Source organism: Odontesthes bonariensis, chromosome 3, assembly GCF_027942865.1.
Source record: "Odontesthes bonariensis isolate fOdoBon6 chromosome 3, fOdoBon6.hap1, whole genome shotgun sequence".
NCBI lineage: Eukaryota > Metazoa > Chordata > Actinopteri > Atheriniformes > Atherinopsidae > Odontesthes > Odontesthes bonariensis.
Genome location: NC_134508.1, coordinates 34,118,046 through 34,179,629, shown reverse-complemented (window position 1 = coordinate 34,179,629; position 61,584 = coordinate 34,118,046). Strand labels below are relative to the sequence as shown.

The 61,584-nt window shown below is 41.7% G+C and overlaps 1 protein-coding gene across 1 annotated transcript; it reads left to right on the top strand.

Moving 5' to 3' along the window:
* Nucleotides 1-33,899: 33,899 nt before the first annotated feature.
* On the top strand, nt 33,900-59,532 carry LOC142376964 (dynein axonemal heavy chain 8-like). Its single transcript, XM_075460679.1, has 17 exons — nt 33,900-33,939; nt 51,400-51,452; nt 51,581-51,715; nt 51,993-52,077; nt 55,118-55,281; nt 55,506-55,682; nt 56,170-56,283; nt 56,518-56,625; nt 56,757-56,858; nt 56,972-57,118; nt 57,205-57,408; nt 57,744-57,814; nt 57,919-58,018; nt 58,170-58,289; nt 58,379-58,514; nt 58,626-58,813; nt 59,407-59,532. Exons 1-17 carry the CDS (start codon nt 33,900-33,902, stop codon nt 59,530-59,532), a joined length of 2,070 nt encoding a protein of 689 aa, XP_075316794.1.
* Nucleotides 59,533-61,584: the final 2,052 nt, after the last annotated feature.

Here is a 61,584-nt window from a genome sequence, read left to right as displayed (position 1 = left end):
ACTTGGTTGTTGTAACAGACAGCGCTTCTAATATCTGTGTCGCTGTGTCGGGATACGTCCATGTCAACTTAATCTCGCATCACAGCAGGAATTAAAGCTGCCAACAGTAGCCAGGCTTATGGCGAGAGTGCTGCGCATCGCTGCCGCTTTGGAATGAAAGCAGAAAATGTTGCAGCTTCCGAGCCACAAACTCAAAACTGACGTAACCACGTGATGGAATAGTGCAGGGGTGGCCAACCCGCGGCTCCCGAGTGACTCATGAGCAGTCCATTTTATTGGAGTAAATATTTGAAGTAAGGTGAATTGACTGAAAACTTTTTTTTAACAGATAAGCATGTTGATCAAGATTAATTATGTTGGTATCCTTTGCAGCTGAAAATTTGTCTATATATCGTGATATTTGGTATCGTGGTGTCTCTGGCGATTCCCACCCCTACTGATTATATCGAATCGCAATACTTGTAGAATGGCAATTATCAAGAATCGTGATAAAATCGAATCGTGACCAAAGCATATTGTCCCACCCCTATCATTTAGGTCATATTTTTGCACAGCAGAACACAGAACTTTGTCCCGCTCACCTTCTGCTTCATGACTTCCACTTTGTCCTTCAGAGCTGGCACCAAACTGTTGGGCGGCAGGCCCGTCTCCAGCTGACAGATGCGGTCGCTGTATTTGCTGACCTGTGAGCTGAGCTGGTCTGGCTCCAGCTGTCTGAGTGTGGTCTGGAGGCGGGGGAACATTAAAGGACACCGTGGAGCTTAGAACCCACACTTCCTTGTATGAGTGATCAGTCTGACATCAGGTGTGCGCCTCACCTGCTGCCATCTGGCCCGTAAAGAGTCCCATTCCTCCAGGGAGTCCCACAGGAGCTGCGTCAACCTGAACTCTGCAGCCAAGTCCTTCAGTGAGCGAAACTCAGTGGCCTCCATCTTTATTCGCCAGAACAGAGGAAGAACAGAGCTGTGATGAACCAGGTTTAGACCATCACCCCACCTGCTCCTCCCTCCCAGCTGCCATCCTGACTGATTGGAGTTCGAATGTTTATCAGAGTAACTGCTCAGAAACTCTGATCCGGGGCGGCAGTGGTTCACCGTGTAAATGCCTTCATGGCCTCTGGTTTTAGAGTTTCCTGTTAGCAGTGGTTACTTTGGGCTCAGTACTCAGTTAGGCTTTGGTCCTTTGTGTTGCTCGTAACTGGAGGCAGTTAGTTTTAAAACTTGTCCTAAATGACACTGAAACACAATTACCTTTCACCCATGTTGGAGGCACAAGGTTTAGGGGTGTGAGTTAAGTGGAGAAAGAGAACTAATACTCTAACATCCCTCACCAATCTGGAGGATCCCGAGGTGTTCCCAGCCCAGATGGGATATATAATCCCTCCAGTGAGTTCTGGGTCTGCCCCGGGGCCTGAAAAAACCTCCAAAGGGAGGCGACTAGGAGGCATCTGAACCAGATGAACTCCGTTGAGCAGCTGAAATCTGGGATTCAGCAGGAATGGACCCAGATTCCTCTGAAAAACTGCAACAATCAGTATCCTCAGTTCCCAAAGCATTAAAAAGTGTCATTAAAGGAAGCTGATGGAGCAAGATAGGAAACATGACTCTGGAACAGCTTTAACTGAGTGTTGCTGCTTCAGATTCTACATTTGGTTCTGTTTCCTAAATACAAAGAAGCTGGTCAGTGAAGACTCTGAGAATCTTTTTTTTTTCTTGTTTCTGTTAAATAAACTTTTCTGGAAAAAGGGTTTGTGATTTCTGAGTTAGCAGCGACTCAGAAAGATGCTGGAGGTTGTAAAATGTGGGAGTGGCCAGGCTGAAGTTTGTGAACCCTAACTGCTGAATATCACTGCCGTTTCTGCTCTGCACCGGAAAACAACTGCGGCACCTTCAGTTTCTGCTGGAAGGAATTGTAGGAAGACGCCTGAGCCTGAAGATCTTCGATGGAAATCTGGACTTCCTGCAGTCGGAGACGCACTTGGGAGGAATCTGCGTTGATGTTGAGGATATCTGAAACCTACACGTAAAAAAAAATAAAGTAGAAGCAGCGTACATGCACACGAACACATCAGGAGCACGAAAAAAGAGGAGTATGTGGAGTATAAGGATAGCTTGTAAGATATCCATCACTGAAACAGAGATAATCTCCAGATACCTGTGACCGGACTCTGATTTCGTTGACCTTGTGCTGTAGTTCCTTCATGTCTGTGCTCAGGGATCTGCAGAACTTGCTCATGCTGGAGTTTCTCTCTACTGCTGCACAGGCGATGTTGCCAAGGAAGTCGTCCATGTAGGGCTCCACTGAGGCAAACTCCACGTGGTCGTCGAGGGGCATGGGAAGTGAGTACATTCTGATCAGATTGTACATTTTACAAACTGACTCCACCTCCTTTCCGATGTCCAAAGTCTGGGAGGGACAGAGGATGACATCAAATACAACATTTGCTGTCACCTTTGACTGTAATTGGTTATTTACTCCTGTTAACAATAAGCGCACGCCTCACCCTGTCTTCTATCTCATCCAGGTATATGAGAGAGCCGGCCATCTCAGCAGTGGTAGAGGGCCGTAACTCCAGCTTCGAATTGGCTTCTCGAATCTCGGCGAGAATGACATCTCGTTTCTTTCTGGCCTCCTCGTTGATGGCCTGAAGTGGAAGAGGATAACGCTGATTTCTGCACAGATTGGCCATTTGGTTTCATCGCAGGTTGTATTACCGAATCGTGAGGTCTGATAGGGAGCAGACTATTTCTATGATCTAAGAATTGAAAAGCTCGTCCTGACCTGCAGAGAACAGATGGAAGAAGTCACAATCTGGTCTTTGAGCTGTGTGTTGTTCAGCAGCAGCAAACCGAAATGTCTCTTCTCTTTGATGTCTAACGCCTGCTTGTGTTGACTGTTATAAGATTCCAGCATTTTCTCAAAGGAGACCAAACCTGTGAGGCCAAGTCAGAATAAACAGAATGATCCCCTTAAACATAACTCCTAATGTACAGCTTGCATACACTGATACGTAAACCGATCAAAAGGTAACTCTGCTTCTGTGAAGTCTTTCTGTAAACCTTCACTCAAGCTTTCTTTAAGCAGGTAGAGCTGCCTTTGACACACGCGCGAAACTACCAGGGTGGCACGGGGTGGCAGCTGCCACCACTGAAAAGGGGTCTGCCACCCCACCTGCCACCCCAGTCAAAAAATACCAACTGATGATTTATTGGATAATTATTATTAATATCGTTTTAAGATCAAATCAAATGCAAAACAATCCGAAATCGGTGTCAAACTGCAGAATGTTAAATTTGAAAAAGAAACACGTTGGTCCACCCCCCTCCCCCCCATCACGAATGGTTGCATCCATATCGCAGAATCTCTTTGCCTTGACGTGGAGTCAGGACTCAAGCTGTCAGATGGAGCCTGTTCACAGGTGGATAACATGCAACAAGTTTAATATGGTTTCCAAACGTTTATAATTCCTCATAGATGGAAGGCGCTGTACAAAATAAAAGTATTATTATTATTATTTTCAAGCCAGTTTGAGTCTCATTCATGAAACGTTCGTAAAGTTACGAACGGATTTGCACCAAAAAAAATCTCTGGATAACCGCTAGCTACGTTTTACCTCATGTCACGGTTAGCCACAAGATAGCTTTTCAAGCCAGTTCGGTAACTAGATAGCTGGCGCTACCTAACTGAAAAACGTTGATAACTAGCTAGCTGCTGGCTAGCCTTTGACATCTTGAACTTGAAGTTTGTTAAGAGATTTGCTGCACAGCACAGCAATCGTCGCATACAGCTTCTGTAAATTTGATACTGTATAGCAATCAGTTGATATACATGTTTTATTATTGTTATTGTTAATGGGGGAAAAATAAAGAAATTGTTCTCACAAACCTGTCTAACCTATTCTGTACACATACACTCACAAAATACTTTGGCAGGCAGGCCTTTGAGGGAGGGCTTTACTTCTAGGATAATGCTGGAATTTTGTAAAGTGCTGGGAAGTCCTCAAATTTCTAAATCATTCCTATGGCTTGATTTTGCTTTCAAAGTGCCTCAGATTGATTCGATTGAATTAACAACGTTCAACATTTTCCATCCATTATCTATACCGCTGAATCCATCGATCGGGTCGCGGGGGGGCTGGAGCCTATCCCAGCAGTCAATGGGCGAGAGGCGGGGTACACCCTGGACAGGCCGCCAGTCCATCGCAGGGCCACATAGAGACAAACGAGACAAACAACCATACACGCTCACACTCACTCCTAAGGACAATTTAGAGATGCCAATCAACCTAACATGCATGATTTTTTGGACAGTGGGAGGAAGCCGGAGTACCCGGAGAGAACCTCAACATTTTCCACCGGGGGGGGATATATCAAATATTGAATTTATCACACTTGGGTGTTGAAAAAACTGTTGTATATGGGTTCATATAAAGTACAAAGTAAGATGGGCTTCCTAAAAAATTTGACACCCTACAATATATGCCTGCCACCCCATGTATAAATCAGTAGAATTGCCACTGCTTTGACACAGTAGATCCTGCCACCTGTACTCTCTGAGATGGGGAAACCAGGCATGGCACCGGTCATACCTCAGGGACAAACACCTGGATCCACCCTCCTTCTTGCATCACTGCTCTGCAGATGATACCAAACTGTTCCTATCCCACTGTGATCCCACTGTTTCTGTGCTCATTTATCTGATTTACCCACATGGAGGAAGGAAATTCACCTTCAACTCAACCTCTCAAAGACTGAGCTGTTTGAGATCCAAGCCAATCGTTCAATCCAACAGAAAAACTGCCTCTTCAACTTCCTTCTAAGCGAAGGCCACAAGAAACCCAGGTGCCATGATGGATGAGCTCTTCTTTTCTCCTTCTCTACCTTTAAGAACATCTCTTCAGAGAACACCTCCTCTCCTCTCACCTCTAACAGCCGAACACGCCTGACCAACACTTCCTTATACTGAAGAATACACACTGAAGCTTGTTATTCCCCATTTGTACGTCACTTTGGATAAAAGCTAAGTGACTAAATGTAGATGTGGTGTCATTTAAACTGTATAAATTTAGTCAAACAAACTGAATTTTTGGTTTTCTTTCTGACTTATTTGTGTTGGTTTGAAACGCCCCAGATTCTTTGTGCTGTTAAATGTCATGTTTATGTGATAGAAAACAGAAGTGGTGCTTATGTGCTGCAGATTACCTCGATCCTGCTGCCCCATCACACCCACATTCAGACTCTTCTTCTCTTTGGAGGACATTAGAAAAGACTCAAACGTGTGACAGTACACCTTTGCCGCCTTAAAGGCCTGCTGGACTAAATCCTGAAGGGGAGGGAACAAAGGTCAGTCCAGACAGAGTACAAGCTAAACAAGTGAACAGGAAGTTAAAACCCACCCTGATGCTTTGCTTGACACTTTGAAAGTGAGTATCTGTCTGGAGGATCATCTGCAAACAGGGACCTTCTTCGTATTTGTTCTTCAGCCCCTATAATTCAACATAAAACTGCATTAAATGTAGGCATACTGTGATATTAATGACATATCAACATGAACATTTAGGACAGTTATCCTGACTACACCCATCAGGCTGTTGGGTTTTTACCTTACACTCGTCGGTCATGGTCAGCAGATCGAAATCAGGATCTGCTCCGAGCGGTTTAACTGACATCACCGTCTTCTCAAACTGCTCGATGACCTCTGCGACAGCCTCCTGCAGAAATCATTCAGGTGTAAGGTTCTGAAGAGGAAAAGGAAACTCCAAACTAACAACTGAAATCTAAACAAACCTGCCAGTCTTCCTCGGAGGGTTTGAAAGTCAGACCGTTTGAGTCCAGCATCGGCTCACACACCAACAGAGGACGGACGTTTGGGTCCTGCGACGCCGCACACTGAAGAGACACACCAGCAAAAACCAAAGTCAACGCGGCTCTGCTTCTGCTCCACAGGCTGATCTGCTGTGAGTGTCCTACCTTGGTGTCGGTTTGAGCTCCAGCAGCCTTAGCGTTGCGGCTCCAGCTCTGACTGACGGCATGGCCGGGCGTCCGAGCCACCTGCTCCTGGATTACAGTCAGAAGCTTTTCGGCTGCGTTCACCACCAGGTAATGCCAAGTGTAGACCAGCAAATAGTCGACCAAATGAATGAAGCTGGGCAGGTAAGAGACAAAGAGTGGGCGGAGTGATAACTGACCGGGGGGGTACAGTACCACACTGAGTAAAAGGTCAATTAAAAACAAGTTCAATCATTTGCAAATTATTTAGCCAGTTAAAAATAGTATAATATAACATTTCAGATGATAAAACTAGAGATTTATTTTCTTTGTATGATAGAATCTGAACTTAATTTATGGATGCAGGTTTAAACCATGTGCACCGAAATGTACACTGAAATGTTTTTAATGGACTTTTGCCACCGACAAGCATAAAACTGAAAATAACTTTGGAATAGTGGGGGGTGCTGCAGGGTACCGGAGTCCTTTCTGCGAGCTATTCGGTCCATTTATAACCAAAGTAAGATCTGTGTCCATGTTCTTGGTACAAAGCGGAGCTGGTTTTCTCCACCAGGCCTGCCCTTCGTCACCGATCCTGTTTGTGGGATCAGTGACATGGTCATGGCTTCTTCAAGCCATGACAATGTCGGGATGAAAGTCGGCTCCTCCAGATCTGAGCTCCTGGTTCTGGGTCGGGGATGAGTCTCTGCCACAGCTGGAGAAGTTTCAGAATCGCCCACCCTCCAGGGGGAGGAGCTCCACCATCCGGAGGGAGCTCGGAGTCGAGTCGCTGCTCCTCCACATAGAAAGGAGTCAGCTGAGGTGGTTCATCTGGTTAGGATGCCTCCTGGGAGGAGGCCCCGGGTCAGAACCAGAACTCACTGGAGGGATTATATATTCCATCGGACCTGGGAACACCTCGGGATCCAAAGGAGGAGCTGGAGAGGGTTGCTGGGGAGAGGGATTTCTGGGTTTCCCTGCTGGACCTGTTGGCTCTGTGACCTCTGATAAGGTTGAGGAAGACGATGGATGGATAATAGAAGACAAAGACTTGCTGGTCATTCTGTGGAGCCTTTGAGGCAGAACAACTTCAAATCCTGGTTCATTGAATTCTTCTATCCTGAAGGCAGATCACTTTGATTATTCTAAGTAATATTTTTAATCTGAATTAATCACATTTTTATTGCTTTTAAAAGCTGGAGAAGACCTGGAGCCACCGGACAGATAAGTTGGGAATGTTTCAGATATCACTTGCATCCCATTTTTTTTTTCAACTGTTTCTCACTTTTATATTTTGTCTTTGTACTGTTCTCCATACACAGGGTTTTAGAAAATGTGTAAATGACAGCATTCTTATTGACCTTTTCCACAGCTTGAGACAGAAAGCACATAAAATCAACAAGAAGTAAGAAATGTCCTCACTGGATGAACCGGCAGGAGAAGCAGTTTAGCCCCTGACGAGGTTCCTCGTCATCTTTTGGAGGTGAGTGAAACAGCAACACTTGGATCTCGCTGCTTCTGGACTGATACTCCAACATGTAGTCACGGCCGGCACCAAGTGTAATCTCCTTAACCTTCTCTTTAAACTTCTCAAGAACAAGCCAAACCTGAAAAAAAAAAAAGGCCCACAGAGATGTAAAAATCCATGGATATACTGCACAACGGAAATGTTTCTGCACAGATGGACGACTGCACCTCTTCCAGGTGTTTGATCTGGGTGTCCTGGAACTCCTGCAGAGTGTATGTGTGCTTTCTCTTAATGTGACAGAAGTCTGGGACACAGACTTGGCTGCACATTTTCCTGATTTCTCTCAGTGCGGGACCAAGAGACTGCGCGACATATTCAAATGTTGACAACAACACAAGATACAAATGGTTTCTTTCAGCATATTTACACTGCGTGGTGTTCAGTTTTGAACAAAATTAACATCTGAACAAACCTCACTGGCAGAAGGCAGAAGGTTATGGAGGAAACCTCTAACAGAACCAGACTTGAATCTTTTCAGCTCCAAAACGTTGGCCTGCCAGATGTAGAAGTACTTCCACTTTTTATAGAGAGCAAAGAAGGGGATCTGAAGTAGCCTGCGGAGGTCCACCTGCGGCTCTATGGCAGTGTACTTAGCCTTGTCCATACTCAGCGACATCTCACGAAAAAGGTTGTCGATGTTGGAATCACGGTACAGAGAGTCACGCTCCTGCTGGGTGCTGCGCCGAACCAAACGTGGCCTTTTCAGGAGACTCTGGGATAACAGAGCAGAGACAAAGTGGTGGAGAAACACAAGGAAGGATGAATTTCCTCCTGCAAACATGAAGCTGGAGCTAAAACAAAAGCTTTGGCTGACGTGTATGAACCTCTTAAGCACATAATGTGAACTCTGCCTAATCTTAATGTTGCCTTTATTCTACAATAAAGAAGTTACTTCCTCATAGAAAACACTTTGAGGAACTCGTCCACTCTGCTCTGTGAGCAGTGTTTAAGGTGCATGTTTGATTAAACTAGTACACCTGTGGAAATAAAAGCTCTTGGGTGTTTGACCTTGGGGTCACCTTGCTGGGACATCCACTCCTGGGAAGATTGACAGCTGTCCTGAATGTTTTCCACCTGTGAATAATCTTTCTCTCTGTAGAACGATGAACTCCAAATAGTTTGGAAATGGCCTTATAACACTTCCCAGATTGATGGGCAGCAACAATTGCTTCTGTAAGATCATTGCTGATGCCTTTCCTCCTTGGCATCGTGTTAACATACACCTGAATGCTCCAAAACTTCTGCTTTTATAGAGGTGCTCACACTGACTGATGATCAATTAATCAGTGCATTGATCAGCAGAACCTGGCTGCTAGTAAACAAAGACACAGTGTAATATGTCATGTGTTCATCTGAGTTTGTTTTTACTGAATTTTGCCACCTGCTGAGGAGCAGATTATCTTTCTTTTTTAATGTCCGAATTGGTTGAACCTTTGAATTCAAAAAGAGCAAACTTTCTATTTTACCTGCCTGTAGACGGGTTGATTTATATGTGATCACAAAATAAATTCAGAGAAAGGAGCAAAGACCAAAACACAATTCATTCGTCATACAAGCCTGTCACTGACCTTTGTAGTGGACTGTGGCTCTTTCTCAGCTAAAGACAACTGAGCGTTCCTGTCTGGAAGCAACGTCAGCTGACGGGCTTTGATGCGAGGACTGTCTTGTTTTTGTGTTTCACGCCTCTTGAGCTCAACCTATTTTAACAAGAAGCAAATGACATCTGCAAAAGATCCATAACTATGATTTGATCACAGAGCACAATTTCAAATAATATCTTACAAATCATTCACATATTACATTCAATAGAAAATAGTACAAAGACAACATGTCGCAAGCAGAAACTGAGATATTATTAATATTTTGGCGGCATCCTCATTTTCATCCACTTTAGCTCGCCGTGCATGATTTCTAAACTGAATTTCAGATTTTATGAGGTTTGATATGAGGAGGGTGGATCACTCGTAATGGGAAGAAACAGCAGAATGGACTGAGAACCTTTTCCAGAACTCTGAAGTCACATTAAAAAACTGTTCAAAGAATGATGGTGTAGCCATTCCTGAGGCAGGCTCTCTGTTCCAACAGCCCTCCACAAGTCTTCAGTCTTATTTCATTTGTTGCAGATTGATTAATCGGGTCAATTTTTGCCATTAATTTAACTCATTGGCTGCCAGCCATTTTCAGTGAAGAGAGAGCCATACTGCCAAGTGTTTTACAGTATTTTGACTGATTTTCCAAGACCCACACAAAACTGTGTCTTATGACTATGTACACACCGAAATTACCAAACGAAAGAGTAGACTCTCTTCTTTCATCAGGAAAAAAAAAGCTTGTTTCTACCATTTTCAGTCCTTTAGTAATAGACAGTACAACATAGGTTGGTTTCACCAAAAACAGCTGTTTGACCAAAAAAACGGAGAAAACAAGCTTCTTTTTTTTTGTGCAAAGTGGCACTGCTGCCACCTTGCGGGTAATGTTGCCAGTATATTCTCTGTTTAGTGTTTGCAAGCCTAAGATTTAGTGACAAACTCCGCTAGATTGTCCCCCAGCCCGCTCCGTTAAAAAACGCAATTGACGTCTATAGACGTCTTTGGCAGTCAACGTTTTTTTTTTAAATTGACGTCTATAGACGTCAATGGCACCGAAAGAGTTAATAATAAGGAGGAGATAAACCGCCTGTGACTGACCTTTGCAGTGGACTGTGGTTGTGGGAGGGCATACGGCTGTTCGCTGTGTTCATGTCGCTGAGCGTTCCAACCTAGAAAAATCATCTGGTCACGAGCATTCGTGTGTTGAAGGATGGGATGTTTCCATGTCACACGTCTCTTCAGCACAGCCTTCGTTAAGAAGCAAATGATCCACACTGTAACTATTTATTTCAACTTCAATCCTGTTCAAATATCATCCTGAAATAATAAAACCCCGAATCCTGAAAAAGGGCGGCGTGTTTAACGCGAACAAAAACAGAAAGCAATGATCTACAAACCTCATGAACCAAGGGAAAACATGTGAAAGTGGGATATTTTAGCCCCTCGTTAAAAATGTGAAGCTGATGGCAGCAGCACGTCTGAAAAAAGGTGGAACAGCAGCTACAAAAGGCTGGAAAAGGTCGATTGTAATGGCAATAAACATTCTGCAACTATTAGGTTCATTAGCAACAGGTCACCTGAGAAGAGCACCTTAGAGAGGGAGAGTCTCTCAGAGGTAAAGATGGCCTGAGGTTCAGTAGTATGCAGAAACTGTGGAGTAGTATCAGAAAAATATCTATTCTGTTCATACTGTGAATTAAATATTGATTCATGAGATTTGCAAATTGTTGCATTTTGTTTTTATTTATATTTTACACAGCATCCGAGGAGGTTTTAATATTTGCTTTCACTCTGCTTCTTTGGACTGGCGTTGCTTCACAAAGGCTGACATACCACTGGAAGGATTAACCTCAGTGAATAATTTACAATATTCCCAAATATCTCGGTTTATCTTTCTCACCTGTGGGTCTTTTACAGGTCCTGGAGGTCTTGACGGGACAGTTAAGGGCTGCAAGTCAGGGAGCTTGTGCTGCCACTCTGAAACAGTTTGTCAATGAGAGATAAACATTTTTCTGATTGATTTATTTATGAAGTATTTAAATGTGTGGTATAAGCTTTTCCTACCTCTGGAGTTGCTGTGTTTGCTTTGACCAGAAACACCAGGCAGAGAATCCCTCAGAGATCCAGAAGCCGTGTCACTTATCCTCCCAGACTTTGGAGGGCAGGACATCCTGTTCAAATCCTCTTCAAAAAAAGAATTTGTAGAAGTCCTTAAATCTACTCAGGTGAAAGATAAATATACTTTATTGTTCCTCAAATATATACACAAGTTTAGTAGTATTTTGCTCATGTACCAACAAAAAGGTGTGCTAACTAGAGCTATAAGAAAAGTATGCTAATGTCACACTTTGAACAATTTTTCATAACACAAATAATTGTACTCAATTGGAATATTTTAAAAGAAAACAGGCCTTAAATAAATTTTTTTTTTGTTAAATATATATTGAAGTGCACTTATTAGACTTGTTTTCAAAAGTACAAATACTTACACTTCAAATTCTGCTTTTCTACGATTTAATTTCCACTAAGATATGTTTTGCACAAATTCAGTTGTTTCAAAATATCAAACTTAAAGTTAACAAATCATTACCACACTTTACTAAAGATTAGTCTGACTGCAAGTACACATAAGTATGCTAAAATTATATCTTTTTGTTGACCAAACTTTGCCGGAAGCGAATTTTAGCTAGTTTTAGTTAGCTAGTTTTAGGTCAGAGGCAGTTTTCAACATTGAAATCCGATTAAATTCATATTATCCAACATGGTTCATTTCTGGGAAAAAAAAGGCTTTCTTGATAAAATATTATTTAAATGATATTCAAAAGCACATACCTTATCAAGGTATGTGTCTTTGTGATGCGAAGTTTTTCAATTAGCTTTCACGACCAACCGCAGTTATTTGTGCCGTTAATGACCGTTATGTAGCTGTAATGATCGGTTTCCCAACGACATGGATGCGAGCAGGGTTGCCCATAGATACGTAGACGCCTCATAGACTGACGCTGCCAATTGGAGCTGACGTATCAGCGCGGCCGCCATCTTGGATGACAGAGGACGGTTAATATCCCCAACTACAATAATCATAACTCCCCAAATAGCAAATAGCCCACGCCCTTTAAGTTTTGAAAACGTTTCTCCATGAATCCCCCCCCCCCATGTCTTAAGAGTAACCTGGCCAAGTTTCAAGTCTGTAGCATTAAATCTGTAGGACAAGTTCGATCTTAAGCAAGGCGTGAAATCGGTCAAAAATGGCACGAAAACGCACTTTCCATCCAAAATGGCCGCCTTCCTGTGTACGTGGGACCATGGCGGCAGGAGACTTTTTTGTGCGTCTGGGCATGATGAATGAGTGTACCGAATTTCGTTGTCCCACGCGAAACTAATCCTATTAAGGGGACCATTTTTAAGCATTATAGGGGGGCGCTACAGAGTCAATGAGCGACTCCCAAAAATATAAAGTTTAGATTCTTTCATGTCGTCGACTGGCAGGTGGCGCTCGAAAAATTTCCTGAGGTTTCGAGTACCTTTTGCAAAGAATAAGAAAGAAAAACGGAGAAAAAAATAATAATAATAAACCTTACAGATACAATAGGGTCCTTGCAGTTTCACTGTTCGGTCCCTAATAATAATAATAATAATAAACCTTACAGATACAATAGGGTCCTTGCAGTTTCACTGTTCGGTCCCTAATAATAATAATAATAATAAACCTTACAGATACAATAGGGTCCTTGCAGTTTCACTGCTCGGTCCCTAATAAAAAATCCTTGAATCCTAAATGGGAGCTTGTATGTATGTGTCTTACAGAAGGGTCGTGTGTGTCCGTGTGTGTGTGAGAGACCGTGAAATAAATTCAAATGAACACTTAAACTTGTTTCTTTATTAAAATATGAAATTTATATTTAAATTCATTTATACATTTATCAATATGCCATAGCTTACCAATATATCTTTGTTAAAGAGCATAATACAAAGTCTTTCAGCATGAAAGCACGTATTTTTATTGTGTGACAGCGTCCTGTATCATAACTAAATCTTTGCCGTTGTAACAAACCAAAAAATCTGGTAAATATTTGGGGAGTTATGATTATTGTAGTTGGGGATATTAACCGTCCTCAAACAAGTCCTCCTCTGTTGGCTTTTGACCTACACACGCAACTTCTCACCTAACAAACAGATTATTTGGAACAATCATCTCATTACTTTTAAAAAGAATTTTTTTTTTTTTTTAAATTAGATTAGTAATGACATCTTGTTTATTTCTCAGTTAATTAACTATCAAGGTTTGTTCCTTACATATTCAGAATTTTTAAATAAATTTGCTGTCCCAATTCAGCCTAGAAAGTACAGTATTGTATTTGATGCTATTCCTAATGGTTTTATGAGAATACTATCTCAAGCTCCCTGCGAGCAGTCTAATCCACACATTTATAGCAATATATTTCTTAATGGTGTAAACATTAGAGATAGAAAATGTAATAATAAATGGTTAAGACAGATGATACAAATACCTGTTACTCCAAGGTGTAAAAGTTATTGGAATGGCTTGTTTGCCTATGTTGATTGGGATAAAATTTGGCCTGGCCTTAATAAATATGTACTAAATAATAAAGTCAAGGAAGTTTCATTTAAAATATTACATTTAATTTACCCCACAAACACACTTTTACAAAGATTCAAAATTGATCTGCCAGATTTATGTGTTTTCTGTGGTATTACGTCTGAATCTATTTGTCATTTATTTTACAAATGTTTTTACTCAAGATTTTTTTGGATTGAGGTTGAGCGTCTGTGTTTTGAGGTATGGTCTTGTCATGTTTCTTTAAGTATGAAAGATATTTTACTTTTCTTTGAAAGAGATGATTTTTGTGTACCGTATATCTTTATTTTAAATCTTTTTATAATCTTGGGAAAATACCATATTCATAAATGTAAATGGGGAGGAAGGAAACCATCTTTTGTTGCTTTCAAAAACGAACTCAAATTTTATTTGAACTCTTTAGAAGGACTAAACAGCCGAAATGCCGAAAGGACTATTGATTTAATGGCAACTTATAATTTTTTTTCCCTCTTTTGATTAGTTATTGCACTGTACCCCGCCTTTACAATGTTTGTTTTTGATGTGTTGTTGCAATTAAAAAAAAAAAAAAAAAAAAAAGATATTAACCGTCCTCAGTCATCCAAGATGGCGGCCGCGCTGATACGTCAGCTCCAATTGGCAGCGTCAGTCTACGAGGCGTCTACGTATCTATGGGCAACCCTGCTCGCATCCATGTCGTTGGGAAACCGATCATTACAGCTACATAACGGTCATTAACGGCACAAATAACTGCGGTTGGTCGTGAAAGCTAATTGAAAAACTTCGCATCACAAAGACACATACCTTGATAAGGTATGTGCTTTTGAATATCATTTAAATAATATTTTATCAAGAAAGCCTTTTTTTTTTCCCCAGAAATGAACCATGTTGGATAATATGAATTTAATCGGATTTCAATGTTGAAAACTGCCTCTGACCTAAAACTAGCTAACTAAAACTAGCTAAAATTCGCTTCCGGCAAAGTTTGGTCAACAAAAAGATATAATTTTAGCATACTTATGTGTACTTGCAGTCAGACTAATCTTTAGTAAAGTGTGGTAATGATTTGTTAACTTTAAGTTTGATATTTTGAAACAACTGAATTTGTGCAAAACATATCTTAGTGGAAATTAAATCGTAGAAAAGCAGAATTTGAAGTGTAAGTATTTGTACTTTTGAAAACAAGTCTAATAAGTGCACTTCAATATATATTTAACAAAAAAAAAATTTATTTAAGGCCTGTTTTCTTTTAAAATATTCCAATTGAGTACAATTATTTGTGTTATGAAAAATTGTTCAAAGTGTGACATTAGCATACTTTTCTTATAGCTCTAGTTAGCACACCTTTTTGTTGGTACATGAGCAAAATACTACTAAACTTGTGTATATATTTGAGGAACAATAAAGTATATTTATCTTTCACCTGAGTAGATTTAAGGACTTCTACAAATTCTTTTTTTGAAGAGGATTTGAACAGGATGTCCTGCCCTCCAAAGTCTGGGAGGATAAGTGACACGGCTTCTGGATCTCTGAGGGATTCTCTGCCTGGTGTTTCTGGTCAAAGCAAACACAGCAACTCCAGAGGTAGGAAAAGCTTATACCACACATTTAAATACTTCATAAATAAATCAATCAGAAAAATGTTTATCTCTCATTGACAAACTGTTTCAGAATGGCAGCACAAGCTCCCTGACTTGCAGCCCTTAACTGTCCCGTCAAGACCTCCAGGACCTGTAAAAGACCCACAGGTGAGAAAGATAAACCGAGATATTTGGGAATATTGTAAATTATTCACTGAGGTTAATCCTTCCAGTGGTATGTCAGCCTTTGTGAAGCAACGCCAGTCCAAAGAAGCAGAGTGAAAGCAAATATTAAAACCTCCTCGGATGCTGTGTAAAATATAAATAAAAACAAAATGCAACAATTTGCAAATCTCATGAATCAATATTTAATTCACAGTATGAACAGAATAGATATTTTTCTGATACTACTCCACAGTTTCTGCATACTACTGAACCTCAGGCCATCTTTACCTCTGAGAGACTCTCCCTCTCTAAGGTGCTCTTCTCAGGTGACCTGTTGCTAATGAACCTAATAGTTGCAGAATGTTTATTGCCATTACAATTGACCTTTTCCAGCCTTTTGTAGCTGCTGTTCCACCTTTTTTCAGACGTGCTGCTACCATCAGGTTCACATTTTTAATGAGGGGCTAAAATATCCCACTTTCACATGTTTTCCCTTGGTTCATGAGGTTTGTAGATCATTGCTTTCTGTTTTTGTTCACGTTAAACACGCCGCCCTTTTTCAGGATTCGGGGTTTTATTATTTCAGGATGATATTTGAACAGGATTGAAGTTGAAATAAATAGTTACAGTGTGGATCATTTGCTTCTTAACGAAGGCTGTGCTGAAGAGACGTGTGACATGGAAACATCCCATCCTTCAACACACGAATGCTCGTGACCAGATGATTTTTCTAGGTTGGAACGCTCAGCGACATGAACACAGCGAACAGCCGTATGCCCTCCCACAACCACAGTCCACTGCAAAGGTCAGTCACAGGCGGTTTATCGCCTCCTTATTATTAACTCTTTCGGTGCCATTGACGTCTATAGACGTCAATTTAAAAAAAAAACGTTGACTGCCAAAGACGTCTATAGACGTCAATTGCGTTTTTTAACGGAGCGGGCTGGGGGACAATCTAGCGGAGTTTGTCACTAAATCTTAGGCTTGCAAACACTAAACAGAGAATATACTGGCAAAATTACCCGCAAGGTGGCAGCAGTGCCACTTTGCACAAAAAAAAAGAAGCTTGTTTTCTCCGTTTTTTTGGTCAAACAGCTGTTTTTGGTGAAACCAACCTATGTTGTACTGTCTATTACTAAAGGACTGAAAATGGTAGAAACAAGCTTTTTTTTTCCTGATGAAAGAAGAGAGTCTACTCTTTCGTTTGGTAATTTCGGTGTGTACATAGTCATAAGACACAGTTTTCTGTGGGTCTTGGAAAATCAGTCAAAATACTGTAAAACACTTGGCAGTATGGCTCTCTCTTCACTGAAAATGGCTGGCAGCCAATGAGTTAAATTAATGGCAAAAATTGACCCGATTAATCAATCTGCAACAAATGAAATAAGACTGAAGACTTGTGGAGGGCTGTTGGAACAGAGAGCCTGCCTCAGGAATGGCTACACCATCATTCTTTGAACAGTTTTTTAATGTGACTTCAGAGTTCTGGAAAAGGTTCTCAGTCCATTCTGCTGTTTCTTCCCATTACGAGTGATCCACCCTCCTCATATCAAACCTCATAAAATCTGAAATTCAGTTTAGAAATCATGCACGGCGAGCTAAAGTGGATGAAAATGAGGATGCCGCCAAAATATTAATAATATCTCAGTTTCTGCTTGCGACATGTTGTCTTTGTACTATTTTCTATTGAATGTAATATGTGAATGATTTGTAAGATATTATTTGAAATTGTGCTCTGTGATCAAATCATAGTTATGGATCTTTTGCAGATGTCATTTGCTTCTTGTTAAAATAGGTTGAGCTCAAGAGGCGTGAAACACAAAAACAAGACAGTCCTCGCATCAAAGCCCGTCAGCTGACGTTGCTTCCAGACAGGAACGCTCAGTTGTCTTTAGCTGAGAAAGAGCCACAGTCCACTACAAAGGTCAGTGACAGGCTTGTATGACGAATGAATTGTGTTTTGGTCTTTGCTCCTTTCTCTGAATTTATTTTGTGATCACATATAAATCAACCCGTCTACAGGCAGGTAAAACAGAAAGTTTGCTCTTTTTGAATTCAAAGGTTCAACCAATTCGGACATTAAAAAAGAAAGATAATCTGCTCCTCAGCAGGTGGCAAAATTCAGTAAAAACAAACTCAGATGAACACATGACATATTACACTGTGTCTTTGTTTACTAGCAGCCAGGTTCTGCTGATCAATGCACTGATTAATTGATCATCAGTCAGTGTGAGCACCTCTATAAAAGCAGAAGTTTTGGAGCATTCAGGTGTATGTTAACACGATGCCAAGGAGGAAAGGCATCAGCAATGATCTTACAGAAGCAATTGTTGCTGCCCATCAATCTGGGAAGTGTTATAAGGCCATTTCCAAACTATTTGGAGTTCATCGTTCTACAGAGAGAAAGATTATTCACAGGTGGAAAACATTCAGGACAGCTGTCAATCTTCCCAGGAGTGGATGTCCCAGCAAGGTGACCCCAAGGTCAAACACCCAAGAGCTTTTATTTCCACAGGTGTACTAGTTTAATCAAACATGCACCTTAAACACTGCTCACAGAGCAGAGTGGACGAGTTCCTCAAAGTGTTTTCTATGAGGAAGTAACTTCTTTATTGTAGAATAAAGGCAACATTAAGATTAGGCAGAGTTCACATTATGTGCTTAAGAGGTTCATACACGTCAGCCAAAGCTTTTGTTTTAGCTCCAGCTTCATGTTTGCAGGAGGAAATTCATCCTTCCTTGTGTTTCTCCACCACTTTGTCTCTGCTCTGTTATCCCAGAGTCTCCTGAAAAGGCCACGTTTGGTTCGGCGCAGCACCCAGCAGGAGCGTGACTCTCTGTACCGTGATTCCAACATCGACAACCTTTTTCGTGAGATGTCGCTGAGTATGGACAAGGCTAAGTACACTGCCATAGAGCCGCAGGTGGACCTCCGCAGGCTACTTCAGATCCCCTTCTTTGCTCTCTATAAAAAGTGGAAGTACTTCTACATCTGGCAGGCCAACGTTTTGGAGCTGAAAAGATTCAAGTCTGGTTCTGTTAGAGGTTTCCTCCATAACCTTCTGCCTTCTGCCAGTGAGGTTTGTTCAGATGTTAATTTTGTTCAAAACTGAACACCACGCAGTGTAAATATGCTGAAAGAAACCATTTGTATCTTGTGTTGTTGTCAACATTTGAATATGTCGCGCAGTCTCTTGGTCCCGCACTGAGAGAAATCAGGAAAATGTGCAGCCAAGTCTGTGTCCCAGACTTCTGTCACATTAAGAGAAAGCACACATACACTCTGCAGGAGTTCCAGGACACCCAGATCAAACACCTGGAAGAGGTGCAGTCGTCCATCTGTGCAGAAACATTTCCGTTGTGCAGTATATCCATGGATTTTTACATCTCTGTGGGCCTTTTTTTTTTTTCAGGTTTGGCTTGTTCTTGAGAAGTTTAAAGAGAAGGTTAAGGAGATTACACTTGGTGCCGGCCGTGACTACATGTTGGAGTATCAGTCCAGAAGCAGCGAGATCCAAGTGTTGCTGTTTCACTCACCTCCAAAAGATGACGAGGAACCTCGTCAGGGGCTAAACTGCTTCTCCTGCCGGTTCATCCAGTGAGGACATTTCTTACTTCTTGTTGATTTTATGTGCTTTCTGTCTCAAGCTGTGGAAAAGGTCAATAAGAATGCTGTCATTTACACATTTTCTAAAACCCTGTGTATGGAGAACAGTACAAAGACAAAATATAAAAGTGAGAAACAGTTGAAAAAAAAAATGGGATGCAAGTGATATCTGAAACATTCCCAACTTATCTGTCCGGTGGCTCCAGGTCTTCTCCAGCTTTTAAAAGCAATAAAAATGTGATTAATTCAGATTAAAAATATTACTTAGAATAATCAAAGTGATCTGCCTTCAGGATAGAAGAATTCAATGAACCAGGATTTGAAGTTGTTCTGCCTCAAAGGCTCCACAGAATGACCAGCAAGTCTTTGTCTTCTATTATCCATCCATCGTCTTCCTCAACCTTATCAGAGGTCACAGAGCCAACAGGTCCAGCAGGGAAACCCAGAAATCCCTCTCCCCAGCAACCCTCTCCAGCTCCTCCTTTGGATCCCGAGGTGTTCCCAGGTCCGATGGAATATATAATCCCTCCAGTGAGTTCTGGTTCTGACCCGGGGCCTCCTCCCAGGAGGCATCCTAACCAGATGAACCACCTCAGCTGACTCCTTTCTATGTGGAGGAGCAGCGACTCGACTCCGAGCTCCCTCCGGATGGTGGAGCTCCTCCCCCTGGAGGGTGGGCGATTCTGAAACTTCTCCAGCTGTGGCAGAGACTCATCCCCGACCCAGAACCAGGAGCTCAGATCTGGAGGAGCCGACTTTCATCCCGACATTGTCATGGCTTGAAGAAGCCATGACCATGTCACTGATCCCACAAACAGGATCGGTGACGAAGGGCAGGCCTGGTGGAGAAAACCAGCTCCGCTTTGTACCAAGAACATGGACACAGATCTTACTTTGGTTATAAATGGACCGAATAGCTCGCAGAAAGGACTCCGGTACCCTGCAGCACCCCCCACTATTCCAAAGTTATTTTCAGTTTTATGCTTGTCGGTGGCAAAAGTCCATTAAAAACATTTCAGTGTACATTTCGGTGCACATGGTTTAAACCTGCATCCATAAATTAAGTTCAGATTCTATCATACAAAGAAAATAAATCTCTAGTTTTATCATCTGAAATGTTATATTATACTATTTTTAACTGGCTAAATAATTTGCAAATGATTGAACTTGTTTTTAATTGACCTTTTACTCAGTGTGGTACTGTACCCCCCCGGTCAGTTATCACTCCGCCCACTCTTTGTCTCTTACCTGCCCAGCTTCATTCATTTGGTCGACTATTTGCTGGTCTACACTTGGCATTACCTGGTGGTGAACGCAGCCGAAAAGCTTCTGACTGTAATCCAGGAGCAGGTGGCTCGGACGCCCGGCCATGCCGTCAGTCAGAGCTGGAGCCGCAACGCTAAGGCTGCTGGAGCTCAAACCGACACCAAGGTAGGACACTCACAGCAGATCAGCCTGTGGAGCAGAAGCAGAGCCGCGTTGACTTTGGTTTTTGCTGGTGTGTCTCTTCAGTGTGCGGCGTCGCAGGACCCAAACGTCCGTCCTCTGTTGGTGTGTGAGCCGATGCTGGACTCAAACGGTCTGACTTTCAAACCCTCCGAGGAAGACTGGCAGGTTTGTTTAGATTTCAGTTGTTAGTTTGGAGTTTCCTTTTCCTCTTCAGAACCTTACACCTGAATGATTTCTGCAGGAGGCTGTCGCAGAGGTCATCGAGCAGTTTGAGAAGACGGTGATGTCAGTTAAACCGCTCGGAGCAGATCCTGATTTCGATCTGCTGACCATGACCGACGAGTGTAAGGTAAAAACCCAACAGCCTGATGGGTGTAGTCAGGATAACTGTCCTAAATGTTCATGTTGATATGTCATTAATATCACAGTATGCCTACATTTAATGCAGTTTTATGTTGAATTATAGGGGCTGAAGAACAAATACGAAGAAGGTCCCTGTTTGCAGATGATCCTCCAGACAGATACTCACTTTCAAAGTGTCAAGCAAAGCATCAGGGTGGGTTTTAACTTCCTGTTCACTTGTTTAGCTTGTACTCTGTCTGGACTGACCTTTGTTCCCTCCCCTTCAGGATTTAGTCCAGCAGGCCTTTAAGGCGGCAAAGGTGTACTGTCACACGTTTGAGTCTTTTCTAATGTCCTCCAAAGAGAAGAAGAGTCTGAATGTGGGTGTGATGGGGCAGCAGGATCGAGGTAATCTGCAGCACATAAGCACCACTTCTGTTTTCTATCACATAAACATGACATTTAACAGCACAAAGAATCTGGGGCGTTTCAAACCAACACAAATAAGTCAGAAAGAAAACCAAAAATTCAGTTTGTTTGACTAAATTTATACAGTTTAAATGACACCACATCTACATTTAGTCACTTAGCTTTTATCCAAAGTGACGTACAAATGGGGAATAACAAGCTTCAGTGTGTATTCTTCAGTATAAGGAAGTGTTGGTCAGGCGTGTTCGGCTGTTAGAGGTGAGAGGAGAGGAGGTGTTCTCTGAAGAGATGTTCTTAAAGGTAGAGAAGGAGAAAAGAAGAGCTCATCCATCATGGCACCTGGGTTTCTTGTGGCCTTCGCTTAGAAGGAAGTTGAAGAGGCAGTTTTTCTGTTGGATTGAACGATTGGCTTGGATCTCAAACAGCTCAGTCTTTGAGAGGTTGAGTTGAAGGTGAATTTCCTTCCTCCATGTGGGTAAATCAGATAAATGAGCACAGAAACAGTGGGATCACAGTGGGATAGGAACAGTTTGGTATCATCTGCAGAGCAGTGATGCAAGAAGGAGGGTGGATCCAGGTGTTTGTCCCTGAGGTATGACCGGTGCCATGCCTGGTTTCCCCATCTCAGAGAGTACAGGTGGCAGGATCTACTGTGTCAAAGCAGTGGCAATTCTACTGATTTATACATGGGGTGGCAGGCATATATTGTAGGGTGTCAAATTTTTTAGGAAGCCCATCTTACTTTGTACTTTATATGAACCCATATACAACAGTTTTTTCAACACCCAAGTGTGATAAATTCAATATTTGATATATCCCCCCCCGGTGGAAAATGTTGAGGTTCTCTCCGGGTACTCCGGCTTCCTCCCACTGTCCAAAAAATCATGCATGTTAGGTTGATTGGCATCTCTAAATTGTCCTTAGGAGTGAGTGTGAGCGTGTATGGTTGTTTGTCTCGTTTGTCTCTATGTGGCCCTGCGATGGACTGGCGGCCTGTCCAGGGTGTACCCCGCCTCTCGCCCATTGACTGCTGGGATAGGCTCCAGCCCCCCCGCGACCCGATCGATGGATTCAGCGGTATAGATAATGGATGGAAAATGTTGAACGTTGTTAATTCAATCGAATCAATCTGAGGCACTTTGAAAGCAAAATCAAGCCATAGGAATGATTTAGAAATTTGAGGACTTCCCAGCACTTTACAAAATTCCAGCATTATCCTAGAAGTAAAGCCCTCCCTCAAAGGCCTGCCTGCCAAAGTATTTTGTGAGTGTATGTGTACAGAATAGGTTAGACAGGTTTGTGAGAACAATTTCTTTATTTTTCCCCCATTAACAATAACAATAATAAAACATGTATATCAACTGATTGCTATACAGTATCAAATTTACAGAAGCTGTATGCGACGATTGCTGTGCTGTGCAGCAAATCTCTTAACAAACTTCAAGTTCAAGATGTCAAAGGCTAGCCAGCAGCTAGCTAGTTATCAACGTTTTTCAGTTAGGTAGCGCCAGCTATCTAGTTACCGAACTGGCTTGAAAAGCTATCTTGTGGCTAACCGTGACATGAGGTAAAACGTAGCTAGCGGTTATCCAGAGATTTTTTTTGGTGCAAATCCGTTCGTAACTTTACGAACGTTTCATGAATGAGACTCAAACTGGCTTGAAAATAATAATAATAATACTTTTATTTTGTACAGCGCCTTCCATCTATGAGGAATTATAAACGTTTGGAAACCATATTAAACTTGTTGCATGTTATCCACCTGTGAACAGGCTCCATCTGACAGCTTGAGTCCTGACTCCACGTCAAGGCAAAGAGATTCTGCGATATGGATGCAACCATTCGTGATGGGGGGGAGGGGGGTGGACCAACGTGTTTCTTTTTCAAATTTAACATTCTGCAGTTTGACACCGATTTCGGATTGTTTTGCATTTGATTTGATCTTAAAACGATATTAATAATAATTATCCAATAAATCATCAGTTGGTATTTTTTGACTGGGGTGGCAGGTGGGGTGGCAGACCCCTTTTCAGTGGTGGCAGCTGCCACCCCGTGCCACCCTGGTAGTTTCGCGCGTGTGTCAAAGGCAGCTCTACCTGCTTAAAGAAAGCTTGAGTGAAGGTTTACAGAAAGACTTCACAGAAGCAGAGTTACCTTTTGATCGGTTTACGTATCAGTGTATGCAAGCTGTACATTAGGAGTTATGTTTAAGGGGATCATTCTGTTTATTCTGACTTGGCCTCACAGGTTTGGTCTCCTTTGAGAAAATGCTGGAATCTTATAACAGTCAACACAAGCAGGCGTTAGACATCAAAGAGAAGAGACATTTCGGTTTGCTGCTGCTGAACAACACACAGCTCAAAGACCAGATTGTGACTTCTTCCATCTGTTCTCTGCAGGTCAGGACGAGCTTTTCAATTCTTAGATCATAGAAATAGTCTGCTCCCTATCAGACCTCACGATTCGGTAATACAACCTGCGATGAAACCAAATGGCCAATCTGTGCAGAAATCAGCGTTATCCTCTTCCACTTCAGGCCATCAACGAGGAGGCCAGAAAGAAACGAGATGTCATTCTCGCCGAGATTCGAGAAGCCAATTCGAAGCTGGAGTTACGGCCCTCTACCACTGCTGAGATGGCCGGCTCTCTCATATACCTGGATGAGATAGAAGACAGGGTGAGGCGTGCGCTTATTGTTAACAGGAGTAAATAACCAATTACAGTCAAAGGTGACAGCAAATGTTGTATTTGATGTCATCCTCTGTCCCTCCCAGACTTTGGACATCGGAAAGGAGGTGGAGTCAGTTTGTAAAATGTACAATCTGATCAGAATGTACTCACTTCCCATGCCCCTCGACGACCACGTGGAGTTTGCCTCAGTGGAGCCCTACATGGACGACTTCCTTGGCAACATCGCCTGTGCAGCAGTAGAGAGAAACTCCAGCATGAGCAAGTTCTGCAGATCCCTGAGCACAGACATGAAGGAACTACAGCACAAGGTCAACAAAATCAGAGTCCGGTCACAGGTATCTGGAGATTATCTCTGTTTCAGTGATGGATATCTTACAAGCTATCCTTATACTCCACATACTCCTCTTTTTTCGTGCTCCTGATGTGTTCGTGTGCATGTACGCTGCTTCTACTTTATTTTTTTTTACGTGTAGGTTTCAGATATCCTCAACATCAACGCAGATTCCTCCCAAGTGCGTCTCCGACTGCAGGAAGTCCAGATTTCCATCGAAGATCTTCAGGCTCAGGCGTCTTCCTACAATTCCTTCCAGCAGAAACTGAAGGTGCCGCAGTTGTTTTCCGGTGCAGAGCAGAAACGGCAGTGATATTCAGCAGTTAGGGTTCACAAACTTCAGCCTGGCCACTCCCACATTTTACAACCTCCAGCATCTTTCTGAGTCGCTGCTAACTCAGAAATCACAAACCCTTTTTCCAGAAAAGTTTATTTAACAGAAACAAGAAAAAAAAAAGATTCTCAGAGTCTTCACTGACCAGCTTCTTTGTATTTAGGAAACAGAACCAAATGTAGAATCTGAAGCAGCAACACTCAGTTAAAGCTGTTCCAGAGTCATGTTTCCTATCTTGCTCCATCAGCTTCCTTTAATGACACTTTTTAATGCTTTGGGAACTGAGGATACTGATTGTTGCAGTTTTTCAGAGGAATCTGGGTCCATTCCTGCTGAATCCCAGATTTCAGCTGCTCAACGGAGTTCATCTGGTTCAGATGCCTCCTAGTCGCCTCCCTTTGGAGGTTTTTTCAGGCCCCGGGGCAGACCCAGAACTCACTGGAGGGATTATATATCCCATCTGGGCTGGGAACACCTCGGGATCCTCCAGATTGGTGAGGGATGTTAGAGTATTAGTTCTCTTTCTCCACTTAACTCACACCCCTAAACCTTGTGCCTCCAACATGGGTGAAAGGTAATTGTGTTTCAGTGTCATTTAGGACAAGTTTTAAAACTAACTGCCTCCAGTTACGAGCAACACAAAGGACCAAAGCCTAACTGAGTACTGAGCCCAAAGTAACCACTGCTAACAGGAAACTCTAAAACCAGAGGCCATGAAGGCATTTACACGGTGAACCACTGCCGCCCCGGATCAGAGTTTCTGAGCAGTTACTCTGATAAACATTCGAACTCCAATCAGTCAGGATGGCAGCTGGGAGGGAGGAGCAGGTGGGGTGATGGTCTAAACCTGGTTCATCACAGCTCTGTTCTTCCTCTGTTCTGGCGAATAAAGATGGAGGCCACTGAGTTTCGCTCACTGAAGGACTTGGCTGCAGAGTTCAGGTTGACGCAGCTCCTGTGGGACTCCCTGGAGGAATGGGACTCTTTACGGGCCAGATGGCAGCAGGTGAGGCGCACACCTGATGTCAGACTGATCACTCATACAAGGAAGTGTGGGTTCTAAGCTCCACGGTGTCCTTTAATGTTCCCCCGCCTCCAGACCACACTCAGACAGCTGGAGCCAGACCAGCTCAGCTCACAGGTCAGCAAATACAGCGACCGCATCTGTCAGCTGGAGACGGGCCTGCCGCCCAACAGTTTGGTGCCAGCTCTGAAGGACAAAGTGGAAGTCATGAAGCAGAAGGTGAGCGGGACAAAGTTCTGTGTTCTGCTGTGCAAAAATATGACCTAAATGATAGGGGTGGGACAATATGCTTTGGTCACGATTCGATTTTATCACGATTCTTGATAATTGCCATTCTACAAGTATTGCGATTCGATATAATCAGTAGGGGTGGGAATCGCCAGAGACACCACGATACCAAATATCACGATATATAGACAAATTTTCAGCTGCAAAGGATACCAACATAATTAATCTTGATCAACATGCTTATCTGTTAAAAAAAAGTTTTCAGTCAATTCACCTTACTTCAAATATTTACTCCAATAAAATGGACTGCTCATGAGTCACTCGGGAGCCGCGGGTTGGCCACCCCTGCACTATTCCATCACGTGGTTACGTCAGTTTTGAGTTTGTGGCTCGGAAGCTGCAACATTTTCTGCTTTCATTCCAAAGCGGCAGCGATGCGCAGCACTCTCGCCATAAGCCTGGCTACTGTTGGCAGCTTTAATTCCTGCTGTGATGCGAGATTAAGTTGACATGGACGTATCCCGACACAGCGACACAGATATTAGAAGCGCTGTCTGTTACAACAACCAAGTGTTTGTCTGCAATCCCCCGTTCTTCTGCTGCATTTCGCAGGAGGTCTGCGATGTTGGCCCCGGTGTGGCTTTCATGTACCGCTCGCGTTTGGAGTAGGCTACATAAGACTGCAGTTCCCAGTCCTCTGTGATGTGGTGCAATGTTACAGTCATGTACGAGTCCACTGACCTCGACGTCAAAGCGTCACTAGTTAATGCAACCCTTCCTGCTGTTCTCAAGGATTCTTCGACTTCAAGCTTAGTTCCTCGGTAGAGTTTAGGCACAGCCGTCTCGGCAAAGAAATGGCGAGACGTAATCACATACCTGGGCTCAAGCGTCTTTAACATGTTGCAAAACCCGGCATTTTCCACCACGCTGAATGGACGGATGTCTTTCAGCATGAAGTAAACAATGGACTGAGTTAACTTCCTTGCACGCTCACAATGTGAAGGTAGCTTTGCCAATCTCAGTGTCCAGTGTCGGTTGATTTATTTTTTTTTTTAATTATTGTGTTTTTGCAAGCGCTGGTTTCGTTTGGCCCCCCTCACCTGCCAGTGCTGCTGGGTGGTAACAGAGAGGTGAACTCTTATGTTAGTTGTGTTCCCGGAGTATTTCACTTTCGCACTAGAGTCCCTGCAGATTGCATGTGTCATGTCAATGTCTTTCTTTCCCTCTTTGTTCAAAAGTCCAAAATAAGTCCAGACATTTGACTTAAATTTTGATGGCGCATTTATCAGTTCTCCTCCCGACATGTTGCTGTGCTGTGATCACCTATGACCTAGTTCACGTGCCAGCCAGATTTTACGAGAGCCGCGCTTCGCTGTGTTGAGCGCACCAGACAGTGAACGGTTAGCACCATTTAGTGGACTAAAGAAGCAATTGATTTTATTTTGGTGCATAATACAAAGTTTATTTTTTAGGTGTATGTGACCAAAATATCGATATTTGGTGTTTCTGAATCGATACAATATCGCCACGCCAAATGTCGCGATATGTCACTGTATCGATATTTTCCCCCACCCCTACTAAATGATGTTTTATCCTTCAGCTGCCTGTGATCAGAGACCTGTGTTACCTGTGTGTGAATCTGGAAGACTGGGAGACCCTGGAGGGATTTTTGGGCTTCTCACTGAGTGTTGAGGAACTCACTGTGGCTGCTTTGGAAGAGCTCAACATCTTCTCCCACGAAAAGGACATACAAGAGGTAACACACATGTTTACACTACAAGATTGTGCTCCAATTCTGCTCCGATTCTGCTCTGATTCTGGTCCTGAAGAGCAAAACACAAAGACGACAGAGAAAATGGAACGTTTCACTTCTTTCTTTTGACTGGATCATTCAGTCAGGATCATTTCCTGTTTCTGGTGTGTCCTGATCTCACAATCACTAAGTTGGACATGCAACCATTTCACTGTTTTTGGGGGGATTTAGACCACCTTGAACCGGGTCCAGATGAAAAACGACACTCTTTAGACTGGACTGGATCAGTTCTGGAATAGGTGTTAGATATCTAGGACCCAAAAACAAAGGTGAAAAATAATTTTAGAGCTGCCTGGTACAGGTTGAAAGCACCTCGGTCCGGCCCCAGAGCGCATGTGACACCATTAGCTCTAAATATTTAAGATGTTGGCTGAGAGTTAAATCAAGAAGGGGGATGTAGAGAAGAGAAATGAGTGAATAAAAGCCTGCGCGATGCAGAAAACAGGCCTTTACTCCTCGTGGAAAACCTTTTTCCTGAATAAACTGCATCGATATTTGCTAAAGGTTTGGTTTGCATTACAAAATAAAGCATTTTGTGGGGGGGGGGGGGGGGGGGGTTCAGTTCTGCTGGTGGTCTGCCAACATTATGCTGCACGTGTACACACATAAATAAATGTGATGTAATGTTTTCAGGCCAAAGCTGTGACTGTGAGAGAGGCCAGATGTGCGAGTAGCACCCAGACACAGGAGGAGACGGCAGAGGAGATGCTGTGATGTTCAGGCTCCTCCTGTAGAGAAGATGGAGGCTTGTGCCATCAAACAGAGGTTCACCTCAACCACTCACGCTTTATTTATTGCTTTAACTTCTCCGACACTGTCCTGTGAAAGTGTTACTTTTATTTATTCATTTTCACAATTACCATTAAAGGAGATGAACTGGATGACTTTCACCATTTTATGCATTATTGTTGTTATTAAGTGTACGCTCCCTGTTCAGGTTTAGCATGTGGAGATAACTGACAGTAAATATCAGGTTCGTGTTGATGGATGTGTCCTTCATGTTGACAGAAAAAAGAGGCAGTGGCATTTTGTGCAATTGTTAAAGCTGAAATTGTACAAATGAGCTGAAAGATGTTGATGAGTTGTTTCTGTTGAATATAAAACTGTCACATGACACACAAAGTTGTGTTATACCATGGGTGTCAAACTCTGGCCCGCAGTGTAATTATATTTGGCCCGCGAGGCAATCCCAAATGACTACTAGAGCTGACCACCCAGTGTTATAGACAAAACCCGAAAGTAAAGCAGCACCGCGATTACTGCGTGCCTTGCGTGTTGGTCCCATTAGCGGCAGCCCTGCAGGATGCTTTCATTGAAAAACCATTAGAGGGCACCGGCAACTGTCAGACTGTCACACTCTGCTGGCACGCAGTAATGGCGGCAGGCAAGATGGCGGGCCCATAGAGTTCTCGTCGGATTTTTGTATACAGCGCATTAGCCGCTAATACTACAAATCCCATAATGCTCTGCTGTTGTTTTGGCGCGTCAATCAGGACAAGACCCAGAAACTTTCACCGTGCTACCCCTTCCCAAAAATGTCGAAAAGAAAGGCAGAAAACCGGTGGGAGGAAGAATATCTGTTTACATATATAAAAGACAGACCTGTCTGTCTTGTTTGTGGAGTCAGCGTGGCTATAACTAAGGAGTACAACATTAGACGACACTATGAAACGAAACACGGTGATAAGTACAAGGACCTTGACATGACTCAAAGGAGACAGAAAGTAGAGGAGATAAAAAGAAGTTTGGTTTCACAACAGATTATGTTAAAAAGAAAAAGCTACATCACAAAGTGAGGCTGCTCATTTGTTTTCCACCAAAGAAGGGGGTCTCCATCCCGTGGTATTGGCTTCTCTTCTGAGTACCGGCGCATTTCAATAAAGGCATCAGTTCCAGGTGTGCGATGTTCCTGGAATCCAAGGACTTGGGAGTCAAATTCTGCCCATATCCCACCTATTGCTGCAGGTGAGCTTGAGGTAGTTGCAGGAGCAGCCACTGAGACAGAGCCGGTGGCAGAGCTTGTACTTGGTTCAGGAGCTGACACTGAGGTCCGGTTCACTGACTGCATTTCAGTGATCAGTCGTTTTTTCACAGCTTCAACATTTGCCATGTCACGGAACCCGAGGTTTTTAAATCTTGTGTCCAGGAATGTGCTGACAGCAAGACCATAAAAGGTTTCAATGGCTCTGAGACGGTGCTGGCATCGTGATCAGAGCTCAGCAGCTAGCTTGATACCTTGGCTCTCATGAGTTGCAGTTGACCTCCGAAGTAATGGAACCAGGGGTATCCCTTTTGAAACTGAGGCATGTTTCTCTGTCGATATCTCTTTTGTGACCTCTTCGAATGGTCTCAGGGCATCAATGGAGAGACTAGCCATGGACCAATCTTCCTCACTCGAGCACAGTGAGCGTTTTCCACAAAGACAAAGTGCTGTAGTAACAGCTTCCTTTTGCTCAAGTAGTCTCTCAAACATGTAAAAGACAGAGTTCCACCATGTTTCAGCTGACTGGATCAGTTTGTGTTCTGGTAACTTTGGTTGTTTCTGAATTTCTTTGAGCCTCTCTGCTGCTCTTGTGCTGTGGTGAAAGAAAGCTACAATAGCTACAATTTGTCTCCCATTAAATTTTTCCTACTTGGAATCTTGTAGCGATGATCGAGTGTCTTTACAAAATTCCTAAAACCCTCATCTTCAACCACAGGTGTATATCCTTAACAATCATTTCAGCAAGAGTCCTTGTGATATCCATAGCTCTTTGGGAATCCTCTAGATAAATGAAACAAAAAATGATTGAGTCATAACCTCATAACCTGTAACAATGAGCTTAGCCTAAACATAGGAATACTACTGTTCCTTTGACAGTCAACTGGTTTTCCTCATCATAGAAATGTTTTTTAGAATTTAAAATCCATAAGCCGGCAGATATGCTGTGATGTTTACTCTGCGGGTGCTGTTTGGCGTCTCTTAGGAAACTCAGAAGGAGGACTGAAGGGATGCCCATCGTCTTCCAACTGACTGACCCGGCTCTGCAGTGTGCTGATCCGCAGGCAGGACCCTCCGACTCTGCCAACTGCTGAACCAAATTCAGTCAGCTGTATACATCCAGAGTCAAAATAAAGCTTTCATTCACTGCAAACTGCTGATTCTGCTCTACTTCTTACTGAAACTTCCCAGGTTGCATTGCCACATTTTATAGTCTTTATGAAAGCATGAATGGTTTACCCACAAGGTGGAAAACAACCACCACAAGCCGGTCGGACGCTAACTGCTGATTGTAAAAGTGGCCTCCTAATAATGCCACATCGATGAAGCTGAAACGGTGTTCAAATGAAAGTTGGCAGGTGGCTTTTTGGTGAAGCAGCGAGTGCTGCAGCGTGTCGGCGCCACGTGGACACAGAACATTCAGTCAACATTAGTCTGTGGTTCTCCAAAGATTTACAAGAACCACTAATGAATGTTTGGAGAATGCGTGCAGAGGCTTTTGGGAAAATAAAAACTCCACCATGTTCTGAGGACTGACCACTGAAAATGCAGAAGGCTGTACCACATTCAAAGGAACAATCCTTCAGCATCCTGAGGTCCTCATGAAATATCTGGGATACACTACAGGAGACCTGTTAGTTCACTCCTCTGTTCAAGTGGGTCACTTTAGGAAAGCGGAGGGACCCACTCCACTCCACTCTGCCCATCTCCTCCTCAGGGTCTGCCTCTTTTGACATCTGTGGTCAAATGATAAAGTCGCTCGTTTATCTTCTTTCTGGTTATGCAGAAAAAACAACGCAATTCCAAGTAAATAGTTGAAAACTTGACATTGTTGTCAATTTTTACAAAGATCATTTATCTTTGCATATAAATCTTAAGCCTCGTTTCCACTATGCAGTACGCTACGGTTCGGCTCGCTTTGGGGTCAGCTTGCGTTCCCACCGTACAAAGGGGACCCTCAGGGGTGGGCGGAGTGCGTGCCGAAGCGTAAATAGCAAATAACAGCAAATAACACATAACATCCATAATTTGGAACCACTTCCAAGCTTCTTCAGCTTAAAGCTGCAGTCTGCAGGATTTCTTGTTGTCATACGTAAAGTCCTACTTTTTGGCATTTTAAGAGTTTACATGATCTATCAGAACGCTTAAAGTTGAAAACAGTGACCTCCGTGGTCGCAAGATGCAAGAAATGCTTATTTTTTAACCGAAAAATAAAAAGTTATTCAACTTCCTGTCCCGCCCCATCAAAACACATGAGAACTCGTGCAGGCCTAAGTGCACGCCAGATGCGCGTACACGACTCCTCATTCATCAGCTCACCTGTCATTTGCGATCATGGAAGACACAGTAAGTAGACTAGCCCGTAATGAAGTTCAATAGTCTAGATAAATAAGCGTGGGGACGAGCCTACCTTGTATCGCGCGTGCACAATCGGTGATTGACAGGCAGCAGAGCCCCGCTCGTAACCTGACTGGTTACCTTGGCTACCTGGAACCTGTGTGCTAGGTACCCCAAGCAGAAGGGTTAAAAAAAAAAAAAACCTGCTGCGTCCTGTGAGCCGAGTTCCGGCCTCGTTTTGGCGTTGACGAAGGTAGTCCGGCTAGTTGGCTGGGGTCACAAAAATAAAGCGTCTTGTTTCTCAAAACAATATGCGTTCAAAAGAGTAATACATTTGCATCACAAAATGGTTATCCAGAAAAAGTCAGACCTCACAATCGCTTGGCGCTATTTTTGCCTCCCTTCATAGCGACAGCTGCACCTGTTTACTGCTCGGAAGCAGGGGACTGCTCGGTCTGCTTTTCGGTTTACACAGCCTGTAGTGATATGAAGGGAGAGAGAAATAGCGCCATGCGATTGTGAGGTCTGATTTTTTTATGGCTACCGATTTTGTGATGCAAATGTATTACTCTTTTGAACAGATATTGTTTTGAGAAGCAAGACGCTTTATTTTTGTGACCCCAGCCAACTATCCGGACTACCTTCGTCAACGCCAAAACGAGGCTGGAACTCGGCTCACAGGACGCAGCAGGGAGTAAGAAAATGTTCATAAATGATGTTGCTAATATGGGATGTCATACAGCTTCATGTCAAAAGAGGCGAACTATCCCTTTAAGACTTTGAAAGTCATGTAGTGTGACCAAAGCTTAACATTAAATGCCAACCTGACAGAATTTAAGCAGCAGTTTGTTTTTGTTTTGTCAGACTCAGTGGGATCACTGTAAGCGACCTGTAAACTGTATTTGGATTGGATGTCTTCATTCATCTACCTACAAGTCATTATAAGAGATGTAGACAGAGCTTAGTAGCACAATTCAGTCATTTGTACCGAATGGGAGAGGCAACTCTCAAACCTTGCTCATCTCATTCAGTTTTGCTTCACCCTAAATCCTTAAAGGCTGCCTTTTAAAGGAAACACGCTTAAAAGATGGAATTAGGGTTAAGTTGCACTTAGATAAGATTAGATTAACATCATTACAAAAATATTTCCCTTTGACTTCCTTTTCTTTATGCAATGCGGAGTCCAGTGCCTTCACCACCAAGGGACAGTGAGGCCAGATGTCAGGAGACAGAGAGCAGCACTCAAGAGAAAATCAGGGCCAGGCAGGGGACCCGAGACGATTGTTTCCTTATAATGTGGCACAAGTTGTGTAAGATATTGTTTGGGCTTCATAGAAATACAGCAGTGTAGATGTTGGTCTATTTACATTATGAACTTCTGATATAAGTCTCTCTCTCTCTCTTTCTGGGCTATCTGCTGAATTTTCTGTTGTCCCTGTTTATCTTCGTTTGCTCAGCCCTGTTCATCTGGAGGAAGATGAGAATCTTGAAGAGGCAATTCAGTGTTGTCTACTAGAAGACTGTGCTGTTAATATTCTAAAGTAAGAGTTACAAGTATTTTTTTACTACAGTAAAACTCTTGTTTACACCAGCGTAAACATCGCAAACAACATGGAACAATTCCTCATGCACTGAAGGTGATAGTGGAGTAAATGCAGAGGTAGCCAAAGGTCTGTTTATCTTTGTCATTGTCTTTTTTTTAATATAGGTCATCTGAAATGCCGAGCAAAGAAGAAGTTGCAGGCCTTCTACAAGCTCACAGTGAGAGAGTTATAACATCGGAAACAAGACAGATCTATATCAGTCGAGCCAATGCTTGGCCAACAGCCCAACGTGTGTTTAAGAGAACCTGTTTTGCACAAAGCTGTGACATGATGCTTTATGTCACATTTGCAAGCCATGAACATGACGCTGAGGAAGATGCTGCCGACCTTGGAGGTCCCAGGCGAGAGTTTTTCCGATTACTGGTGAAGCCTATCTTCCAAGACAGTGGAGCTTTTGAAGGTTTTTTCTAAATATATTGGTTTGAAAATGCCAGAGTACACGATACAGAATGCGGTGTTAATTTATTTAATCTTTCAGGCACACCAAATGGATGCACACCAAGACTGAACATTCTCCACTTGCAAAATGGACTGTATGGAACCATTGGCAGGATGAAGTCTACAGTAATAATAACTGTAGGGGCTGAAGCACCTGCATTCCTGTCCCCGAGTGTCGTGGACTACATTGTGTCTGGGGACATCCTTCAACCTAAAAAGGTAATGGGCAATATTCTGACCTGAAGACTATTGTAGCAAGCCTTTGCTTTTTTTGACTATTCCACAGCAGTACAGTTACTTTTATTTTGGTAGAATGCATTATCAAAATAATTTTGGTTTCATATTACCCAATAAATAACTAAAAATGACTTTCTTGCCATTGGTAGGTAACTAAGTGTAAGTGAAATGCTACATAGTACTTCTGTAAATGTTGATTAAATGCAGTCATTTGAGAAAATAAGATTTTTGGGGGGGCTTTTTATGCCTTTAATGATAGGACAGTTGGAGAGAGACAGGAAGCAGAGAGAGGGGGAAGATATGCAGCAAACGACTGTCCGGTGCGGGACTCGAACCGGGGCCCACTGCAGCAAGGACTGTAGCCTCTGTACATGGGGCGGCTGCTTAACCCACTACACCACTGACCACCCTGAGAAAATAAGATTTTAAAGATCTGATCTGTAATATTTAGGTTCAACAGGCAACCTTGCAGGATGATTTGGAGAAAGCAGTCAGCAGCTGTGACTAATGGCGATATAAGGTGAGGGTCTTCCACTTGTTGTCACCATGGCCAACAGAGATTTGTTTGTGAAAAATGCAGTTCTATACCATACTGTTGTGCAACGGCAGAGCTGTCTTGATCAACTCATTGATGGCTTGTCCCACTATGGAGTAAGATTCACCTCACAGTTCTGTATCATATTTGCTCCGTGCTGTGGTAAAATTACTAAGAATTGCCATATCCCCACTTAAAGGTAGGGTAGGAGATCCTGGATTTTGAGTCCAGCGAAGCTGCATTTTGAAAATACACCGGTAAAAAGTCCCAACCCTTTTCTTCACTTTTCCCCCGAAGGCACGCCTCTAGAGTACATGAACGCGCACGAGCACGAAGGTGCACGAGCGCTGTTCTGCCAGCAAGCATCGATCGTTGCCGTATTAGTACTTAGTTTATGCTAACTATACGTTTAATAATGCTAGGTGCTAGCCAAGCTGGCTCTAGTTTAGCTTCCTGCCAAGCTTCTGGACGTTCACGGAGCAGGGTACGCGCACAGGGAGAAGGAACGGTCCGTTCACAATGATTGGATACTGTTTTTCCTAGATTGTACGTTCTAGAGGCCACTAAAACTTTTCATATTTGTGTCAAAACTTTTAATTAATTGGTTGCAATGGGGGTGTGAAGAGTATTTCAAGCAATATGTAAAAAAATGTTCCAGAAAAAGATCCCCTACCCCGCCTTTAACCATAACTACTCATTTTTATGGCCTTTCATTTATGGTGTTGAATTTCCTTCTAGGTTTTATCACTCCTGAGAGAGAACCCCAGCTTGCATGTGCTGCTTGACATACCAGGAAAGGTCAAAGGTCGAGCAGCTGATTTTGTAGCTGGTATTCACAAACCAAGCTACTCTGTACTGGGGAGCAACGGAAGAGTTAGGGAGGAGTTGATGATGGGAACATTTAGGGAGTTTCTCCAATGTCTTGAAAGTAAGTTTGTATTTTTAATTCAGTATATTATACAATAAGGAAATCCAGGAAACGTACAGATTTATTTTATTCTTTACAACTCATGAAGCTGTGCCTATCTAATGTTTATGTACCATGTAACAAGAATACAGTTGTTATGATAGCTTGTAAGAATAACATTGCTTTTTCACCAAAATACCTCTACAGTAAACCATTAGTTATTCAATTAGTCATTGATTCAGTCTTTCTTAAACCTGAGTATTTCCGAGTCTCCAAGTCAACACTGGTTTCCCTTTGCTTTCAGATCAGGGGTCTTCAACGTTTTTCAGGCCAGGGACCCCCAAACTGATGGAGAGTTGGAGCAGGGACCCCCCTACTATTAATATGGCATACAATTGTGTTTTATATTTAACGGGGCCTAGTGCCGTTTATAAATATAGCTACTCTGTTATTGTACATTCAATACTAAGCTATTCAAATAATACACAGGTTAATATATTCATGTCTTTATTTTAAACATGTGCAAGGCACAGGGTTGCCGTGCCACTGCCATTTATAAACAAACATCTTGCATACAACACTGAGCTATTCAAATAATCCACAGATTTTAACTTTAAACATGCATGTAGATGGGGCAATGAATCCTCAAAGCATCTGTGAATGGCACACGTGTGCACAAAATTTGTGAGAAAAAATTGTTTGAAAAAAAAAAAATTTTTTTTTTTTTTTTTTAAATGTTAAAAATTGTCTAATCAACCAAAGATTTCGCGACCCCCCTGCAGTACCTCCGCGGACCCCCTGTTGAAGACCTCTGTTTTAGATAAAGAGCTGAGAGACACATATGGGGACAGGACTCTAACCGAGGAGGAGGAGGCATTCCTGAAGACTTTGAGCCCTGGTCACATCTTTGCGTTTGCTACAGGGAGCAGCAAAGTCCCAGCCATTGGTTTTTCATCCAACTCCTAAATGAATATTTATTCATGATGAAGACAGATATCTTCCCACTGCACATACGTGTGCCAACGAGCTTCACCTTTTTGTGAATGCAACAACAATGACTGATGATGATGAATTCAACTACTGCTTCCTAGTGGCATTAATGAATGGATTTTTATTCAGCACCATTTAAACAAATGTCAGGATTCCACTCTTTAGTTTCGGATATGAGGTGCTATTAGTATTTATGTTGTCTACAACTGGACTAAAGTATTGTTGTGTTTTGAGATGTTTAACAGCTACCATTAAAGTACAAGTAAAGGCTTTGTTGTTGCAAGCACAACTTTAGCATAAATGTGCTGTCCTAGTTTTAATTTTTACTGTAAATCTACTAATAATTCACTGAAATCAGTTCATCAGGCTGCTGTGTTGTTCTGTGTACCCTCTGCCCCTCGCATGGTAACAACCCTAAAACTTTCCACTACAGCCCAGTGGCTGATGGTGTCCATGTGTAAATGTATTCCATAGAGGAGATTTGAGGCATATAGAGTTTGTTCATATTAGAAAGCAGTGGTTTCAATTGCATTACATAAGAAAGCTGAAAAATAAAGACTATAGCTTGTGTTTTCCCATCTTGCTCCACATTCTTTTCATCTTGTTATGAATTTAACTCGAGTTAAATTAGCAACTAGAGTTACTAGTTTTTTTATACTCAACAAACAGTAGTGAAGGAATGAAACTATGTACATTTACTCAAGTAAGGTACTTAAGTAGAAATTTGGAGTACTTTTCAGATTACATTTTTTAATTCCCCTCCTCACCATTGAAAGCCATGTTTATTCAGATTCACTGATGTTGAATATGTTGTGACAAACTGAAGAATGTGTTCTTTCTCCTCATCCTACTCCTCCTCAAGCTCTTTACAAAAGTGGACTTTTGAAAGTACAATGAGGCTAATGTTACCCAGTTGTCCATGTTATGCTGAGATCACACATTTACAAGTTTATCCAAAATAAACTGTTGTGTTCTCTGAAACAATGTTTTGCCATTGTTGTTGTCATGTAGAAGAGGGTTAATGGCATCATTCAGTTCTTGCAAATCCCTGCCATTCAATGGGGAAAATCCTCTTCTAGAGTTTGGTGAGGAACAAAAAACTATCCCTGCTGTTGAGAGTTCTGGGTTGTGAAGATGAGGCAAATCATTGTCCAGACTAAAAAGCTGAACTGGTGTTCTATCTCCTTCAGATGAGATAGAGTGATTGTTAAATCCAGCTTAGAATTCCTCCAAAGTACGGTTGATTCTGGGTAGAAAGAGCTAATGGAGACAAAATAGGTCTGTTGCATTATCTATGTCTAGGATACTCAGGGATTCCAGTTCATAAAAAATGGGTGCATAAATATGGCTGCAGTTTTTGTTCAAGTCTCGGTTAAAACGCTCGATCCTCTGGTTGTGTACAGAACTTCCTGTTAAGACAGAGCCTTCAGCCCTGCTTGCATGCATGTCCTCCCAAATCTGAGCGTTCTCTCCTCTGTGATCAGTCCTGATGTGCAGTGGTCTGCCAAACTGTCCAACAGCTGCAGTGAAGTGGTCTCTCACAGTTTCAGCACGATTATTGTTGGAACAGTGAAGACACATCAACATCCTACTGTAGCCGTCTATGGCACCTTGAACAACCAATTTCCACCTAATCAACTTGTGATTTCCGTCGACATGCCATATAAAATTTGGATGTGGGACAGAGTACACTCGCCGAACTATTGCTGTTCTTCTCCTGGCTAAGACACCAACTGGGTCCATCCTTAGCAGTGAATCTCTTACACGTTGTCTTTGAACCACAATGTTTTTGGAGCGGACATGCCCCATAAGCATCACTTCTCTAATATTTGGGTGTTCAGTTTTTATTTGTGACACTTCAAGATCCAATTGTTGATCACTGATGCTCTTAAATTTTGACGTTGGGATGTTATAGTCTTGCAGTAACTTGTAGAAATTTGGCCTCGAGATTGAAAGAATAGATGCCGCTTCTGTAAAGGTGGTTTTCAGTGAAAGAACATGTTCAAGCTCCTCTTTGGAAATCTGATGTCTTCCTTGTTAGTCATTCTAGAACACAGCAAAGAATATGACATTTGGCATGTTTCTATAACAAACAAGGGTTATTCAAGAGGAAATTATAGACCTAACAGATGAGCATTCACATCACTCATCATCTTTCTGACTGAAGAGAATTATAGATTGTACTGTTTGTTTATTTAAGGAATGTTTAACTAAATAACATGGACCATCAAAGATGAGAGGTTACTGAGAGGTAAATGAGAAGTAAATCAAACAAATATGAACATGAATATGAATGAGTACTTACTGAGCAAGGTCTGTTGCTGGTAAAGGTATGGTAGCGCTGGAGCAGGAACCCTGAGGAGTTTTAAAATATAAACAAAATACCAAAGACGTTATTATATTGTCACGTGTTAGTGTAAAATATGCCACCATGATTGGAAACAAAACGGAAACAGTATACCACACAGAAAACAAACAAACAAACAAACAGCCAGCTAGGTTACATGAGTATGAAAGTATACCGAGCGGTATGACGTCCCAGTGGAGGTGGTGGGTGTGGCTGGCCCAGGTGGGATGTTGCAGCTGGTGGGAGCCTGAAGAGACATTAGCAAAATATTAGCAACATTATCTTTCATGTGTTTTTTCTTTTTATACGCCCAGCAGTCAAAAACCACCGATGTGATTGGCGAAGGACAAAAAAGCAGGACAATGTAGAAACAAAGAGAGATAGATTTTATGCTTTTTTACAGTACGCACACTATACATATATATATATATATATATATATATATATATATATATATATATATATATATATGTATGTAAATATATATATACACATACACACACACACACTAGTGGTGGGCCGTTATCGGCGTTAACGTGCTGCGATAATTTGAGAGTCTTATCGGGCGATATAAAAAATATCGCCGTTAATCTATTCTCAAAGTTGGGTTGGGAACTGGGTCAAAATAGGTAGCCTAAGCAAACTGTGATGACTTTTACCTTGATATTTTAGCTCGGGTGTGGGCCGATGTACTTTGTCTGCCGTTAGGTGTGATTAAAACAGAAGAACGCTACTTTTCAGAAGCCTGTGCTAGGCAGTTTATGGAGGTCGCTTATCTGTGGGGGATAGTTGACAAAATCTGCCCTGTTGGAACAGACAGCGCTCCTAATATGGTGGCCGCAGGGAGGATACTGCGCGTGTGGCGCAACAGAGACGCACTGCACACAACGCTATCTCAACAGCAGCACCATCTGGCCCTCCCAACAAGTGCTGAATATGAGAAGTTGGCGTAGCTAGAGAAACTGCTGGAGCCATGCATGTGAATAAACTGGTCTGCCCTAATGTTGCTGACTCGCTGGAGAAGCTTCGCTTGAGAATTTGCTTTGGTAGCTTTGGTAGCTCGTGACGTCACATTTAGAATGTTCAATTCTTAAAGGCCCCGCGGCTGTGCAGCACCCCCGCGGAAAAAAACATGAGGAAAGAGAGGGCAGGAACACGAATAAACATGTTGTTATTTACAATTTGTTATACAAGATATACATCACTTTTACAAATTATGTAAAACTACATTAGGTACACCTGAGAAGAGCAGGAATAGCAGAGGCAGCTGTGAAAATAAACTAAATTCGAAATTAAATCCGAAATAAATCCGAAATAAAACTTAATTGCAGTGAGAAAGGTATGCTTGGGGTTACTACACTATTGTATGGAAGCACTCAACACGGCAATTGCAACAGTCTCAGGATTAAACGACTATTGTTTGGATAGGAACCAAAGTTTACACGTCTGTTTCCGTGAACGCCGCGGATTGTCCCCCCTGAATGAGCCATTTTAATCTAGATTAATCTAGATTAATTTCAAGATTTCAGTGAGATTAATCTAGATTAAAAAAAATAATCTATGCCCACCACTAATATATACATATATATACACACACACACACTTTGTTTCATGAACGAGGACACAGTGGTGTTGGTATACTTGACTATTCATGTTGTAAAACAGCAGAGCGCAAGTTACAGTGGGTAAACATACACCAGGAGAACCACCGATGCAGTACCACATAACAAAGACAGATGGCAGCAGCAACACATTTATAAAGGCAGGTGGCAGCTAGCCTGGGCGAAAGCCGACTGTTGACTCTGTCAAACAGTCTGGGAAAACCCAAGAGGAATCCGTTTCCATGGAGGGCGGGACCTTACCCAGCAACTTAAATTTATTGGAGTAACGGAGTTCCCTTAACCAATGATAATGTTTAGAAATGACGTTGGTTATGCGCCGAGGTTCATGCTTACTCTCGCGAGGCTCTAGCTCGCGAATCACGCTTCCCACATCCGCTTTCATTATACCGGTACCATTTGATAAATCAAACTTTTCCCAAAGCCAGTTGGAAGGAGAGCTACGACATCCTTGCCACTAACAAAATTGACGAGGCATTCCTCTTGCTCTCGTTTTAATTGTGTAATGATCTCCAGAGTTGAGACAACTTCATGGATAGCTTCTAGCGTTCTTCCGTCGCCATGTTTATTTCCGCTGCGGTTGAACTACAATTATATGGACTACAATGGACTCCCCGCGTGAGTTCTGCGTCACCACTCGCAACTGTTTGCTGATTGGCAAAACACTGAGCGAACCGAGGTAGGGGGATTTGGCCAGACTATGTGCGGAGCCAAAATCTTTGGGCGGAAGTACGTAGGATGGCGTCGCCAGGCTAGGTGGCAGCACATGTCCTGCAACATCTCCCTTTTCTTAATTAAAGCAATGGCATATGAACTGAGACCTGAAACAAAGGCCTACTGAGTACTCAAGAAAGTTACTTGTTTTATCATGCCAAAACCTATCACTGTTGTACATTATACCGGCAGCGACAACAACATAAAGATTTGGCAACATAATACAACTGGTTTTATACTGGCAGCAGCAACTTCATAAACAAACATAAACATTTGGCAACAACCAGAATACATATTTTTCTTTCCCTTCAGAGATCCAGTCTTTTAGGTGGCCTGGTAATCCGACCATAGCGTGAGGTGACTGGAGGCCCTGTTGGTGTGGAGGTTGTATCAGCAGCTGGGCTATCAGCATGCTGAGGTGGGGTAGCACACGGCGTAGCACTGAGCTCTGGCCAGTGAATCTCATTGTGAAAAAAGTATTCATACCATTTTCCTTCAGCAAAACCTGAAAATGGGTCCCACAGACCCAAGCCAGGGATAAGCAAAGCAATATTTCACCAACACACACAACACTGTATAGAAAAGGAGCACCAGCACCACACACACACTATTGTATGTTCTATTAGTTAGTAAAAGAAGGAATCGAAAACAGTCAACCTGCTGGGTGAATTTATCTAATCTGTTATCGGTACCACGTACAACTCAGAATACAAGTCTGTTGTTGAGAGCGTCATTTCCTCTTGCATCATCTGTTGGGGCAGCAGCATCAGAACCAGGGACCTAAAAAGACTCAACAACCTGATAAGGAAGGCTGGTTCTGTTCTGGGGACGACTGTGGAACCTCTGGAGACAATAATGCAAAGAAGGATTTTGCATAAAATCAAGAGAATTATGGACAACCCTGAACATCCTCTCCATGAGACTGTTATCAGAAAACAGAGTCTCTTCAGTCAAAGGCTTCTTCAGTTTGGATGCAAAACGGACCGCTACAGGAAATCTTTCCTGCCCACAGCCATCAGCATCTATAATAACTCTTTGATTTAATTGAGCTACATCAACATTTAATTTCCCTCTGGGATAAATAAAGTATTTTTGAATTGAATTGAATTGAATAAAGTGCATTGCAGTAATCTAGCCGAGATGTAATAAAGGCGTTGATTACTGTTTCAAAGTGCGTATGTGCAAAGAAGGGCTTCACCTAAGACCAGATACACTGAGACTAAGATACAAAAAAAGCTGGACTTCACTATTGCACCAATTTGCCGGTCCAATTTAAAATCACTGTCCATCTTAAAACCCAAGTTTGCGACTGTTGGCTTCCTGTATTGCACCAAGGGGCCCAAGTCAACAGGAGGGGATTTGCAAGAGCCACTGGGACCAAACACCATCACTTCTGAAACAGGAAGGAATGCCGTTGGACCATCCTACAGGATGTGACGGACCACAGTTTTTGTTGAGCATGAAAAATATAGTTTATTATTTTTGACTGGACCACAGGAGTTGGTCCTAAATAGGTGGACTTTGAGCCTCCAGCTGCTGTGCAGACGGGTGAAATGGATCGGTCATGTCAGCTTCAGGGCCTCCTTTTGAGAAGTTTTGGTTTGTAAATGTTTGTCCAGCAGACCCGAGCACGACACATTCAGCAACAATGTCCATTGGGTTTTACGTTTACATCCCCCATCTGAGCTGGGGGACTGATGTAGAATCATTTGACGGGGGCAGAATGTCAGTTGTACCATTTCCCATTGCAGACACAAGCCACATATTTGTGTGATTTTATTTGATCAATTTATTTATACGCCATTTATTCTTCACAGCTACTGTTGCTGATAATGCAATATTCTGCCCGTACAGTCTGTTTGGTTCCCAAGCACCTACGTAATTGTTTTCTGGTGATGATGCACGCCTCCTCCTGATTATATCCACTCAGGAGAGTCAGATCAGGCCAAGTGATTTCTCCAAGAATAAAAAGCAACAACAGGCTGGCTGAAGATGCACTTAGACTTTCCTCAAAGCTGCTGGGGTTAAATGCTGGGGCCCTTGTCCACTTGAAAGCATGACAAGCTGTTCTTATGGAATAGCCAGCCCTTTCAAACCCTTTAATTACGTTCACATCTTTTCATAGCTGACACCTGATCTCAGGTGGTAAGCTGTTATTCAAATGAATTGTTCTGCGCTATTTATCAGCATTCTGAAAAGGCTGATTTGTTTATTTCACAAGAGCAGGAGAGCCGCACACTTTCCACATGTTATGTTGAGAAGTGATCATTTACATACGAGGTGGCTCCAGTGCTCTCTCATCTGTACCCTCTTCATACTCACTTTCCTTTTGACCTACTATCCACTGGATACAATAACGATCAGCTTAACTGCCTCGTGTGTTTCTTCAGCCTTAATGTTTGTTCTCATATATTTTCTTATGTGTGCAGCAAAGCAGTGAAAGCTTTGGTTGGCATAATGATCACCAGATGTGAACACAAACTACTTTGTAAAGCTGCCCATCCCCTTTGGCATCTTTATTTTGTTGTGTTACAACTTTGACATGTGTCTGTTTTTTGGATTTTTATGTCATAAAAGTGAAAAATAACTGCATGTATGGGTTGTTTTTTAAGGCCTTCAATTATGATCCGTTGCTGAAACTTGCATATTATGTCCATTTTTATTCAATCAAAGTGTCTGAAGATCCCGGTATGTTTAAAGCTGTTGTGAGAAGCCCCACCACTGAGCAACATCAACTTGTGTTTCATTTTGTTAACAAGCATCACGTCGGTACGTGTGCAAAAAGATCCCGTTTGATATGTTGTGTCAGAATCATTGATCCAACTTTTAGTCTAGAGTGTTAATCTCATTAGAAATTATAAACATGTCAGTCCACATCCATCTGAACTTATAAGCAGACTCTTTTTGTCAGGGACTGACGGCACATTTTTATACTGAATTTGATCAAAGAGCCACCTGCTGGAGGAAAAGTAAGAGCAGATGTTTAACATTATTTTCCATATGATGGATGGGAAGCTGTTGTTTGAGTATCATCCGCACAGGTAAAAGTAAAGCAAAATCATTGTCATTAAGACTTTGGCTGTGGAGTCATGCTGCTTATTGCATTAAAAGTGAAAAAACACGTCGCTGAAGGTGTAAAATCAGTTGAACGACCAGTTGAACCCCATGGCTTTCGTATGCATCACGGGGAACAATGTCTGCTTTAATGTCTTTTACTAAGTTGTTTTGCAGGAGATGTGCACGTAAAATAATTTTTCCCTTATAGAATCCATCATATTGGGCACCTCAGTCTTAGTAAAAAATGGAAACGTACAGATCAAGCAACTTTGAAGCTTTTCTTGCAACCACAGGCCTCCCCTGTTATTCTTTCAGCGTGTTGCACTTCTGAAGACTGCTGGGATCACTGCTGGCATTAAAGCTGCAGTCTGCAACTCTTTTTCAAGCATAATGCCTGGAACTGTCCGGGGATTCTGAAAGTAGTACATTAAATACCCCAATACAAAAAAAAATGAGTTCTCTAGGTCCCCTATATGTCCCGCTAGGTCCCTCCAAAGCCAGCAGGTTTGTTTACAAAATTGCAGACCGGACCGGTAAAAGGTAACCAATCAGGTTTACGAGCTGGGCTCTTCTGCCTGTCAATCACCGATTGTGCACGCGCGATACAAGGTAGGCTCGTCCCCACGCTTATTTATCTGGACTATTGAACTTCATTACGGGCTAGTCTACTTACTGTGTCTTCCATGATCGCAAATGACAGGTGAGTTGATGAATGAGGAGTCGTGTAGGCGCATCTGGCGTGCACGTCTACGTGCACGAGTTCTCATGTGTTTTGAAGGGGCGGGACAGAAAGTTGAATAACTTTTTATTTTTCGGTTAAAAAATAAGCATTTCTTGCATTTTGCGACTACGGAGGTCACCGTTTTCAACTTCAAGCGTTCTGATAGATCATGTAAACTCTTAAAATGCCAAAAAGTAGGACTTTACGTATGACAACAACAAATCCTGCAGACTGCAGCTTTAATGTAAAGTTATTCAATTCAATTCAATTTTTTTCTGTGTGAGTACACCTGAGATTGATGCCGGAGAGACTGCTTTGATTGAAACATGGTGGAAGTCCGCAAGCTTTCCAGAACTATTTAACTGTGGTATTTATAGATCAGAAGAAGAATCTATCATTCCTCTGCTGGTGCTGCAGTCTCTCCAGTCTCTCAATCTCCATGCTTTTTGGTTCAACTCATCTTTAGCAGCATTTTGTCTCTTATGGGCTTAGCTCTGTCTGAATGAGGCTAACAGAAAGAAGCCACGGGCATCTCAGAGGTCAAGTAAAAGTGTTTTGCATCTTAACAGCATGGGGCTAATGTGCTGGAATTGTGCACACACGCGGCACACTTAACCTGGAAAGTAGCCAGAGTCTCTTTGTGCTGGTTTACTCAGCTGTGGAAGGCAAGGTCCGACCGAGTCAGATGACTCAATTACGGATACCCGACCAATCTCGCCTCGGGATCAGGGGGAATCGGGGAGGGGTATCTCTGTCTGAAAGGCTCTAACAAAGGCCCTGCCCTGCTTACTCTGTTCGGACAAGGCCCATCGACAATCTGCAGGGGGGATAATCCCAGCAGCACTAAAGAGTTCTCTAAGGAAATGATGCTCACTTTAGGGTTTAACAGGTTATCTCAACATTACATCTTCATGCAGGTTACGCGTATCGATGTTTCAAAAGTTGTTGTAGAACATATCTGAAGGAGGCTGACTAAAGTATGTCACTTGATTAAAGTTTTACTGGTTAAAACCCATTTTAACCAGTTTGAACTCTGACCAAAAAAATGAATGAGTCTGGCTGGCAGATCCTTCATCCACCCTGTGGGATTGAATGTAGGCCTTCTTCACCAAATAATAGGGGGCACTCATAGTTTGACCCACCCAGTTAATGTGTTTAACCCCTTAGGGCAGTACATGACTGGCTGTTTAAAAGGGCTCATGTTTAGTGAATTTTCAAGGCTCATTTAATTTTGTGTTGATAGTTTGTATGTTACTGTTTTGTCATTTAGAATTTAAGATCATTCTTAATGAGTTGATGACGATGAAAAGATGAGTGACCTCAGGAAATACAGAGAAGCAGTGGGTAGCCTAATCTATCTTAGTTCATGCACTAGACCAGATTTGAGTTGTGTCGTAAGTAAACTTTCACAATATTTCAGTGCGCCAACAGAAGAGCAGTGGACGACTGTAAAACATGTACTGAAATATCTGAAAGGCACAATTGACAAGATGCTGTGTTACAGGAAATGTGATGATGGGTTACAGTTGGTGGCTTATAGTGACTCGGATTTAGCCTGATTAACATAGACTTTCAAATCTCTTCGAGATTCTGGTCTGACCAAGACCATAACGAATACGATTCGAAATGGCCTGGTCAACCCGCCTCCCTCGGGTTGCTACTGGTTGTGGCCAGAAAAGGCTGTGCCTAAGCTTAAGTCAATTACACCACTCTTTCCTCTGACGTATGATTTAACTACCAGCGGGGCTAACTGGTAGATTAAACTCTTACCAAAGCCAGTAGGGAGCAAGGCGAAAACGTCTTTCCTGTCAAGAAATGATTCAAGGGCTGTTCTTTGCTCGATTTTTAACGAGAATCTCCCGTCGAACACTTTTCTTACAGCATCTACAGCAGTGTCAAAAGCTTGACGCTGCTCCATGTTGATATTGAATGAAGCGCTTCCGTGTACAATCCATGGGTTGAGTGGCAGTTCAATCACGTCACTACCTTGAACACGCCTCTACCCTGGGCCGTTGGCGCTGCTCAAAGTCGATTGCTTCCCGACAAAGTGGGTGGAGTTCCCATTTTTTCGGGAACTCGAATCCACCTGAATGAGCAGTTTGCCTGAGTAAGTGTAGCAGAGCCGAAGGTGTTGCGTCACTGCGAGGGCGGAGCCTGGGTAACTCGGATTGGGCAGGAGATGCAACTGACCGACGTAGTACATCTGGTTATTGTGTTAGCCTATGTAAGAATGGTCCTCTGATTTCTTGGAAGACCAAAAAGCAGCCAACTGTAGCACTGTCAACATGTGAGGCTGAGTACATGGCGTTAGCTGTCACTACACAAGAATGTTTGTACCTGTCTCAAATGCTTAAACATCTTGACTCTCATTATGATGTACCTGTAATTTATGAAGATGACCGGGGGCAATTGCATTGGCAAAGAATCCCTTTAGCCGACAGAGATGCAAACACATTGACATCAAATATCATTTTGTAAGATCTACTGTAAAAAATGGTGATGTGTTTTTGGAGTATTGCCCAACAGATCAAATGGTTGCTGACCAAATGACAAAACCAGCTACAAAAGGGAAGCTTCTTGCCTTTTCTAGGTTTCTATTTAGGTGATTGCCGAACCAAAATGTGATTTTGCTCTTTGCAATGTTTTTGTTTTTCTTGTTGTAAATGTGAGAACAAGTGGGGGTGTTGATTGATGCTTGTTGAGGGCCTTAACTATCTGAGTGTGCTCTCAATTGACAACCTTGATTGAGGCCAGGTCATGTGACTTTACTTTCTAACTCTCTCTGTTCATTTTCACCCAAACCTGTGTTGGTGCCTGTTCATTTTGGTCTTTGTCTCCAGATAGCAGTTCAGTTTGTAACACAGGGTCTGCATGTGTTCAAGCAAACTTTTATTTCTTTTACTCGCAATGTTTTTAATGTAGGAATCCTAAGACAAGGCCCCTCCTCGCCTTGTAAGGCCAACAAACATGACAAATGTTAGGAGTGACTAAAACTGGAGTGGTGTGAGGAGAGCTCTTGGCTCTTGTCATCCTGTTTTTATAACCTCAGCTTGGTCAAGTCATTTTTAACACCCAACCTTAATCACATCATTTTCAGTACCAAGAAGTTTGTAATGTGTAAAAAGGAGATGAAACAGTGGGGGAAAATGCAAGGAAAGACTGAAATTTCTCAATTTCTCAATGAGCACATTGTCCTTACATATGTGATGCAACAGTCCATATGTCACAATTACACCAAGGCTGTGACAATGCGTTGACAGTTATTTTCATGTGCTGTAGCACATAAAGAAAAAGCAGCAAAATTTGTCTGTTGACACAATAAATGGATTATATTTATTTGAAGATTTCACACCTTGTCATGATACCAAATTGCGAGTAGTGACATGAATATAGACAAATTAAACTAATAACATTCAATATAGTGTGAAACATCCATCCATCCATTTTCTATACCGCTGAATCCGTCGGTCGGGTCGCGGGGGGGCTGGAGCCTATCCCAGCGGTCAATGGGCGAGAGGCGGGGTACACCCTGGACAGGCCGCCAGTCCATCACAGTGCCACACAGAGACAAATGAGACAAACAACCATACACGCTCACACTCACTCCTAAGGACAATTTTAGAGACACCAATTAACCTAACATGCATGTTTTTGGACAGTGGGAGGAAGCCGGAGTACCCGGAGAGAACCCACGCTTACACGGGGAGAACATGCAAACTCCACACAGAAAGGCCCCAGCTGGGAGTTGAACCTGGAACCTTCTTGCTGTGAGGCAACGGTGCTAACCACCACACCTGTGCTACACCAGCTGACAGCCAGTCACCAGAGTGACTGGCTGTCAGCCCGTGACATGTCTTTCATGGATTAACAGTGTTACTGGAACGATTCTTTGTTCCTACTAATGCTGTGAGCAAAGTATCGAGGGAGCTATCAAACAGCAGATAATTAACTCAGGGGCCGACCGAGTTAGTAATAGAATGATGAATTATTCAGTATTTGTAGGCTCTCTCTCCTCATATTGCAGGCAACACAATAGTCACTGAGAGTCATACTCACTGAAAATTAGAAATTCATTTTTGTATACTGCACTGTATAAATACACTCAGCAGAATGACTCAACTATTTGAATAGATGTGCCCAAGCAAACAAGCAAGTTCTGTGTTAGGTTTTGTTAAGTTTGTCTTTGTTTTATGCTTATTTGTTTTTGTTTTCATGTTCTTCTTGTCTTCCAGAGTCAGTTCCTTGTATATCTCAGTCTTGCTTTTCTGCTCTCTGCTCCCCCCTCCTGGCCATAGATTCCAACAACAGTTACACACAACCTTTTGTGACACTGAATCAACTTAGTAAATCCTCAAGTGAATGAAACAACACACAAAGCTTTAATATGGGCTATCTTTCAATGTACACTGAGTGCAAGTGCACCATCATTTTTATCAAGACCGAAAGCTCATTAAAGATTGATTTTAGAATTATTTTTCACATCAAAATAACTTTCAGTTTGAGGTTGCTGGTTGTGTGGATGGGAATATGACCAAAAGACACGAGGCTGTGTGCCCTTGAACAGCCTTAAGAGTATGAAGGCTCTGGGAACGCTGCTTTGAGGGTGCTGATTCTTATGTCTATTTTGAAACAAGACTACAAAGTTGTTGTTGATTTTTCTGCAGAGCAGTTGCGCTAAACCATAGAGTCTATCCATTCAAGAATAAGGGACAGGCTATGTGGGATTTGATAATACCTCTTAAAACTTGGCCTGTCACAGGCCTGTGTAAGGAGAAGGTCAAATTGTGACGGAAGACATTTTGCCGAGTTTGGTACCTAGAAATATGTATCTCTTTGTCCTCAAAGGCTATGCACTAGTTGCCCCCCCCCCCCCGTCCAATAAATACACACACTTTACACCAGGGGTCGGCAATTAAGTTTGGACCTGGGCCAATTTTTTTCTGACAATGGTATTACGGGCCATGGCCATGTTTTTCTATTGTGGATTTACATAAATGCATTTCATTTTTTTTAATTTAAAACATTTTTTTCTTCTATACACTGTTATTAGGCTGAATGTTGCATCTCCTGGCATCTCTCATGAAACAGGCGATAAAACATGAGGTTTGAAAAATATCTTTCAAAAATCATATTTCAAAAATTCCATCTTGCGGGCCAGATATAATTGATGGCGGGCCACTAATTGCCTACCCCTGCTTTACACTGACAATGGAAGGACTTCAGCCAGAGGGTTCTTCAGGTTCACAGCCATAATGACAGATACTAGAGGTCATTCTTGTCTACAACTTTAACTTAAAACAACCCTTTATTCATTCTTTATCATCACATTTATCTATTTATTGTTTTGACTGTGACAATAAAAATTTCATCAGCTGACATTCAAATAAATGTTTTTGTCCCATTACTGTACACCACACTGCGTGTGGTAGCTCTTGACAATCAAAACAAAACTTTACTGTGAACAAAATTTGGGTAATGGCTCAGGAAAAAAAAAAATCTTGGACATATACTTGTAATTCTTAAGCAACCCATTAAAAACAGAGTGTGAGAGCTAATTATTAAAACGTTAGCTCATCCAACAGTCCTACGTCATCCACGCGCCAACGGTCGTGACATCTCAACGTTTAAAAGGAAGTTAAAAAAAACAAAACCAAAAAAACGGTTAAATAAACGTTTGGAATCAGTAGCAGTTCTCAACGGCTGGAGAAAAATATTTCCATGGTCCAATAATTCAGAAACTCAGAAACGACACAAGAAGAAAAGCTGAACATTGGAAGCTACAAATACGTCGGATGATAAAGTTTCGGTAAGAGCAGAATATCAAACTTGAAAAAGTGAATGAACAAACAACATAAACTGAGACGTAACGGTTGAGCTAACATACCTTATCAGCTAGAAAGAAAAATAATTAGCGTTTATTCATGCTCAAATTGATCAGGAACCTCACCAAAGTAAGTTTAAATAATATAGAAACACAATAAAAACATTTTTTTGTAATTACCTGCTCCTTTGAATTTGAAGGAATTACTTTTAAAAATGTTTGAAACATGGATCAGATGTTGCACATCCAGCGCTTAGGAACTGAGGAGACTGTTGATGTCACTGTATGCATTTTATTTACTGAATTACAGGAAAAAGTTGATAAATCAACAACATTAGTGGCTAATAGTGTTTTCTCAGAGGGAATAAAGGGAACCGTTGAGTATTACGGCTTAAGGGGTGATTCTCCCTTCCAGACATCGTTATGATGGACACACCCAATCCAAAAGCAAACAAGTGTGTGTCTCAGGTAAGTTTCAGTTGTTTCTTTTTAGAATTAAAGCAGCCCATTTGATTCAGCTTATTCGTTGAGATACAGCTCTAGTTACGTAGAGCAAATACACTTCTACACTATTTCCGACTCTTGTCTTCCTTCAGGCCAAACATAAGCAGGCAAGAGAAGAGAGGAAAAAGCTGCTCACCCCTGCACACAAGTACATGATTGACATCCTGGCTGACCGGCTGTCTTTGGCACCAACAGAGGTGGAGGAATTTGTTTTGGATTCTCCTTCAGTAAGTTCCTCCTCAGTGTGACTCCAAACTGGTACTAATGCTATCAAAAGCAGAAATATCTCACCAACACAAATCAGAAGTCAGGTGATCAGCTGAGGTTTTGTGGGATTGATTCATAACGCGTTATTTTTGTGGCTTTTTCTTCAGTTTGGTGTGATGCTTTCTAAACGTTTCGTTCCAAGGTTATGTTTTGTTTTTGGTTGTTTTATACTTGCATCGTAATATGATGCAATGATTAATAATGTTTTTGTGTTCTTCCTTTTTTCTTGCTGACTAGCTGCTCGCTTTTGATCATTTCTTCGCCTCGGGGGGCAGCAAAACCATTTCGTTTGTGTATCAGGAGTCCGAAGTCCCAGGAATAGGTATGAAGAAATCTGGAAAGTCTTCAATTGGAAAGACTGTCCATGCTTATTTTAATTGAAATTTTTTCCGTTTGACAGCTGTTATGCCGGGTTTTATATACTAGTATTTTTTTTGAAGTAAAATAGGAAAAACGTCCTATTTTCGAAAAACTGAAATACCGATAGATGATACAATTTTAGGGAAAGTCTTCTAATCAAATTTGATTGATTATCTTGCATGATAAAGACCCAGATATTCCACACAACATTATGAACTGGAATGTTTTTTCATCTCTTACAAAACCATTTGGATTTGATTTCAGAATGTGGGCGCGTATATCCTGGACCAAGCAAAGGGGGCAAAGCAATGAGGCTGTTTTTAGCCAATTTAGCAAAAACGTGCCTCACAGGGATCTGCTGCTCCTTCACACGGACCAGAGTGGACATTCCTGTGAACCCAGAAAACATACACGAGGTAAGGTCAAAGGTGGCGTGTCTCAGTAATTGTTAAGTATTTATTCTTGTGTTATGTGTCATATCAAAAGATGTAATCACTTTATAGAAAAGCTTTTGTTTCAGCTTATTCTTTATCACTACTCTATACAAACTTGATGATTAAAGTGTTACCCTTGCTTCTGGAAACTTTATTGAACAAGACAAAAGATAAAAATGGCACAGCTACGTCTTAGCTTAGCATCTTCCTTAAACCTCCGGGTTCCCTCCCTGAGCAGCTCACCTCATGGCAGTGTGTGTAGCAACGTATTACATCACAATAATAACATTGTTACAGCTGTCACGTCCAGTTATTGTCATACAAAGAGAATCTCTAATAAAAAAGTTAATTCACTAATAAACACTGTTTATACACAAGCCATTTAGGATGGCGAAGTGATCTTTGATAATGCACAATGTTCTTAAAGGGGAACTCCGGGGCATTTGAAGCGTGTTTCCATTGCTAGAGGTTGTCAAATAATGATAGTATGACACAGAGAGGTGCGTATCTGCGCTCCCTGTGTGGAGATTGCTCTGTCCGCACAGCATGTCATGCGAGGCTAATACGTGGTGGCTAAGGGGCAAGCGCTAACCCTTCCACGTAAAACAACAACTTGCACACTGCAGAAACGTCACACCACTTTATAACCCATCCGACAATAAAGTCACAAGCCTTACCATCAAAACCATATGCATGGTTCTCACATTACTGGCATGGGGAGGTTACAAAACAACTGTATAAACAGCATGTAACTCACCGGCTGGTTGTAGGCTCGCGCATGTGAAAGCCCAGAAGAGTCGATGGAGGATAATCCCATATACAAAACAATTATATTCTCTAGAAAAACTGCGTTCAAGTATTTAAAACATTACAACAATACATGCCCAGTAATATTGTTGTAATGTTTTAAATACTTGAACGCAGTGTCGGATGGGTTATAAAGAGGTGTGACGTTTCTGCAGTGTGCAAGTTGTTGTTTTACGTGGAAGGGTTAGCGCTTGCCCCTTAGCCACCACGTATTAGCCTCGCATGACATGCTGTGCGGACAGAGCAATCTCCACACAGGGAGCGCAGATACGCACCTCTCTGTGTCATACTAGCATTATTTGACAACCTCTAGCAATGGAAACACGCTTCAAATGCCCCGGAGTTCCCCTTTAAAGTTATTCATTTGTTGGTCTTTTTAACCTAAGGATTAAAACCAAACATATTTTACTTTACTAAGGTTATGTTAGGAGTTTAATGCATTATTAGCAGTTAGCTAATGTTATGTGCTCCACAACGTTATTTGATGACTATGTTAAACTAACGCGAGCAGTAAAACCTCCACAGACAAACACCCCACCGTACAAAAAATGGCTGTTTACTGAGGAGCCTTTGATCTACGGAAACACCGTTTACAGAGTAACGACTCACCGACATGGTGTGCTGTGTTGGCTTCAAACTTGTTTCTCGTCTTGAGCGTGGGAGGGGGCTTCTTATGTAAAAAGATGGCGGACTTTGATGTGGACGGTCTACTTGTTTTTACAAATGCATGCATCTCCTTGTGATTCTTCTTTTTTGTTGCCCTCCTCTTCTCTACCTTTTTCCTGGATAAGATCTGTGAAGCGCTGAGAATATATTAAGTCTAGTTGAGTGTATACATGCAGGATGGATTCGACTCCCAACTGCATTATCTGCGTATATTAGTCTGGCTTTGAGAAGTTTGATTTCATTCCCTTGGACTGACACGTTTACATTCATTTTTAGTCTGCTCTGGTTTTTCCTGTTGCCCAGATGTGAGGTGTGAGCTGCTGTGCGTTTTGGCCGCTGGTTTATAATCTGAACGTTTCTTTTTTCAACCTCTGTGGGGTCAATTCATATGAATTTACAGAGCTGATTGCTTGTTACTTTTTCAAATGAAGTGGTTTATGTTCTTTACGTGATTTACAGAAATCACGCTCTCTATATTTGTGTACTCTGCTATCTCAACCAGATGCATTATCAGGTACCAAAGTTTGGCACAGCTGATGTAATGTCAGTCAGTAGTTCGAAGCAAGAGCACATTTTCATGAGAACCCTAACATCTCAAACCAAATCATGTTTCTCCCTCACAGTTGAAATGTTTTCTGCTTCGGATTTCATTAAGTGATGGGTTGTCTTTTCTTGATGCCTTGCAGGAAATCTTTTTCTCAATGATTGATGCCAGGGATGGCCTCCTGAAAGGAATAAGGGATTCCTACGATGCACTGCTTCCAGCCCTTACTACAGGACAGAACTGGGGAGCTGTAGACAAGTCTAGACATGGAGCAAAACTTAAAAAGAACTTCTTCTATTCCTTTAAACATTTTTTGAACTCTTTAGATGGTAAGAATGTTTCACATTTATTGCCAACTGAATGTGAATAAGTTATTGGAGGGTGGCTCTTTAGAAAGATTGTAACTTTAAGCTCCATCTCTCGGGCAAATCTTACTCAACTGATTTCAAACCATCTTATGTTGAAGTACACAATAACAAGCAATACTGTAACCAAAAGATGGTTTGTAACCAGTACTGATGATTTTGTACTTTGTCTTATTTATACTTCAGATATCCAGAGGAGCAATGAGAGCGTCGTTCATCTGAAAACAGTCACAGATATTGACTTGTCTAAACTGGCCTGTCTGGATGATATGAAAGCTGCGGCTGCCAACTTTGACATGGTGCAACGGCTGGAAGAAATTCTGATGCAATGGTGCAAACAAATCGAGCAGGTTGGTAGATTTCAGAGATTATATTTGATCCAACAACCTTAATTTGTGCTGTTAAATGCTAAAAATGAATTTGCGATGACTGTGATGGGCACAAAGCTCATTGGTTAGAGATGGTGACATCAGGCCAAGATGGATCAGATAGTTATGGAAGATTGGGAATATGATAGGATTGCTCAGACAGCAAAGCTTAATGGTGATGTTGGTGATGTATCCATTGTCATCAGGTCCTGATGGAGAGTGATTTGTTGAGGAAAGAGGATGATTCTGCCGGACCACTGAGTGAGTTAGAACACTGGAAACGAATGTCTTTACAGTACAACTCTATCATCGATCACATCAAAAGCCCAGAGTGTAAGGCGGTGGTGATGGTGCTCCATCTCAACCATTCCAAAATAATGAAGGTACTGACACAAGTGTTCAATGTACACAGAGTAATACCAAAGCTATTGAACATTTTCACTTTGTATCAGTTTTAGTGTATGTAGTTAAGGTTTGCTGCATGTAAAGAGAAATTAAAAACAGTCTGTGATACATAAATCATGACAAATGCCTGAAAATTGCAATGTAGAAGATATCGACGTTGGATAGCTTGCAATGATCATGGATTCAGTGTTCACTGCATGTAGGTGATCTTCAAAGATGTATGAAAAAAATAGTTTTTGGAAATGATTATTTGTTAACACAGTACAGTATGTAGCCGTTCTGCATTAAGATGATGCTGAGTAGGCACTGTTTCATTTCACTGGAAAGTGTTGGTGTCACATCTGAGCCTAGTCCTGAATTATTTCATGTATTCTGATAAAATCCTATGCTAAGATCATTTGTGAATGACTAGATTTATTAAATCAATCAATGGATTCCTATTAACGCAGTCTTGTACCCGTGCAGGTGTGGCGGGATCTCGACACGAGGATAACATATCGTGTCAATGAGGCAAAAGACAATTTCAAATTCTTGTCAACACTTGAGAAAGTCTTACATCCTCTGTACAACAGTGACCCCGTATGTACATTTAACAGTTTGATTCTAATGAATAGTTTGTGTTTGGTAACACTGAATTAATATGTCCTTATTACATTGTTTTGTACTATCCAGGCAGCCATTATTTAGACAACTTATATACATTTTTTTTAACAAAGAATTAGTAAAAAGTTTGCAAGTTTGGCAAACTTAAGTGTAGAAATAGATGATAATTCATCTTCATTGACCCTCCTAAATCATGAAATGTGATTTCAGGTTTCCATGACAGAAAATGTGCCGAAGGTCATCAGTGCCATTCACATGATTTACCGTGTTTCACTATATTACAATACAAGCGAAAAGATGTCTGCGCTGCTTGTCAAAGTAAGTGAAGTGTGTTCAGTTTCTGAAATATTTAAGTTGTCACCGGAAAACGTAACTTTCATGAGAAGACGCAGTGCAAGGATCCAGCTCCCTTTGTAAAACTGTAGCCACACAACTGACCACTTTTCCAGATCACAAATCAGATGGTCACAGCATGCAGATCCTACATTACTGACGATGGCAGTTGTCTTATATGGGATCAAGATGCTGAAAAACTCATCAGAAAAATGCAGGTGACTGAAGCTGATATTACTAAACATTTGGGTTATTATTACCAAGGCTTAAGATTACACATTTTGACATCAGTAGACTGTAGCTGTCATCATGTTTCTTTTATCTTTGGCAGGTCTGTACATGCTTATATCAGGAGTATCAGACCTGTTTCCAGAAAAAAAAGGTACAAGTAATGGAAGAAACTGGGAAAACATTCCTTGAGGTTTCAGAGATGCAGATTTTTTGCAAGTTTGAGAGCTTCTGCAAGCAACTTGAAAAGGTGTTGTCTTTGTTCATTCTCTTAAATCTCCATCCCACTTCTATCATAAGGCCTTGCAATGTGACGACGAATATTGTCTTTTGTAGATCAAGAAAATAATCACAGTGTTCAAGACATTTGAATCTCTTGAAAAGTCAAACATTGAAGGCATTGAGAAATCAGCCAGACAATTCCACACTGTGTCCATGAATCTGAAAAGGAAGAAGTATGACATGTTGTCCCCGAGGACGACTGAATTTGAAACTGATTTTGTGAACTTCATGGCTCAAATGAGCCACATTGAGGTAAGTGTAATCTACAGCTTGTACCCAAATGTTGGTTCAAGCTCATTTTTTCAGGAAGCCTCAACCAGATGAAGATCTTTTGTGAAAGTTGGGAACAGGTTCATACGTGCAACATCACAGCAACACTCATTTACTCCAAACAGCCGTTGCATTCACACATGGCCACACTTAAAAGAATTACACGTTTAGGAACAGAAAGAAGGACTAGTAAGATTGTAGAATCTCTGAGGAATGAGGATCTACTGCTTGTATCGACACAGCTTGAAGCTGAAAAAAGAAAATAATATTGACGTTGTATTCTCAGAGTATCCCCACAATCTTGTCCTTTTCCACAGAGTCAGCTCCAGGCATTTATGTGTTCGTACTTCTCAAACATCATCTCATCTCAGCAAGCTCTTTGCCTGCTACAGCGGTCAGTACAATTTGCAGAATTTGGAAGTATGACATGAAGACTCTATTCTAACTGTGGCATTAAAAGGAAAAAATATAAGCAATCTATGAAATTTGTTTTGATAGTTTTCAGAAGCTGAACCTTCCCTGTCTTGCAACTCACATTTCCAACATTTTGGGTGTTATTCTTCAGCACTTTGCTTCAGAGGTGGAGTTTGTGAAAAAGGTATTCAGTTTGCTTGGGCTTAGATACCAAACAATAAACCTTATTAAACGTATTAAGCTGAAAGAAATCTTCAGATGAGTGAAACATTTTGAATTGAAAATGGAAGAAAACTGTTAATGATTTTAGTATGTTTTGTAAACTTCATTTGCAGGTCTTTGACAATCAGAAGGATGACATTCCATTATCCAGAAATATGCCACCAGTGGCTGGCAGGATTGGTTGGGTCAGACACCTCTATAAGAAGATAGAGGAGCCGATATTGTACATGAAAGTGAGACACAGTTTCTATCAGCAAAACAACTTTACAGTTATACTTCACAGTGACATTTTAACGACGATCAAATCTCCCTTCCTTTGCAGGAAAACTCGGACATCCTATGTAGTCCCGTGGGACAAGATGTGGTCAGAATGTACAATGGGACTGCAGCTATGTTGGTCGAGTTTGAGCTTCTTCAACACGAAACGTGGATGGAGAAAGTTTCCAAACTAGATCACGGTTGGTTCTCTTGTTCTGATGTCATAATTTGACACTAATGGCAGAAAACAGCCCCTGTCGATTCCATTATTGCACACTGTTAAAACGAGCTTTCTCTGTTCCGTATAACAGTCTTGAACATTACCCTGCTGGTTCGCCACCCAAATACTGGAAAATTAGTCGTCAACTTTGACCCTAAAATAACCGAAGTCATTCGGGAGGCTAAGTGTTTGTTGAAAATGGGGCATAAGGTTCCAACGCAGGCTTCGCTTCTTATCAAGATGGAAAGCAAAATAAATGCCCATCACCTCAGACTAAAGGTAAACCGGGATTTACATTTTTTTTACGGGATTGTTTAACTTAAGAGAATTTGACCTGTATGCCTTTTTATAGACCATTCTGGAAGATTTTGAATCCACTTGTGAGAGCATACCCGCAGACTTCAACAGTTTGATGGCTTCAAAAATAAAAAACGTAAGCTTTTCATACCGTGTGTACGGCAGGTGGTCCGTCTTCTTTAGTGGGAAATTGTTACTTGATGAATGTGAACCCTGCTGTAGGCAGTGGGAAGGGGTTTTGCCGATTTGAGAAATGTCTCGAGCAGACGTGTCCTGAAGAGCTTTTGATTGTAATTCTACATCCTTAAAATGTCCAGGTGGAATCTGCACTTCGACACGGTTCGGTGCTGCTGACCTGGTCTTCCCTCCTCCTGGACAAGTTCTTTCAAAATGTTGAAACTGCTCTGTCTGAGCTCCAAAATCTTGTAAAAAAGGTTTGTTGATGAATAAAAATTCTACTGATACTGAAAAGTATCAACATCAGGTTAAATGTCACATTGTTCAGATATGTTTGGGTTGGTGTGACAGCTCTCTTGGACAAAAGCCACGCTTCTAGATGCCACTTTCTTTTTCAGGTGCAGGATATTTGTAAGATACAAATTGATGATGTCCTCAAAGACATGTCTGAGACTGTTCTGATAGAGCTCCCAGAAGGCCGTGCATCTTTGCTGCAGCAGCTGGTTGACCACAATAAGGCATGACCATCTTATTTTTATTCTCCATATCCATTAAGGGAAGTTAAAGTGTTTTTCATCCATTACGTGAGTTTGAAACAATCATTACTTTGTCAAAGAGCAAAGGCTCGATGTCGTGGTTTGAGTAAACTTTTGAGTTTTCCAATGAACTCTGAATTCTGTTTCATTGAAACGCTCGTAGTGCAACTATTCCTCTTTTGTTTTTCAGAACCGTTGTAAGGAGTGGGCAAAGACACTGGATTACAAATGCAGTTATGTTAAAGGAGCTGTTATGGAGTTGGGTAATGTGTTAAGTGCTATTTATGAACCAAAAGGCACCAAGATTGTGGAGGAACCTGTTCAAGGTGTGTAGCACAAATGTAAATGACTTTTCTTTTCGTATAATTAGCATCTCAGCTTTTTTTATACATATATATATAAATTTCAGGGAGGAGTGTGACCTTCTCAAGAGAGAGCAAGAGGCTTTTAGAGGGTCCATTGAAAGATAAACAGATCAAGTTCGAAAAGGTATGATTGGATACCAACTGCAAAACATGTCTTTTCTATAAACTGTTGTGTGCCAACACAGGCATTAATGCCTCAAATAAAAAATCCTCATTTCAGGAGTTTAAGAAGCTTTATGAACTCTTCAGTACAAAGGTATTCGATGCACTTGTCAAAAGCACCAAGTTATCCCTGGAGATCCTTAAAAGGAGAATTTGTGGCACCAAGTGAGTATTTCTGGGTTTAAATAAGAAGAACAGTATCACAAAGAAAGGAAATAACCTCTGAAAGAGTAAAATCAATAAATGTGTATTTTAGCACTTACCAGAGGGCAAAGATTAAGCCGAAGGTGGTCCCACTGATTCAGTCTGAAGCCCAACTGGACAAACCCAATATGGTGAGTTATTGTTTTCTTTCTACTCATGGTTGGATGATTTTCATTCGCTACAATGGTTTATGGTCAGGGGAAATACATTATCTTTAATTCTTTGCCTGTCTCGTCAAGCACTACAATGTTGCTACTATGTCTGATATTTGTCCTCAGGTAATGATTCCCAATGTAGATGAGATCCAACAGGCCATAAATCAACTTATTGACTGTGTGTTGGAGGTTAGCAAGGGTGTTGCTTGGCAGAAGGAGTACAGTCAAGATGACACACAGAACAAAGGTTACTAACTGTCAGCATGCACATACATGACAGCAGACACCTGATAAAACAAGTCCGCAAATGGGGATCTCCCATAAATTGTCATTTGATCAGTTATAATTAGGATTATTTCATTTAAACTTTCATGTATTATATTAGTTTTAATATCATACATTTTTTAAGTTGTTAGATACGAGCATGCAGAAGTCTGTGAAGATGTTTCAAGTGCACTGACTTGTGTGTGTAAACAGGAGCGAGGGGCCTTGGCTGCAATTAGTTATTGTGACGACATTATCACGAGATCATGAGTTTATTCTACTTTTATCTGAGGATAACAAAACTACTTTCCATGGGATAACAAGGTCAATTGCTATAGTTTCCACCAGAAAATGACCGTATAAAGATGCAGCTTATCAGCAGTCAACAAGCAACCTAAATCCCCCAAAAAGCTGTTATCCTGCGTAAAATGTAACTTTTAACAATACAATGGCTGCACAAATACTGCTTTAAAAATGAAATCCCACAACAGACATTGTCAAAATAGCTTACTGTTTTCATCTGACAATCAGGTGTCTGATAAGTAAAACAATCATTTGAACAGGATTGGTTTTGTTCATGAAATTGTCAAGATCAACGTTTGGTTAAAACTGTGTTTAAATTAATTTATTTTCCCTTTTTTTTTGTCCTATTTTCATCACAAAAGGCAACAATTTCTTCCAGAGTGTTTTTGAACACAGGGACATTAAAAAAGTTGTGGTCGATCTGAAAACTGCAATCAGCTCCCAGAAGGAACAAGCAAGTGACGTTTTGAAGCATTTCGATCCTTTCAGGGTGATTTGGAATGTGGACAGGAACCTCAAAGTCCAGGTTTGTTTTCCCTAGAAGACATGTTGGCTGTTTTTTCCCCTATAATGATAACGGTTTAATT

Bases quoted from the DNA above. Each gene is read 5' to 3' on its own strand.
- LOC142376964 (XM_075460679.1), top strand. From the start codon at position 33,900: ATGACGCTGAGGAAGATGCTGCCGACCTTGGAGGTCCCAG. The intron at 51,716-51,992 runs GTAAGTTCCTCC...CTTGCTGACTAG, and splicing joins TTGTTTTGGATTCTCCTTCA to CTGCTCGCTTTTGATCATTT. The intron at 56,626-56,756 runs GTAAGTGAAGTG...CCACTTTTCCAG, and splicing joins TGTCTGCGCTGCTTGTCAAA to ATCACAAATCAGATGGTCAC.